The following is a 60,948-nucleotide window of genomic DNA, read 5'->3' on the forward strand; positions in this document are numbered from 1 at the left end:
ATCTCCAGAGAACTAGATTTGCCTTTGTCCACAGTGCGCAACATTATCAAGAAGTTTGCAACCCATGGCACTGTAGCTAATCTCCCTGGTCGTGGACGGATGAGGAAAATTGATGAAAGATTGCAACGCAGAATAGTCCGGATGGTGGATAAGCAGCCCCAAACATGTTCCAAAGACATTCAAGCTGTCCTGCAGGCTCAGGGAGCATCAGTGTCAGCGCGAACTATCCGTCGACATTTAAATGAAATGAAACGCTATGGCAGGAGACCCAGGAGGACCCCACTGCTGACACAGAGACATAAAAAAGCAAGACTACAGTTTGCCAAAATGTACTTGAGTAAGCCAAAAGCCTTCTGGGAAAACGTCTTGTGGACAGATGAGACCAAGATAGAGCTTTTCGGTAAAGCACATCATTCTACTGTTTACCGAAAACGGAATGAGGCCTACAAAGAACAAAACACAGTACCTACGGTAAAATATGGTGGAGGTTCAATGATGTTTTGGGGTTGTTTTGCTGCCTCTGGCACTGGGTGCCTTGACTGTGTGCAAGGCATCATGAAATCTGAGGATTACCAAAGGATTTTGGGTCGCACTGTAGGGCCCAGTGTCAGAAAGCTGGGTTTGCGTCCAAGATCCTGGGTCTTCCAGCAGGACAATGACCCCAAACATACGTCAAAAAGCACTCAGAAATGGATGGCAAAGAAGCGCTGGAGAGTTCTGAAGTGGCCAGCAATGAGCCCAGATCTAAATCCCATTGAACACCTGTGGAGAGATCTTAAAATTGCTGTTGGGAAAAGGTGTCCTTCCAATAAGAGAGACCTGGAGCTGTTTGCAAAGGAAGAGTGGTCCAAAATTCCGGGTGAGAGGTGTCAGAAGCTTATTGATGGTTATAGGAAGCGACTGATTTCAGTTATGTTTTCCAAAGGGTGTGCAACCAAATATTAAGTTAAGGGTGCCAATACTTTTGTCCAGCCCATTTTTGGGGTTTTGTGTGACATTATGTCATATTTGCTTTTCTGCCTCTGTTTTATATTTGTTCCAATACATACAAAGGGAATAAACATGTGTATAGCAAAACATGTGTTAATGCAATACCTTTTTTGTGTGAAATACTTGATTTTCAGGAAAAATATCAAGGGTGCCAACAATTTCGGCCATGACTGTATATATATATATATGTGTATGTATGTATATATATATGTGTGTGTATGTACCTGTATATATGTATGTATGTGACTGTATATATGTATGTATCTGTGTGTATATATATATATATATATATATATATATATATATATATATATATATATATATATGTATATATATATATGTGTATGTATGTATCTGTCTGTATATGTGTGTGTGTGTGTGTGTGTGTGTGTGTGTGTGTGTGTGTGTGTGTGTGTATATATATATGTATATGTATATATATATATATATATATATATATATATATCGGTGTGTGTGTGTATCTGTATATATATTATATATATGTATATCTATGTGTGTGTGTATATATATATGTGTGTATACACAGTATTACATAGAGAATGCGTGTGCATGTGTTCATACATGAACTTGGACTGCAGCCCCCCTCCCCCAGTAAAGACCAGTCATTCCCCATGAACATTAGATGGGTATCGGGTGTACAAGGCCAGTCCGGTTATAACGAGCAGTGCCCGGTGTACGGCCTGACTATGGAGGAGGCACACCGGGAGATAACATATCAGACCTGACAGCCCCCAGCCCTCCTCCTCCAGCAGCCACTTTACCTTCATGACCCCGTCCGCTCGTCTCTCCCCTGCGACCCGATCTCTGACAGACAACCATCAGTGGCCGCCGCCGCCGCTAATGTAAATTCCAGCGATAGGTGACATCACTGTCATGTGACCGGACCTCGGGGTGACATCATCGCGCCACGTGATCCTGTGCCCTGGAAAGAGAGGGAAGCCTGAACGCGGAGGGATGGAAGGGTGGTCAGCTCTTGTCTGAGCTCCTCATAAAGCCGGTACTCTGGCACGGTGGAGTCAGCTTGTAGCGCCCAGAGGAGGGGGAGTGATATTCCAGGTGTGGCAGGCCCTTGTTGTCCTTGGCAGCAGCTACTATGGTGTGTGAGTGTCACTACTATATACTGTGTGCCACATGGATGAGCCTCGTTATGGCAGAACCAAAAGGATCCCTTTTCCAGCGCTCCCTCGCCGGCATCTTCTCTCGGGTGCAGGTTTTCATCTGCCTTCATTGGCGCAGGATGACGTCACTCCTACACATTTATAGGGCAGCACAGTGGCTAAACGGTTAGCACTTCCTCCTGGCAGTACTAGGGTCATTGGTTCAAATCCCAACCACAGCACCACCTAGTTGGAGTTTGCATGTTCTCCCTGTGCCTGCGTGGGTTTCCTCCGGGTACTCTGGTTTCCTCCCACACTCCAAAGACATGCTGGTAGGTTAATTGGCTCCTGTCTAAATTGGTCCTAGTATGTGTATATATGAATGTAAGTTAGGGACATTAGATTGTACGCCCCTTGAGGGTTAGGGACTGATGTGAATGTACTATATATATGTAAAGCGTTGCGTAAATTGACATACCTGAAATAAATAAATAAAATGTATAAGTTCTTCAAGTGGAACTACGCTGAACCTGAACTCCAAAATGCTGTTTCATCCATTTTTAATAGTCAGAGCAAACCCCCCCCCCATCCATCTCTATGCTTTGTTTTGCTGAGAAATCACTTTGAGAAACAGCCGCCCTAGAATTTCTGGCCGTGGCTATCTTGAGTTCGGCTCCGTTCAAACCCATGCGTTTTTTTTTTTTTTTGTTTTTTTTTTAGGGCTTTTTGCAGAAACACACTACAATCCATTTAACATGGCTTTCTATGGAATATGTTCACATCTATGCTTTTATGAGCTGCTGCATTTTTTGGAAAGGGTCAAGGACTTTTTTAAAAGCAAAAAGCAGCGTTTTTGCTACAATAGAGTTCAATGGAGAAGCTGCTGAAATGCATGGTAGTGCGTTCTTGCCTCGATTTGCATTTTTTATTCTGCCCAGCACCAAAAAAATTTCAAAAAAAGAAACTGAGAAAACCGTGTGTAGAAAAAACGCAAAACAAACTGCAAAGAGCACTGCAAAATGGACAAAATGCAGAGGTGTGAACAGAGCCCAAGGACAGATGATTCATGTAGCATTTACTGCCTGGAATCCATCCACCCTTAGCTCAGGCATGCAGGCAGGAGGGTGTACTTAGCTGAGAAAACCCCTTCTGAAGACTCCTGGGATGTATGACATCATTTGCTAGGCATGGAAACCAGGAAGTAATGGAAGAAATGTAAACAAGTTTAAAATGAATAAATCTGATATACATTTCTGTCTGTTTACTGATGACAGCAGCATAAGGATTACAAATAGTCAATGTTAATTGAGAAAATGAAATTCTGCTTTCATTGTGGCATGCAGGGACCAGGCTGGCCACTGTAAACTGAGCTGTGCATGTGCAGCTCAATTTGCATTTGAGAACTAGCTGTGAACAGGCAGGTCAGTGTAGTTTAACCACCTCCCGCCCTATAGTACAATGATGGGCACAAGGTGGTTCTCTCGTTCTGATGTCATATGATGTCCTACCATTCTCACTGCGCATGTGCGCTCTGTCCCTCGGACACAGCGGATCACGGAAAGAGCCGAAGATGTCGGCTCGGTCATGTGATCAGCTGTGTCCAATCACAGATGATCACATGTAAACACGGAAATGCGGGTTATCGGCATTTCTCTCCTCTCGAGCTGTCACACTGACAGCTCGATAGGAGAGGAGAGCCGGTAATTGGCTTTCCGCGGAGGGGACAAGTACACTGATCATCAGGGCACTGATGATCAGTGTGGCCCCAGAAGTGCCACATGCCAGTGACCATCAGTGCCACATATCAGTGCACATCAATGCCACATATCAGTGCCCATCTGAGCTGCCTTTCAATGTCACCCATCAGTGCCACCTATCAATGCCAATCAGTGCCACCTATCAGTGCCAGTCAGTGTCGCCTATCAGTGCCACCTATCAGTGTCATGTATCAGTGCTGCCTTTCAGTGCCCATCAGTGATGCCTGTCAATGCCCATCAGTGCAACCTACCAGTGCCTCCTCATCAGTGCCACCTGTCAGTGTCCATCAGTGCAGCCTATCAGTGCCCATCACTGCAGCCTCATTAGTGCACATCAGTGAAGGAGAAAAATCACTTATTTACAAAATTGTATAACAAAAACTAAGATAAAACTTTTTTTTTTCAAATTTTTCTGTGGTTTTTGGTTTGTTTAAGAAAAAAAAAATACCAGAGGTGATTAAATACCACCAAAAGAAAGCTCTATCTGTCTCAAAAAAATGATAAAAATGTCATATGGTTACAGTGTTGCATGACTGCGCAATTGTCATTCAAAGTGTGACCGTGCTGAAAGCTGGAAATTGGCCTGGGCAGGAAGGGGGTATAAGTGCCCTGTAGGCAAGTGGTTAATTGATACTAAAGTCTTGTTTTTTTTTTTTCCTTAAAAATAACAAACGTCTATACTTACCTGCTCTCTGTAATGGTTTTGCACAGCCTGGATCTTCCTCTTCCCGAATCCCCTGCCTGGCCCCTCCCTCCTGTCGGTGCCCTCAAAGCAAACAGTTTGCTATGGGGTCACCCAAGCAGGCACACTCCCAAGCCACGGTTCTGCGTGTCCACTCACAAACAGAGTCGTGGCTTGGCCCTGCTCCCTCCCTCCTGATTGACTCACTGGCTGTGGTTGATAACTTTAATACCACACACGGTCCTCGAATTTTCCACTTGTCCGCTCGCATTGGGCAAGTGGAAATAAGGTGGGGGCGAGCAGTGCCAGGACTAGGGGTGTGTGGGGGTGGTGACAAGCAGTGATCTCCTGTATGGCTTTCAATGAGGCAGCTGAAAGCTGCAGGAGGGAGGGGTGGGTGGAAGGAGGGGAGGGGTTTAAGGAAGGATTGGAGGGAAGGAAGGGTTGGTGGAAGATAGTGAGGTAGCTCAGACTCACATGCTCATTCAAAAGCATCAGAACTGTCGGCTGCTCTGTGTTTAATCTCCCGCCCACACGTCCTCTGAAGCTGCACAGACTGGAGTGTGGGTGGGCACAGGGGGAGGCAGAGCAGATCTAGCCTCTCCTTCTCCTCCCTCCTTCAATGAAGCAGCTGGAAGCCACAGAAGGGAGAGGAGGAGGATCAACTTCCAGCTGCTTCATTGAAAACCATATAGGAGATTGCTGCTTATCTCCGCTGCACAGATCATACCGGATCGTTCCGTTTCTTTCCTGGCCTCCTGCTGTGTGCTCCTCAGTGCTCAGTCTCCTATTGGTGCAATGGATAGGGTGAGGAGCCAGGAAAGAAGCGAATGATTAGGTATGATCTGTGCAGCGGTGACAAGCAGCGATCTCCTGTATGGCTTTTAATGAAGCACACAGTTAACCCTTTGAGGTTCCAAAAGTTAACACCTTCCTGCCCAGTGTCATTAGTACAGTGTCAGTGCTGCTTATTAGCACTGATCACTATATTGGTGTCACTGGATTTTTCAGTGGAAGTTAGTTCCCACCCAGTGTCAGAATGCCCGCTATAGGTCGCTGATCGCCGCCATTACTAGTATAAAAAAATAAACGCTCCAGTATATATGCCATCATTTGTAGATGCTATAACTTTCACGTAAACCAATTACCGTATTTTTCGCTTCATAAGACAAACTTTTTTCCCCCAAAAAAATGGGGGTAAATGTCTGTGCGTCTTATGGAGTGAATATGAACCAGGACTCTCCCCCTTCCCCGCCGCCGTGTTAGAACACTAGGCTGGACGCTCGGCTCTTCTGTGGCATAAGAGAGGAGGAGTCCGAGTCAGCAGTGCAGCAGGGCCCAAAGCAGCTGCCCCTTAAAGCGGAGTTCCAGCTGAAATAGAAAAAAGTCAGCAGCTACAAAAACTGTAGCTGCTGACTTTTAAAATACAGCCACTTACCTGTCCCTTGGTCCAGCGGTGTCCTCAGCAGCTGTCTTCTCTCCCTGACGTCAGCATCTTTAGTGTGGGCAACCGGCTGTGACAGCTTGTGGCTTCACAGCCAGGTGCCCACTACACATGCACGAGAAGTGCTGCGCTTTGTGAATGTCACCTGTCACAAGTCCCAGAAGACTACGGGGAGGAAGGGAGTACAACTACCGCTTCCAATTGCCCCTGATCCCCCCCGCTCCCCAAATGTGCCAACCCTTAATGGGGAGTGGGGGTCAAAGTATTAAAGCAGAACTTCCCCTTTTGCCTGCGCCGCCCTTAGATTGGGAACCCGATCACTGCACTGAAGAGCCGACGGTACGCTGAAGACATCGTTGTGAGCCCCGCCCTCAGGATGCTGAGCCCCCCGCGACTGCTGTGTGGCGGACACAACGGAATGAAGATCCCAGTGAACGGGACCCAGTGATCATGTGATCGCTATGCGATCACATGATCACAATGTAAGCAAAGCTGTTATGAATCAATCTCATTCATAACAGCTCTGCTTCTCCTCCTAGTGAGCTCTGATTGTCCCACAGCTGTCACATGATACATGGGGCCAATCACAGCACCCTGTACCATTTGACCAGCTCCAGCCAATCATAGATCACTATCTTGAGCTGTCAAAGACAGTTAATGAATGAGTTAGATTCATGACAGCAAGCTTTGCATTGCAGGAGGAATTATCTTTATTTCTCCTGCAAAGTGTAAAAATAAATAAAAAATATCATTGAAAATTAAAAAAAAAATAAAATTTTTTAAGGTTTTTTGTTTTTACAACTTGCCAACCACTTATCCGCATTTCTGCGAGTGAGCAGCAGCTCTTGGCAAAGCCATTTAATCTCGTGTCGCTTCCCCCCCCTCTTGGTCCAGGTAGAGAAGAGAGAACACAGCACTGAGTAAAAGCACTACATTTTACACACACAGGTTAGATTAGAACATTTAACCCTTTGATTGCTCCTATTAACCCTTTGATTGTCCTGTCACCCAACCAATGTCATTAGTACAGTGTCAGTATATAACATTTTTCACCGATCACTGTATTCCTGCCACTAGCGACATCAGATAACGTCAGGGTCAGTAAGCGCCCCACCCATCCAGGGTCAGCTAGCGTGAGATTGCCCGCACACTATCACTCACGCTATAGGTCACAGATCACCCCCATTACTAGCATAGTGATCAATATAATGATCATGAACAGAACCATAGTAGTGCCAGCTTAGTATACTGTCCCCAAAAAGGCAGTGTTAGCAGGATCAACCCCATTTTCTGCCAGCACTAGCATTTAGCCCTTCCGCTATTTTTCACAGAAGATTTGTACCAGTTGATTGTGGGCCAAGGCAATTTATATGCACAACAATACACGGCCGCCCACCACTTTCATGTAAAGGCAATCTTAGTAGCCAATTAGCTGCTGAATTGGTTTTATGAGCAGCGGGAAGGGACATCCCCCCCCCCTGTGTTCCACAGTGTTCTTGCGCTTTATTGTTCCACAGGGGAATCCGAAAATGCAGCCGGCATGTCCGCTGGCTGACCATAGAGATGGCTTCAATCATCTCTATAGTCTAAGAAATCGGAAGCTACAAGCATTTCACCACTTTAGTTTCGCAGGATATAAACGGCTCCATTTGTAAATTGGGAAAGCATCTGATCGCACTGATCTTGATGAGATCAGATGATGTAAGGACAGAGGAGATATCTTGAGTCTAATTGGCCCCAGATTGCTTAAGTAAGAATGCCTTTTAAAGCCTATTGCAGTCAAAGGGGATATTTACATTCCAACATTCCTGTGATATAAATAAAAGTGATTACAAAAAAAAAGAAAGGGACAGTGTAAAAATTATTTAAAAAATCAAAATAACTAAAAAGAAAAACACCCTTGCCCCCTGCGCGCACGTACTTGCATGTGTAAGCGTTGACCCTGTGCTGTTATATAAACAGCGGTTGCACCATGCATGTGAGGTATCACTGTAAACGTCAGATCAACGGTAGTAATTCTAGCAGTAGAACTCCTGTGTAAATATAAATTAGTGACCTGTAAAGGCTTTTAAAGCGTTGCCTATGGATAATAAAAATGCATATACTTTGTTGCCATTGCATGGGCATGTGCAATTTTAAAGCATGTCGTGTTTGGTATCTATTTACTTGATGTAACATATTTTATATTATATCAAACAATTGGGCAATATACTGTGTTTTTGTGCATTCAAATTCTAAAAAGTGTGTTTTTCCCAAACGATTTGCGTTTGAAAAATCGCTGCGCAAATACTGTCTAACGTAAAAAAATTCAACACCCACCGTTTTATTTTCTAGGGCCTCTGCTTTAAAAAATATATAATGTTTGGTGGTTCAAAGCAATTTTCTATCAAAAAAACTGTTTTTTTCAAGTGAACAAAAAGTGTCAGAAAATACTTGGTCTTCAAGAGTGGGTGATGTGTGGCATAAGCTTCTAATGTTGGCCCTGAAATGCCAGGATAGTAGAAGCAGCCCTTCCGAATGACCTGTTTTTGGAAAGTAGACGCTCCAAGGTATTTGCTAAGAGACATGGTGAGTATTTTGCAGATCTCATTTGTTGCCAAAAATGTATTTTTTATTTTTCAAACCCCTGTGACAAAAATGATATCTGTAACATACCATGCCTCTTTATCAAATTCCTTCCTTTCCAAAAAGGGGTAATTTTGGGGGGTGTTTGTACTATCCTGGCCTTTTAGGGCCTCCGAAACTGTGATAGGTAGTGGGGAAGTGATATGAGGAAATATGCCCTTTGAAAGCCTGGAGGTGGTAATTGGATTTGGGGGCTTGTATGTAGCTAGGCTGCCAAAAAGTCTCTCACATGTGGTATCCCCATACTCGGGAGAAGTAGAAGAATGTGTTTTGGGGTGTTATTCTACATATACCCATGGCATGCATGAGCAATATAGCATTATGTTTTATTATTATTTATTTATTATAGGTACTTATATACCGCCATCAATTTACGCAGCGCTTCACATGTCACATATATATTGTACATTCACATCAGTCCCTAACCCTCAAGGGGCGCACAATCTAAAGTCCCTAACTCCACATACAAGGAACAATTTCGACAGGATCCAATTAACCTACCAGCATGTCTTTAGAGTGTGGGAGGAAACCGGAGTACCCGGAGGAAACCCACGCAGGCACAGGGAGAACATGCAAACTCCAGGCAGGAGGTGCCGTAGCTGGGATTCGAAACAATGACCCTAGTACTGCCAGGCGGAAGTGTTAACCACTTAGCCACTGTGCTGCCCAATATATCATTAAAGTGACAACTTTGTGTACAAAAAATAAAAATAAATAAATTGTAATATTCAAAATGTCTGTGGCAAAAACTAAAATGTTTCATGAACTCAACATGCCTCTATATATACCATAGTTTGTAGACACTATAACTTTCACACAAACCAATTAATATACATGTATTGAGAATTATTTTTTTACCAAAGATGTAGCGGAATACATTTTGGCCTAAATTTATGACTAACTTTGAGTTTATTGGATATTTTTTATAACCAAAAGTGAAAAATATTGTTTGTTTTCAAAATTTTCAGTCTTTTTTCGTTTATAGCGCAAAAAGTAAAGACCGCAGAGGTGATCAAATACCACCAAAAGAAAGCTCTATTTGTGTGAAAAAAGGACAAAAATTTGGTTTGGATACAGCATTGCACGACCACGCATTTAGCAGTTGAAATAGTGCAGTGCCGAACAGCAAAAAATGTCCTGGTCATGAAGGGGGGGAAATCCTCTGGAGGGCAAGTGGTTAAAATGTAATCAATGTTTTGCTGCTGACTTTGTTAAGTGGCATTGGCTATGGAGCTATGCAGTTGTCATCAAAAGAAGGTCACTGAGTCACACCTCAAAGAACCCCTTACCCTTTAAGCAGATCCCTCCCTGAGAATGGCTGCCTTAACGCAGCATGTCAATGTCAAAGTCTTTGCAGTGCTTTCCAATGACATTTTTTTCAATGGCACCCCCAACCAAGGATGTATCTATGTAAAACAGCATTGAAATAGTGCCATGTAATGTGGTGGGTCCACACTGCTAGAAAACTAAGACAACGTCATATTGAAAGTACCAATATATATCTCCAACAGAAGGTGGTGGATTCACTAACCCAGTGTGCTGTGTGTGCAGTCTAACCCACCTCTGCCACACCTCGCTCCACTCAGTTGTCTCAGCACTGCTTACAGTGTATTGCTGTGATCATCAGTGTCACTCTCCCCTTTCTCTGCAGTCTCCAAAACCTTTTGTGGACCCATGGAAAGGTGAACGGTTCTAAGAATGTTTGCACCATCTCTACTGCTAAGTGGCACGGTGCCCTTCAAATGGCAGCCAGAACGCATACCATATCCTGGATTCCCCACTGGCCCCAGTGCACTTCTGGCACACGTTTTGTAGCACACAACACATAATAATGCAATACTGTGTACTGTGTCTGATAAAATACATTTCCATTTTTTTGTCTGTCCTGATGCATTGGCAACCCATTCATTTGAATGGGCAGCCTCAACACAACACATGTTAATGTTCAACATAACATGCTAACACAAGGCAGCAGAAAGGCAAAGTGTAACTGGGCCCTTACTGTTTTTATCAGTAATAAGAGATTGCATAACACAGGTTTATATTTGCTGGAGTAGGCACACAGGTTCTGCTAACCTATGCAATAACCTCTGCTGGGATAACCTCTTTCACACAGGACATTTCCTAATCCTAACCCTGCTTTAAAGGCCACCTCCAGACAGACAGAAAGAAAATGATCCCTTGCAGTAGGGCTGCACCCACACTTCAAGGGTTATTTGCTCATTTTGTCTAGGGAGAGGAGAAACGGTTTACTTACCTGATCCTCCATTACTCCAGCAGGCAGCACTCCCCCATGATCTGGCAGTGGACTGTCCCTCAGTGATTCTCACATCCAGTGCAGGGCTATGGACCCTGCTCTGGTCTTGATGATGTCAGGACCTTAGACCAGTGGGGGTGCAGAAGCTGTGGAGACCGGTATAGCTGTGGGGAGGAGCAGAACATCTGATAAGTAAATCTCCTTTAATTGTTCCCCAAGATCTTAGCAAGTAATTAACCCCTTCAGTTTAGGCACAGCCCCACTGCAAGGGGTACATTTTTATTTGCCTGGTGTTAGACTTCATATATAATAATGTGTATATAACCTTCTAGGAGATAACTATTCCTACTGATGATGGATAACATGGCCAATATTATACATGAAAAAGCCACCTCTTTGTCTCTGCCTACTTGTAAGCCTCAGTTTCTCCATCAGGCTTCCCCCACCCAGTTCCAAAACTCTTCAGAAGCTGCACTGTCTATGCAGCAGCTGCAGCAGGAGTTGAGCTGCTCTAAGGATAGAATGTTCATATGAACTCTCAGGTCTCATTGCATGCTGCAGATTCACACAACAACAGATACACTATAATGCCAAAAGTATTGGGACACCCCTCCAAATCATTGGATTCAGGTGTTCCAAACACCTCCATGGCCACAGGTGTATAAAATCAAGCACTTAGGCATGCAGACTGCTTCTACAAACATTTGTGAAAGAATGGGTCGCTCTCGAGCTCAGTGAATTCAAGCGTGGTACCGTGATAGGTTGCCACCTGGGCAATAAGTCCATCCGTGAAATTTCCTTGCTGCTAAATATTCCACGGTCAACTGTAAGTGGTATTCTAACAAAGTGGAAGCAACTGGGAACAACAGCAACTCAGCCACGAAGTGGTAGGCCACGTAAAATGACAGAGCGGGGTCAGATCAGTGCACTGAAGTCACCAACTGTCTGCAGAGTCAATAGCTAAAGACCTCCAAACTTGGTGTGGCCTTCAGATTAGCACAACAACAGTGTGTAGAGAGCTTCATGGAATGGGTTTCCATGGCTGAGCAGCTGCATTCAAGCCTTATATCACCAAGTGCAATGCAAAGAATCGGATGCAGTGGTGTAAAGCACGCCACCACTGGACTCTAGATCAATGGAGACGTGTACTCTGGAGTGATGAATCACGCTTCTCTGTCTGACAATCCGATGGACATGTCTGGGTTTGGCGGTTGCCAGTAGAATGGTACTTGCCTGACTGCATTGTGCCAAGTGTAAAGTTTGGTGGAGGGGGGGATTATAGTGTGGGGTTGTTTTTCAGAGGTTGGGCTTGGCCCCTTAGTTCCAGTGAAGGGAACTCTTAAGGCGTCAGCATACCAAGACAATTTTGTACAATTTCATGCTCCCAAATTTGTGGGAATAATTTGGGGATGGCCCCTTCTTGTTCCAACATGGCTGCACACCAGTGCACAAAGCAAGGTCCATAAAGACATGGATGAGCGAGTTTGGGGTGGAGGAACTTCACAGTCCTGACATCAACCCGATAGAACACCTTTGGAATGAATTAGAGTGGAGACTGTGAGCCAGGCCTTCTCGTCCAACATCAGTGCCTGACCTCAATGTGCTTCTGGAAGAATGGTCAAACATTCCCATAGATACACTCCTAAACCTTGTGGACAGCCTTCCCAGAAGAGTTGAAGCTGTTGTAGCTGCAAAGGGTGGGCCAACTCAATATTGAACTCTACAGACTAAGACTGGGATGCCATTAAAGCTAATGTGTGTGGAAAGGCAGGCCGACCAATACTTTTGGCAATATAGTGTATACACAGGTCACAAAGGCATATTGAATGTAAATCAACCATCAGCAAGCATCTCCCAAACTATCCTCCAGGTGGCAGCAGGTTCCCTTTAAATCCTCCTAAATAGCGGCAGCAGGTTCAATCTATATCCTCAGCACCAGCCTGTCCATCACAATGTCAAGAGAGTTCAACAAAAGAACAGGAAGCCTCTAATCGTTTCCCCCCTCGTGCCCAGGCCAATTTTCAGCTTTCAGCGCTGTCACAGTGTGAATGACAATTGCGCGGTCATGCAACATTGTACACAGATTAAATATTTATAATTTGTTTCACACAAATAGAGCTTTCTTTTGGTGGTATTTAATCGCCACTGGGTGTTTTATTTTTTGCACTATAAACAAAAAAGGTTTTCTTTGTTTCTCTTATAAAATTTTGCAAATGGGTAATTTTTCTCCTTCACTAATGTGCGTTGATGGGGCTGCACTGATAGGTAGCACTGATGGGCACTAATGGGCAGCACTGATGGGGTGGCATGGATAGGCTGCATGGATAGCTGCACTAATGAGGTGGCACTGATGGGCATTGATGAGGAGGCACTGATATGCAGCAATGATGGTCACTGATAGGCGGTACTGATGAGGGTGTTGACTGACAGCACAGACTGGTAGCATTGATTGACGGTACTTATGGGCGGCACTGCTGGGTGGCACTGCAGGGAACTAATCATCAGGGCTCTGATCATCGGTGCCCTGGTGATCAGTGCCGATCTGCTCTGTGACAGCTGCCGGTTATTGGCAGTACTTTCCAGGAAAGTGCTGCTGATAACCGGCAACTGTATTTACTCGGTGATCTGCTGATGCCTCCCAGAACTGGACAACTGCGCTGTAGTCGTCATTCGGCTATGGCGCAGTTAGCAAGTGGTTAATACGTGTACTTTTTTTATAAAAGGTATATTCAAACAGCAGTATATTGCACTCATATATTAAAAGTACATCACCAGGATGAATTGTGGCTACTTCTGGTTTTTGTATCCGGACTGGAGGTGACCACTTGGCTCTGCCCTACTCATTACGCCACCAACCCACGTGGCTACTTCAGGGTCCAACACACAGTGCATCGCAGTTTGTTATGTATGGGGCTGCATAGCTGCAGACTGGTCAGAGTGCCCTTGTTAACCCATGTCCAAAGCCAAAAGCACCTACAATGGCCACATGAGCATCATAAATGAAACATGGAGCTGACCCCGCACTGTCATTTTACTTGGCCTACCACTTCGTGGCTGAGTTGCTGTTGTTCCCAGTTGCTTCCACCTTGTTATAATACCACTAAGGGCTCGTTCACACTTGACTGTTTTACCAACTCTTGCCAAGCGCCCCTATAGCGTTTGGCAAGCGTTGGTCCGGCATTTGCGGAGCGTTTATTAACACTCCGCAAACGCCGCATGCGCGGTTCAGCGGCGGTTGCTAGGTGTTTGCAGAGCGTTAAAAACGCCCCACAAACGCCTATAATGAAGTTTGGATGGTGTTACCACGTCGCAACCGCACCGCAAACGCCGGCCGGGCGTTTGCGGAGCGGCACCATAGACTAGAATAGGAGGCTTCAATGCCTCCTGACTCGACCAGAGGCGTCCGTTTTGCCGCAACGCGACGCTACCTCTCCCGTTAGCACAGCACCATGTGCTGCAATGGGCAGAATTGTCCGAGGCGTTAGGGAAGCAGTAAAAACGCTTCCCAAATGCCTTTCTGCCGCTTGAAAACAAGGCTATTGTGAACGTAGCCTAACAGTTGACCATGGAATATTTAGTAGCAAGCAAATCTCACGGATGGACTTATTTCACAGGTGGCAACCTATCGCAGTACTACGCTTGAATTCATTGAGCTCCTGAGAGCGACCCATTCTTTCACAATGTTTGTAGAAGCAGTCTGCATGCCTAGAATCTTGATTTTATACACCTGTGGCCATGGAGGTGATTGGAACACCTGAATCCAATGATTTGGAGGGGTGTCCAAATATTTTTGTCAATATGGTGTATCTGTTGTTGCGTGAATCTGGGGCCTTGCAATGAGACCTGAGAGTTCATCTTGACACTCCATCCTTAGAGCAGCTCAACCTCCTGCTTCAGCTGCAGCACAGTGCAGCTCTTGAGGAGTTTTGGTACTGGGTGGGGGAAGCCTGATAGGGAAACTGAGGCTTACAAGTAGGCAGAGACAAAGAGGTGGCTTTTCCATGTATAATATTGGCCATGTTATCCATCATCAGTAGGAATAGTTATCTCCTAGAAGGTTATATACACATTATTATATATGAAGTCTAACACAAGGCAAATGAAAAATTACCCCTTGCAGTGGGGCTGTGCCTAAACTGAAGGGGTTAATTACTTGCTTAGATCTTGACCGTACAGTTGACCGAATATTTAGTAACAAGCAAATCTCATGGATGGACTTATTGTACAGGTGGTAACCTATCACGGGACCACGCTTGGATTCACTGAGCTCCTGAAAGCGATCCATTCTTTCACAAATGTTTGTAGAAGCAGTCTGCATGCCTAGGTGCTTGATTGTATACACCTGTGGCCATGGAGGTGATTGGAACATCTGAATGCAATGATTTGGCAATGTAGTGTATGTTAGGCAGGCCATAGACAGGCCGTTTATCGGCCGAATTTTCGGCCGATAAACAAAAAATCGGTCGGCCCCCGAGCCAATGCTGCCACCCATGTCCACGAAAAATGGCTGTTTTTCGTAGATTTTCAAGCATGACCGATAAAAAGAAATGAGATCCGCGAAAAACGGCTGACAGGCTGGCCCCACTAACGGCGTGATTATCGGCCGATTTTTCGTGTGGATGAAAATTCGGCCGATAAACGACCCGGCTATGACCTGCATTATATAGGTCCAATATTTCAGGTGAGCAGCGATTTCCTCTGGTGGTGGAACACTTCTATGTGTGGTGGAGCACTTACCCCTGGTTCACATATATGTGGCCGTGCGGGCCGTGTTTTGGACGGGCACCAGAGCCCATTCATTTGAATGGACTCCCATGCCCAGTGACACACAGAGAAGTCTCTGCACTTCTTCTGAAAACGCAGCCCGCACGGGAACCTCGGCTCCCAGTACGATTGCGCTTTGCAGTGCAGGCGGCGTGCCATTAGAAGTAATGGCACCCGCCCGCGGGGCCGCATTTCTCTGTGCAGGTGGTGCAGCTGCACGGTTTTTATGTGGATCCACAGCTGCACCACCCGCACAGATGTGAACCTAGGATGAATTACTGATGAGCTGTCCACAGGAAGCATGGTGATTTGGATCTTGGAGACTGTTATCACTTTTTTATTTCCCTAATTGTTACACCTTATGGGGCAGATTTTGTGAATCACTGGGGCTGTTATTAATGTATTATATTTCAATGTATACACTTCATGGGACTCATTACCAATTGGATTTTTTAAAAATTGATGTCATATTTATATTTGGTCATTGTGTGTTCTGACACCTTTCTATCAGAACCAGCTTGAACTTTTTCAGCAATGTGATCTTCAGTAGCTCTTCTATTGGATTGGATTACACGATCCAGCCTTTGTCACCCATGACTCTGTTGCTAATTTTCCTGCATTGGAGCACCTTTGGTCGGTCCTGATCCCTGCAGACCAGGAACGTCCCATGACAGTTGCAGTTCTGGAGATGGTCTGACAGTCTTCTAGCCACTGCAAAGTTCTTGTCAAAGTCACTCAGATCCTTAGCTTTGCCAATCAACTTCAGGGACAATGAATTAGATAAGGACCAAAAGTGTCCGTTGATTATCTGCTCCTGTCCTAATTAATCTTTGCTAGCTAGCTTTGGAATGTGCGCACACTGGAAGAGACTCACACTGACACACAAGTTCAGTCTATGAACACTTCTAGTTTATTATAACGAGAAAGTGAGCTTATATATGCAAAATGATGCGAGAGTCATGTGACAACAGCATAAGCATTATATTAGTCTTTGATTGGTCATTTCCATGGAAAACAATCTCCATCATGGAATAGGTGTGATCTTCTTCCAAGTCTTATCTATAGAAAGAAAAACATTCCTTTGTCTCAAGTTGGCACAATGGGAGGGGGAATCAGTGCGATGGGAGGGGTCGGTGCGTGTGAGCAGACATTTCTTAAGCAAGGATTTCTTAAAGTACCACAAAGCCCAGCAGGCAGAAAATATTCACACAACATATGTATTCATAGTAAACATTTATAAATATGAAGAAAGAAATAGTATTAAAGTATATAGGTATAAAAATGTATAGAAAAACGTATAGTATATATATTCAATAGGAAACCAAATAGGCATTTTACCATATCCATCACAACAACATGCTCATTTGCTTCCTAATATATCCCACACATTCCAATGGCACTGCAAATATCATTAATGGTATTTACTGTACATGTCCGTGGTCATGTTATGGCTGATGGACCTCATGGCCTCCTCCGCCCTCCTGCACCCCACGCACACCTCTGCAACCTACATGACACCCATAGGTCACATTTCACCTCATGCTCTCCCATGAACCCCATAATTGTTATGTCTTTTCCTGCGCACGCTTGTATTAATGCAGAACGTGCGCGGCATTGCAACACGCCCTCATGAACTCGCTCCGCCCCCAGTAAATCGCTCCGCGCTCTCTCTCTGTGACTGTCACATGACATCCCGCCCCTTTTGTGAACTGTGTAGTTCCGGCTTCCGCCGCGTTCCTATTGGCCGCTGTGGTGACGCGGGTTGTTGTAAAGTCGTAGTGTTGTGTAGGAAGGAGGAGGGGCGGCCGGTTGTGTCCCCCCGTGGTAGACATGGCCAGTGTCCATGAGAGCCTGTACTTTAACCCCATGATGACCAATGGAGTGGTACATGCCAATGTGTTTGGGATTAAAGACTGGGTGACGCCGTACAAGATCTCAGTGCTGGTCCTGCTGAGCGAGATGACCAAGAACATGGAGATCAGTGGGCTGGAGAAGAGGAGGCTCAACAAACACATCCTGCCCCTTCTCCAGGTGAGTGCCAGCTCCGGGCACCAGACACCTCCGACACCAGACACCTCCGATACCAGACACCTCCGACACCAGACACCTCCGACACCAGACACCTCCGATACCAGACACCTCCTTCCATCCTAGGAACGACAAGAACTGCTGTCAGCCAGGTCCTATACCTAGGGGGGTGCTGATGTCACCAACATAGACCATAGCCTTGCATGAAATCCACAGATACTGCTATAGATAGAGGGCCCCAGACCTTCCAAATAAAGGACCAGTTCACTGTCCTTCACACGATAACGCTGATTCACGTATAGGCGGTGTGGGAGATGCAGCGAATCCTGAGCGTTTTTGCACCGCGTTGAAATTACACTCTGGTCATGTGATCTCCCACCAGTGCAAATGTTAAATATTGACGACCCAAAACGGATTACAAAACACCCATGTGATCTGATTCTGGTGCCGCAAAAAAAAAAAAAAAAACGTACCTGCATCTTTTTCTTGCATGCAAATTGAGCCCATGCAAAATGAATGGGTACCGGCTGCACTGCAAAGAACATGTGATTCACACAGGAATGTGGTTCGATTCCGATTTGAATCGCATGGGATTTCCCACACCACTATAGTCTGAATCCAGCATTAGAGGGTCCAGATTGTGGCCAGTGGGGTTGGTGGTCAGTAGTGATGAGTTCAGGTGTGTTCGGACTAGGATCTGAACCCACGTGTGCAAGCTGACCAGGAATCGTCTGCACCTACGTTCTGCAGCATGTATACAAGGGGCGTATATACCTGCAGCCGGGGAATGCCAAAGGTGAATGGGCCCGTACAGGGGACAGCTTCCTGGCCAGCTCACACATACAGTGAAGGAAAATTTGATCCTCTGCTGATTGTGAATGTTTGCCCACTCACAAAGAAATGATCGGTCTAAAAATCGAATGGTAGGTGTATTGTAATACTGAGAGACAGAATAGCAACAGAAAAGTCAGCAGAAATGCATGTCTAACAAATGATGCACTGATTGCATGTTCATGAGGGAAATAAGTATTTGATCCCCTTCACAAAACATGACTTAGTACTTAGTGGCAAATCCCTTGTTGGCAATCACAGAGGTCAGACGTTTCCTGTAGTTGGCCACCAGGTTTGCGCACATATCAGGAGGGATTTTGGCCCACTCCTCTTGGCAGATCCTCTCCAAGTCAATAAGGTTTGGTGGCTGACATTTGGCAACTCGAACTTTCAGCTCCCTCCACAGATCTTCAATTGGATTAAGGTCTGGAGATTGGCTAGGCAATGTCGTTGGAGGAAAAGTGCGCTGTCGTTGTGTCGGTGGAGGAAAAGTGCACTGTCGGTGGAAGAAAGAAGGGCCCCATCCTTGGTGTTAGTGATGGAAATTGTTTTTTTACAGAGGGAAGAATAGTGCCCCATTGCTGCTATTAGTGAAAGGAAAGGAGCCATTTTGTTGATGTTAGTAGAAGAACAAGTGGCCCATTATTATTATTATACAGTATTTATATAGCGCTAAAAGGTTTGCTCAGCGCTGTACATTATAGTAGGGGACAGTACATGAGACAGTACAGTAACAAAACAGAACACGAGGGGGTCAAGGGCCCTGCTCTTTCGAGCTTACAATCTAGGAGGGAGGGGATAGTGGTACAGGAGGAAGTGGTTGTGGGGGATGGAGTGGTGGGAGGAGTGGAGGAGATCGGCTGTTAGGTGAGGGCGGGGTAGGCTTCCCTGAAGAGATGGGTTTTCAGGGTGCGCCTAAAGGTGAGGAGGGAAGGTGACAGTCTGATGGATTGGGGTAGTGAGTTCCAGAGGATGGGGGAAGTCCTGGAGAAGTCCTGCAGTTGGGCGTGGGAGGTGGAGACCAGGGAGCTAGAAAGTAGGAGGTCTTGTGAGGAGCGAATATTACGGGTAGGGTGGTATTTGGGTATCAGGTCGGTGAGGTAGTTTGGGGCAGCGTTATGAATGGCTTTGTATGTCAGTGTTGGTAGTTTGAATTTAATGCGTTGGGCAATGGGGAGCCAGTGGAGGCAATGACAGAGGGGGGTGGCAGAAGCGGAGCGGTTGGTAAGGTGGATGAGTCTGGCCGCTGAGTTCAGGATAGACTGAAGCGGGGATAGTCTGCGGTGAGGTAAGCCGGTGAGAAGGGAGTTGCAGTAGTCCAGACGTGAGATAATGAGGGAGTGAACGAGTTGTTTAGTAGTGTCTGGGGTTAGGAACGAATGTATTTTGGAGATGTTGCGGAGGTGGAGCCTGCATGAGTTTGCCAATGATTGGACATGGGGTTGGAAGGACAGGTTTGAGTCTAGAGTGACACCTAGGACTTTGACTTGTGGGTCGGGACTGACGGTGGCGTTGTTGGTCGTGATGGAGGGGGGGGGCACGGGCTTGGGGGAATTATTGGTGGTCTGTGCTAGGAATAGTGCCTCAACATTGGAGTCAGTGGGAGAAATTGTTTCCCAATGTTTGTTTCAGAGGGAGGAATAGTGTGCCATTGTTGGCGTTAGTGGGAGGAATAGAGGACCATTGACAATGCGCAGTGCGGCTTGTACATACCCAGTGGTCACCCGGCTGTGAAGCCGCATGCTGTCACAGCCAGGTGAAAATGGCTGGGGTGAGCACAGCGCTGGATTCCTGAACCGTTGAGTGGCTGTTTATTAAAAGTCATCAGCTACAATTTTTGGTCCAGCACGCTAGGACCGGCTTTTGATCTGTCAGCAGACTTTAAATCCTGGGAGCACTTCTACACATCGCTGATCTGTGGAGTTCATGTGTGCCATTGGACTTGTACTTTATTTGAGTGGATATTATGGTTGTTAGCTTGATACAGTTTTGATACCGTTAACCCCTCCCTGACTTTTTATTTTCTGATTTTGCATTCTCGTTTACTTGTATGAGAGAGGAGTAGTCCTGTGCAGGATTGAGCTGTACGAAACAGTTGGCCTAAGGTGCAGATTTGTATAAATCCTTCCTTGGTCATATACAAATGTATCCTACTAATTGGAAAGTAAATTCATATTTAATTTTTTTTTTTTTTTTTGCAGGGTCCTGATATGTCACTGTCCAAACTGCTCAAAATTATTGAAGATTGCTGTCCAAATATGGCAAGTTCGGTGCAAATCAGGTACATTATTGCAAAGTTACACATCTAATGCAGGGCATACACTGTACAAAAAATTCTTCATAAATGCTTTTGGAAAACGAAAAATTGTTCAGCTGAGCTCATACTACCATCATGTAGTGACCAAATTTTGAACGAGAAATTGTTCAATGGAGATAAATTAATTGATTTATCATTCAGTTTGTCCACAAAAGGGAGTGACGAAATATATTTGACTTTTTCCATCTGGGCTCTCCCTCATTCTTGGTATGTACTGCATCAGTTGCAGGGTTGGGAGCTTAACCACTTGCTGCCCGCTAACAGTACAGTTAATGCTAGCAGGCAGCACAGCGAGATAACCGTACTTCGTGGGGAACTTCTTGGTTTTTGAGCATGCATGTGTGCCCCCTGCTGACCCATGCTGTGATTGAATACAGCTTCAGTTTGTCAGCAGGTTGCAGCCAATCATTTTGTCTCTATACCTGTTGATCGGCTCTGGCCCATCACAGCACAGAGTTATGTGTTTACAGACACACAGAACTCTGTACACAGACAGCGATATGGCTGTTCCTTCTCCCTGAAATAAACTCCAACTCCATTCCGGGAGAACAAGCAATATGATCTGTTTAGTAAAAGCGGCACACAGTAAGTACACTTGTTGGGCACACAGTTAACCCCTTAATTGCCCCTTGATGTTGACGCCCTCCCAGCCAGTGTCATCAGAGTGTGCAGTATTATCACTGTATTAGTGTCACTGGCGATATCAGTTAAGCGTTCCTCCCAGCTAGTGTCTGTTAATGCCAGATTGCACGCCACACTATCACGGTCACACTATAATTCATTAGATGCATGAATTTAAATGGTTTGTAGACACTATATGTGAGGGACCGCCGAGCGGCACCACTAGCACTCCACTGGTCAGGCGTGCCCAGAGCGCGGAGTCTAAGCCCCAGGGTACTTGTTCACCAGGGCCCCTGATGGTGGGGATGGACTTGTAGTACCCCGAGACCAGGTCGCCTCTACTGAGCACACCTGTCAGTGGTAGGGGTGTTCGCCAGGGGCTCCAACCAGGGAGAGCCAGATGTGAGGAGGTCGGGTGACCCCGATGGGATGGATGGATGGCTGAGCAAGTGCGTAGTCAGACAGGCCGAGTCGGTAAAGTAGAGGACGGTAAGGTACAAGGGAGCAGGCAGAGAATCGTCGGGTCACACGCCAGGTCAGCAACAGGAGGTCAGATCTAATGGGGGGCATCCAGGGAGAGAGGTCAGGCAAGCAAGGGTCTGGGCAGGAGAAATCAGCAGGTCAATAAACAATCCGGGTCAATAAACTTACTAGGCACAGGTACAGGATCACAGGGAGCAGGTAAGACCAGAAGGCAAAGAAATGACAGCTCAGGGACCTTTAAACATCCCACCCTGCGCTGCCATTGGTGCCCAGCGGACGGCCGCGGCTTCTACTGCGCATGCGCGAACTCGAACGCCGCGGCCGGCCCGGACCTAGTGCCCGTGTACAGGGCGGAGCAGTGCGCCTGCGCCGGGACCATCGCGGCAGGGATCGAGGAGATCCCTGACATTGCCCCCCCCCCTACGGGCAACCTCCGGATGCCCACCCGATCTCTCCACCACGGGTGATCACAAAGAAACCTCCGGACAAGTCTAGGTGCATGGACATTATGGGCTGGTTCCCACGAATTGTCCTCAGGGCCGTAGCCCTTCCACTTGATGAGAAATTGGGTCTGGCCCCCCCTTCGTCGGCACTTCAAGATTGCCTCCACCTCGAATTCTTCTTCCTCTTCAACCGTTACGGCCTCCGGGGGCCTGGATTCCCGTTCCGGGAAGGCATCAGGGGCTACTGGTTTCAACAGGGACACGTGGAAGACAGGGTGGATCTTGAGTGTCTCAGGGAGAACAAGTTCATAGGCCACTTCATTGACCATCCGTTTGATGCAAAAAGGGCCTATAAACTTAGGTCCCAACTTTTTCGACGGGCAGAGCATCTTCAAGTTTGACGTAGCCAGCCATACCTTCTCTCCGGGCTGCAACACCAGGTCCCCTCTTCGCTTCCTATTAAACGCCCTCTTATAGTCTTCTTGGGCCTGACGGATGGCTTCCTGTAGTTTCTTATTGTTGGAGGTGAAGAAGGTCAGTGCATCCTGTGTCGCTGGAATCGGGCATTCCGGGACTAAGTCCGGGAGGAAGACAGGATGAAACCCATAGTTGGCGAACAACGGGGACTGCCCAGTTGCTGAATGGCAAGCGTTGTTGTACGCAAATTCTGCCAAAGGGAGCAGTGGCACCCAGTCGTCCTGAGAGAATGATGTGTAGCATCGCAGGTATTGTTCCAGGGTCTGATTGGTCCTTTCGGTCTGACCATTGGTCTGAGGGTGAAATGCCGAGGAAAGGGACAGCTTGATATCCAGGGCTTTGCACAACGCCCTCCAAAACCGCGAGGTAAACTGCACCCCTCGGTCCGAGACGATGTCTTCGGGAACCCCATGCAGTCTAACGATCTCTCGAATAAAGACTTGCACCGTCTCGGCTGCTGATGGAGTCTTCCGTAAAGGGATGAAATGGGCCATCTTGGATAAGCGGTCCACGACCACGAGAATTGCTGTGTGGTCCAGTGAGGGTGGAAGCTCGACTATGAAGTCCATAGAGATTTTCTGCCAGGGCCGTTCAGGGATGGGCAATGGACGTAGCAGGCCCCACGCCTTATTTCTTGAAGGCTTGTTCCGCTGGCAGATGGCACAGGAGCCCACGTAGTTCTTACAATCCTTGGCCATGTCCGGCCACCAGAAGGAACGTCGGAGAAGTTCCAGGGTCTTGACCGGCCCAAAATGTCCTGCCAGTGGATGGTCATGGCAATGTCCCAAGACTAAGGTTCGGGCATCCTCCGGCACCACAATCCGGTCCTCCCTCCATAGGAGTCCCTCCTTGTTCTGGAGGGGGGCCCCATCGGAGGTAGACATCGCTGTGGACGCTCTCAGGATCTCGGAGCGAAGGTTCGTCTGGAGGGCCAAGACATTTCCTGCAGGAAGAATAGTGTCGGGTACTGGGATCTCCTTGGTGTCCTCGTACATGCGCGACAACGCGTCAGGCTTCGTGTTTTTCGAGCCGGGCCTGTATGTGATGTGGAACTGGAACCTCGAGAAAAACAATGCCCATCTTGCTTGTCGTGGGCGTAGACGTTTGGCCGTCCTCAGATATTCCAGGTTATTGTGGTCTGTGAATATCAGGATGGGATGGGAGGCACCTTCCAACAGGTACCTCCATTCTTCTAAAGCGGTTTTGATAGCCAGTAGTTCGCGATCCCCAATGTCGTAGTTCCTCTCCGCAGGGGTAAGTTTCCGTGAGAAGAATGCTACTGGGTGAAGTAATTCCTTGGCGCCCTTCCGCTGGGAAAGGATGGAACCAACCGCGTTTTCTGATGCATCTACTTCTAAGATGTAGGGCAGGGAGGCGTCGGGATGACCCAGAATGGGTGCCGAGGTAAATAACCTTTTTAGTGCTTCAAAAGCTTCCTGTGCCTCGGGCGTCCATCTGAATCGCGTCCCAAGCTTAGTTAACTGAGTGATGGGGGAGACCAGACCCGAGAAGTTCTTGATGAACTTCCGGTAGAAATTTGCGAACCCAATAAAACGTTGGACGCTTTTCCTGTCCGTGGGTTCAGGCCAATCTAGGATCGCTGAGACCTTCTGAGGGTCCATTGCGACCCCCGTGGTGGAGATAATCAGACCCAGAAATGTAACGCTAGCCTGTTCAAAGCAGCATTTCTCTGCTTTAGCGTACAACCCGTGCTGCCGCAACCGCCCCAACACCTTTGTTACATGTACCCTGTGCTCCCCCAGGGAGGATGAGAAAATCAAAATGTCATCTAAGTAGACGATGACAAAGATGTCCAGGAAGTCCCTAAAGATGTCGTTTACAAAGTGCTGGAAGGTGGCTGGCGCATTGCACAACCCGAAAGGCATGACCAGGTATTCAAAGTGGCCGAAACGGGTGCGGAAGGCCGTCTTCCACTCATCCCCCTCCCTTATGCGAACCAAATTGTAGGCTCCCCTTAAGTCCAGCTTGGTAAATACTACTGCAGCTTTTAAACTCTGGAATAATTCAGGTACCAGTGGTAACGGGTAACGATTTTTAATGGTGACCCTATTCAGCTCCCGATAGTCAATACATGGCCTCAAAGTCTTGTCCTTCTTTTCTACAAAGAAGATCCCTGCACCTGCTGGGGAAGTGGAGGGACGGATGAATCCCTTTCGGAGGCTGTCCTCAATATAGTCCTTCAGGGCCCCTAATTCTAGCTCAGAAAGGGGAAAAATTCGCCCGAACGGAATTTCAGAACCGGGCAACAGATCAATAGGACAGTCATATGGGTGGTGGGGGGGTAGAGCATCTGCTCCCCGTTCACTGAACACATCAAGAAATTTATGATAGGCTGCAGGAATCACTTGTTTTAGACTGTCATCCCCTTCAGAGCACCGGGCCCGAAGTTCGACACAGTTCCCGACAATATGGGGAAGGGAACGAGACAACCCCAGTTTCCCAGTCAATTTGGGGGTTATGGGCCCGCAACCAAGGGAGCCCCAGAATGACTGGGAAAAGGGGTGATGCAATAGCATCCAGGCGGAGGCCAGGCGGAGGAGTTCCCGGTGCTGACCGGCAATGGAAGTCACAATGGAAGGGGTCTCCTGGTTAACTACTCCTGACTTTATCCGGGAACCATCAGCCAAAAAGATGTGAAACCCCTTCTCCTTTGGGCGGAGGGGGATACCCTGCTGGTGAGCAAAATTGATATCCACAAAACAGCTGCATGCCCCCGAATCAACTATGGCCGTCACCTCCACGGTCCTTTCTGAAAGCTGAAAGGAGAGGGGAACAACTAAGTACTGGGATGGATTCATATGGCCAACAGATAAGGAAGATGAGGTGAACTTACTCAATTTCTGCGGGCAGGAACGCACCATGTGACCAGCTTCGCCGCAGTACAGACACAGATTCTGGGAGCGTCTGCGCTGGCGTTCCTCAGGCGAAAGTTTAGGCCGTGCCAGGCCTAGCTGCATGGGTTCGGGAGCATCTTCAAACGGCAGATTCTGGATGCTTGGCCTAGTATATTGACCGGATCCCTGAAATGACCCCCAGGGATTTCCGCGACCCTGACCAGACCTCTCCAATCTGCTCTCCCGTAGCCTACGGTCAATTTTAATGGTGAGTGCAATCAAGTCCTCTAATGTCTCGGGCACTTCCACCCGGGCGAGCTCATCTTTCAGAGCCTCAGAAAGGCCCATACGAAACTGGTGCACAAGTGCGAACTCGTTCCAACGAGTGTCACCCATCCAGCGCCTAAAGTCAGAGGCGTATTCCTCAGCCGCCCGCCGACCTTGTCGGAGTGCGTATAATGTGGCCTCGGCCGAGGCCGCCCGTTGTGGGTCATCATATAAGATGGCCATGGCGTTAAAGAAGCTGTCGACCGTAACCAGGTGGGGATCATTGTTTCCCCTTAGTCGGTGGGCCCAGTCTTGGGGTTCACCCTGCAACAGGGAGACAACAAACCCCACTTTCACCGATTCTGTCAAAAAGGTCAGTGGCTGCAGTTCAAAATAGAGCAGACAGGAGTCACGGAATGACCGAAAGCGTGTGCGATCCCCATGGAAGCGCTCGGGTAAGGGTACTCGGGGTTCCGCCATAGGGAGTGATGTGGAAGGCCCAGGAGCCGGCTCGTGGGCTGCTGCGACCGGTGGTGCAGGAGCCGGGGCCTGTGAAACAGGAACAGATATGGTGCAGGCCTGAAACCGATTCTCGATCTGCAGACATCTGTCCTGTAATGTGTTTACTGCTTGCGTCAGGGTAGCCAGGTGCCTGCAAACCTCGTCCAACGGGGAGAGTCCTCCTCGAGGCTCAGTCATGGCCTTCTGGTACTGTGAGGGACCGCCGAGCGGCACCACTAGCACTCCACTGGTCAGGCGTGCCCAGAGCGCGGAGTCTAAGCCCCAGGGTACTTGTTCACCAGGGCCCCTGATGGTGGGGATGGACTTGTAGTACCCCGAGACCAGGTCGCCTCTACTGAGCACACCTGTCAGTGGTAGGGGTGTTCGCCAGGGGCTCCAACCAGGGAGAGCCAGATGTGAGGAGGTCGGGTGACCCCGATGGGATGGATGGATGGCTGAGCAAGTGCGTAGTCAGACAGGCCGAGTCGGTAAAGTAGAGGACGGTAAGGTACAAGGGAGCAGGCAGAGAATCGTCGGGTCACACGCCAGGTCAGCAACAGGAGGTCAGATCTAATGGGGGGCATCCAGGGAGAGAGGTCAGGCAAGCAAGGGTCTGGGCAGGAGAAATCAGCAGGTCAATAAACAATCCGGGTCAATAAACTTACTAGGCACAGGTACAGGATCACAGGGAGCAGGTAAGACCAGAAGGCAAAGAAATGACAGCTCAGGGACCTTTAAATATCCCGCCCTGCGCTGCCATTGGTGCCCAGCGGACGGCCGCGGCTTCTACTGCGCATGCGCGAACTCGAACGCCGCGGCCGGCCCGGACCTAGTGCCCGTGTACAGGGCGGAGCAGTGCGCCTGCGCCGGGACCATCGCGGCAGGGATCGAGGAGATCCCTGACACTATAACTTTCACACAAACCTATTAATATATACTTATTTATTTGTACCAAAGACATGTATCAGAATATATTTTGGCCTAAATTTATTAAAAGAAATTTGAAATTACTGAATGTTTTGTAACAGAAAGTAGAACATTTGGGGGTTTCAAAATTTGTGATCTTTTTTTTCATTTATATAAAAAAAAAAGTAGTGATCAATACCAACAAAAGAAAGCTCTATTTGTGTGAAAAAAATTATATAATTTTAATTTGGGTATAGTGTTGCAAGACCAAGCAGTTAAAGTAGTGCAGTGATGAATAGCAAAAAAAAAATGCCCTGGTCATAAAGGGGGTAAAACCATAGGTCAAATGGTTAATGTGGTTTCTAGCTTTAATATCATGGATTTGTGTCTGTGCTCAAACCGTATGTACTGCAGCTGTAATGGGAATGGGTACAAAAAAAAATTACTATTGGCAATGATTTTGCTAAAAGCTATTTTCTGTGTCGTTATTTCCATTTATTGTATATGTTATTGGCTAAATAAAATAGTTGGCAGGTTGAATATAAATTCCTTTCAATTCATTTTTTTTTTGCCTCTGAAAAGTTGAAAACTATTATTTTTCATCCACTAAGTCAGTGGTCAGCAAGCCGCGGCTCGTGAGCCACATGCGGCTCTTTACATGCTTTCATGCGGCTCTTCTGTGTGCCGGGCGCCTGCTCCCCTCCCTCCTCTCGGGCGGCCGCACCAAAAGTCAGGACTCTGCAGCTAGCCCGGCAATGGGCAAACTACGGCCCGCGGGCCGTATACGGCCCGGCGGACATTTTAATCCGGCCCGCGGAGCGTGGCAAACATTAGCTGTCAGGATGTAGGCGGGGCAGCGTGACGAACTCCTCTCCTCTCACAGTCTGCCCTGAAGACCGGAACGGCGCGGGAACACGGTGAGAGGAACCCGCGGAGCAAAGGTAAGTGAATTGACACAATATGGGGAATGAATTACTATATGGGGGATGAATTACTATATGGGGGATGAATTACTATGGGGGATGAATTACTATATGGGGGATGAATTACTATATGGGGGATGAATTACTATGGGGGATGAATTACTATAGGGGGGATGAATTACTATATGGGGGATGAATTACTATAGGGGGGATGAATTACTATATGGGGGATGAATTACTATATGGGGGATGAATTACTATGGGGGATGAATTACTATGGGGGATGAATTACTATATGGGGGATGTATTTTCAGTTTTAAAAATGTGGCTCTCAAAATAAATTTCAATCGTGGTTTTGGCGAGATTTGGCTCAGTTGAAAAAAAAAGGTTGCCCACCACTGCACTAAGTAACAGAATTTTGTTCATTTTTTTTTTTCGTATACTTTCTAGCTATCATAACAGTGGGAGAGATTTAGTAAAACTCAGAATCTGGTGCATGGTAGCCAATCAGCTTCAAACATCAGCTTGTTCAATTAAGCTTTGGCAATAAAACCTGGAAGCTGCTTTGATCAAACTCTTCTCACTCCGTAACCAGCACTCCTAACTATTCTGGTACCCTCCCCTTTACTCTTACAGCTCCCCTCTCTTTCCTTTTTCTCTTCACTTGCGGAGTCGCATACCTTTCCCCCGTCTTCTCCCACCTTCACATTCCCCGCCTAATATTGTTCACTAGTTCTTACCTGTTACCGTTCTGAGGTTTACGGTTAATACTGCATTCCCAAGAAAATTCACTGTATAAGTATTGTATATTGTATACTTTATTTGTTTTATCTATGTTACCCCTCCCTACGAACAAAATAAAAAATTTTGAACAAGAAAACCTGGTAGCTGATTGGTTTCTTTGCAGAGCTGCACCAGATTTTACACTCTACAGTTTTAGTAAATGACCCTCAGTTTGTGTTGGAGGTTATAGAGGTTAATTTTGACATGGACATATGTTATGTTGAACAATATATGACCAATGTTATACCATAGTTTCTTAAATGTCTCTATGTCAAGTATATTGCTTGACAATGAACCGTATTTTCATACTATGTCCTGTCATAAAATCTGTCAATAAAAAATATTGAAAAATAAATGTCTCTATGCATTTTTCCTACAGGATAAAGCTGATGGCCGAAGGAGAATTAAAAGACATGGAACAGTTCTTTGATGAACTCTCTGATTCATTCTCAGGCACAGAGCCTGATGTGCACAAAACAAGTGTTGTCGGTAGGTTCAATAGAATGCGAGTGATTGCAGGCAAAAACCAAATGTCAGGCACACTGGGTATAGAAAAGAATCACCCCCTTTAACCACTTGCCCTCCAGAGGATTTACCCCCCCCCCCCCCTTCCTGACCAGGTCATTTTTTTTTTTTTTTTTTTTGTGTTATGGTGCTGCGTTATTTTAACTGACAAATTGCACCATGCAACTCTGCACCCAAATGAAATTTATGTCCTTTTTTTTCCCCACGAATAGAGCTTTCTTTTGGTGGTATTTGATCACCTGTGCAGTTTTGAGATTAAAATCAATATATTTTACTTTTTGCTATTAAACATGTGCAGTAAAAAAGAAATCGAAATTAATCATAAATTTAGGCCAAAATGTATTCTGCTACATATCTTTACTAAAAAACAATCACAATACGTGTAAATTAATTGGCCTTCATGAAAGTTATAGTGTTTACAAATGGCGGTATATATATTGGATTTTTTTTTTTACTAGTAATTGCGGCGATCAGTGACTTATAGCGAGAATGTGGCGGGCATTCTGACACTGGGGGGAACTGACTTGGTGTCACTGACATCCCCAGTGACACCAATACAGTGATCAGTGCTAGTAAAAAGCACTGACATTGTACTAATGGCACTGGGCAGGAAGGGGTTAATGTGGGGCATTCAAAGGGTTAATTGTGCTGTTTTACTGTGTGTGCTTTACTAGGGACACATGCTGCTTTGTGTTGCTTTGCTATGCAGAGAAATACAAAGCAGCATGTCGGTACTGACAGGGGAGAGATCTGTGTTGTTTTCACACAGACCTCTCCCCTGTCACTGTTCATCAGTGATCGCCGGGTGCTGGCGAGGAATCTCTGGCCAGGACTTGGGGATCGACAGCTGCAGCAGATATATATGCTGCATAGCAGTGTGCAGGAGCTCACAGGGGAGAGAAATGTATTGTTTACTTACATCTCTCGCCCTCCGTCGGTAATGCTCGTCGATCACCGGGTGCCTGGCGAGCAATCACCGTCTGGGACCCAGGAATTGACAGCCGAGGCTGCAAATAGCGGCACGGGTAGGGCGCGCGCCCCTACTCGGAAATGCAAAATCAGGTGTATTACTGCTATAGGGCAGACGGGAAGTGGCTAATGTGTTGGGTACCAACAATTGACTGTAATGAGGTGGCCACCTTCAGGATGGCTGCCTCCCAGTTTCACTGATGCTTGACAGTACAGTTTATACTATATTTCCACCACTCACCACCCATTCTCTCCCCTGTCCATTCATAAAACACTTGTATTTTGTGAATGATCCGCAGAATACAAAGGGTTCTGTGAATGGACATGAAAGAGGAGTGATGGATAGTACAGCTTTTTGGGTAGGAGAGCTCCCATTAAAAAAAAATACTGGAATTGCTCTTTGGGAATTAAAAAGAAATAAAGCAGGTACCTACTTCTTAAGAGGTTTCCTGTTGAATTCAAAGATGGAGCATGTTTCCTGGCTCTTTACAATTTAATGACTACTGCTTCTTTAAACTGTCTCCTGAACTGTCTCCTGAACAATTAATTAAAGCTTTTCTACACACAAAAACTAAAATAGTATATGGCAGCTCACCAGTCCAGGTTCCCTTTTTGTTTCACCTGGTAATCCTGAAAATTGCACACTCCCTGTCCCTTCATGGCACACTCAATTCTCCACTGTATCTATGGAGGCAGTCTTGGATATCACACAGACTTGACTTCAAACAAGTATGGCTTTATTTCTATTATATGGTGGATTGAGGAAAGATGAGATTGTTTTTCCTGTATTTTCATGTCACAGGACGTGATAAAGACAGACACTGCATTTTTGACAAGATAAACACATATTTTCTAACAGAAAACTAGCATGCACCTAACTATTCCTAAAAATGCTTCACCTAACTAAGCTAGATGCGTATACCTATTTTCAGGCCACTCCAATCTGTTCATGTGATGTCTTGTCATCAATCGCAGCTGCAGGGAACAGGCTCTGACAATTGCTAGTTATGCCTAGAACAGTGGTGTCACCCATAGGCTTACTATGGCCCATCCGTTGTTGGGGCTCCCTCCTCTCCCCTGAAGCCTTTAGCTGGCAGAAAATGGATCACGTGACTGGAGCAGGTTGAAAATGAGTACATATGTAGATCTTTCTTACACAAGTTGGTTAGAATAGGTATTAGAAGGGGGAGAGAACATTTTTAAGATTAGTTAAGCACATCCCGGAATTCTACTTTAACCTGCTGAAAATCAAAATGAATGAGGAAGAGGGACAAGTGTGTTGCAATGCTCCTCCATACCCAAAGTACTCTCTATATCTGTTTGCTCCTGATGTCAGATAAAGCAGTAGGGAAAAATGGAAAGTGTGATTAATACATTCCCGCCTGGCCTATATCAGATTGTTGACTGAGTGGGCATCATATGACATCCTCTCAGAAAGTGCCGCTCACACTGCCCCAGGGCCATGCAGTAGTGCGATCTCTCACTGGTTGTGTCCTCCAGATACAGCCGATTACTGACCACTACACTGGCCTGCTGTAAGTGTCATGTGATCACTGTGACCAATCACAGCAGATCACATGACTATTGTATACAATTTTGTTGTTTGCTGTTATTGCGATCACATGGTACAGACAGGGCCAATCACAGCCCATCTGTACCTTGTGATTAGCTTTGGTTAATCACAACAAAAGACTGAATCAGTTTCATTCAGTAAAAATGGTTTCTTATATCAATGAAATACTTTGGTATAAGTAATCCTAATGTTTATTAAAAAAAAATCCTCATCACTTCCCCAGAGTAGTACAGTGTTACTATGGTAACACTGAACACTGTATTGCTCTGGTCACAGTGTGTTTAAAAAAAAAAAAATTATTAAAAATTTAAGAAATAAAAATGTTTACATATTGTCACCAGTCAGTGTCCCTGACGCCAGTTATATGACAGTGCTGTGTTGGACTAGTGGCAATATGTTTTCATTTTCCAAAAAATTGTGACACAAAAATTACAACTTCAGAAATCTCGTCATGACTCTTACTAAATGCCTTGGACTGTCTATTTTCAAAAAAGGGGTTATTTGGGGGGTATTTGTACTATCCTGGCGTTTTCGGTCCTCAAGAAATGAGAGGCTGTCAGTACATCAGGATTTTCAGGTATATACCATAGTTTGTGGACTTTATAACTTTCCTACATACTAAATAATATACACGGATTTGGGTTATTTTCACTAAAGAAGTGTAGCAGAATACATTTTGACCTAAATTTATGAAAAAAAAGTTATTTATTTGCAAGATTTTTTAACAGATTTTTCTCAGCTGTGATTAAATACCACCAAAAAGCTCTATTTATGTGAAAAAAAATTTATAAACATTTCATATTGGTACAGTGTTGCATGACCTCGCAATTGTCACTCAAAGTGCAACAGCGCTGAAATCTGAAAATTGGCCTGTGCGGTATTGCAGTGGTTAAGCTGCTTTGGGGCCCGTATTAAAGTGAATGTTACTTCTCCTCCATGGCCAAAACATGGGTTAATGTTAGTTCCAGGCAAGGGAAGTGTTGGGGAACATCAATGTAGCTGGTATACTAAATCCAGATGCTCAATGCAAGTTATTGTTGTGTAATGAACATATATCAAAGCCATGGCTGTTGCTATTGCTTAAAAAAAACATTCTTTATGTTGAGTTTCATCTTCAAAACCATTTTGATTATATAAAATTCCTGCTTTTAGGACTGTTCCTTCGTCACATGATCTTGGCCTACAATAAACTTTCATTCAGTCAGGTATACAAGCTGCATACCTCACTGCATCGTTACTACCACAGTGATAAGGCCAAGACAAAGCCAGAAAATGAAGAGGCAGAAATGGATCTCTGCAACAGTGATGAAGAAGAGGGTGAAGAAGCAGATGAAGGTGGAAAGATGTCAAAAGAAGATCTTGATTTTGCTATCGGGTAATCTTCTATCTCTTCTTCTATCTATCTATCTCTTCTTCTATCTCTTCTTTTTCATTACAAGCTAACATTTAATGTTTAAAGTTTCAAGACCTTTGAGTATCTACAATGATTTTTAGCTTACTGATCCTTTATTGTCATTGTAAATATATATAAGTATAACATTTTTTTGTTCTTTGGGGAGGATATTTTAGATCACATCTCATTCTGTGTCTTCCCATGCCATGAGCAAGTTAATTATCAGAGATGTGTGGCTGTAGAGTCCAGAATCAAAAATATCAGTGTTCTGGTAGAAGCATGCTCTCCTCAGTACTAGAAAGAGAATCTTGTGCTGGTGTATCATGGCAGAAGAATAAATTTATGGAAGCTATAAACTGTCCATGGTATACTTCCACCAAAAATGCCTAGTAATACTGTCATTAAAATCTACCAACATGATAGAATTTGAAAGCTAGAGTACTTCTTGGAATGTTCTGAAAACATTAGGAGGAAGGGGGTTCTTGCAGAGGTGTGAATAAACCAACACAGACTTGCCTTTCCCATATAGGTGTAAGCCACCAATCAAACATTTCATGGGTGATCATACACTCCTATTCTGCATTTGCATATCAGTCACACCTAATACTTTTTTGCTTTTGGTCCTAGGTATAGCTATGTTTTCTCTAGAACACATCAAATAAAGGTTACATTTTATTAAAGTCCAGACAAAGACCAAAAATGGTGCCTACATGTCTTTTTTAGATGCACCATTTTGCAGTAGAGCTTATGTTCCACATCAGATTTTGACCTTCAGTAATCCCAAAAGACAAAGCTAACCATTGCAGGTGGTGTGTTCTGTGTCATATATGTGGATAACAGAGCCCCATGTTTTCACAACTCAGTTAGCCTTTCACAGGGAAGATCTATGTGCTGCTGGTTTTCCTCCCCCAGCTCTTATGCAGCTGATAACAGAGGGAATGTAATTGCTTATAAAAAGGGGAAAAGTGTATATAATTTTGTTATATATCTATAAACATGTTTTGTCTTTCATTACTTCTTTAACCACCTTCCGCCTGCCCTATAGTACAATGACGGGCACAAGGTGGTTCTCTCGTTCTGATAGGACGTCATATGACGTCCTACCATTCTCACTGCACATGCGCGGCTCAGGGAGCACGCAGCGGCGATCGCAGAAAGAGCCGAAGATGTCAGCTCGGTCATGTGATCAGCTGTGTCCAATCACAGCTGACCACATGTAAACACGGAAATGCCGGTTATCAGCATTTCTCTCCTCTCGAGCTGTCACGCTGACAGCTCGAGAGGAGAGGAGAGCCGGTAATCGGCTTTCCACGGAGGGGACATGTACATTGATCATCAGGGCACTGATGATCAGTGTGCCCTGATGATCAGTGTGGCCCCAGAAGTGCCACCTGTCAGTGTCACGTGCCAGTGCCACATCAATGCCACATATCAGTGCATACCAGTGCACATCAATGCCACATATCAGTGCCCATCTGAGCTGCCTCTCAATGTCACCCATCAGTGCCAGTCATTGCCACCTATCAATGCCAATCAGTGCCACCTATCAGTGCCAGTCAGTGTTGCCTATCAGTGCCGCCTATCAGTGCCATATATCAGTGTCATGTATCAGTGCTGCCTTTCAGTGATGCCTGTCAATGCAACCTACCAGTGCCTCCTCATCAGTGCCACCTATCAGTGTCCATCAGTGCAGCCTATCAGTGCCCATCGCTGCAGCCTCATTAGCGCACATCAGTGAAGGAGAAAAATCACATATTTACAAAATTGTATAACAAAAACTAAGAAAAAACTTTTTTTTTTTTTTTCAAAATTTTCAGTGGTTTTTGGTTTGTTGAAGAAAAAATAAAAATCCCAGAGGTGATTAAATACCACCAAAAGAAAGCTCTCTGTCTCAAAAAAATGCTAATTTCATATAGGTACAGTTTTTTGCAGACCGCGCAATTGTCATTCAAAGTGTGACAGCACTGAAAGCTGGAAATTGGCCTGGGCAGGAAGGGGGTATAAGTGCCCTGTAGGCTAGTGGTTAAACTGAATGGGTTGTTTTAGAGGGTAAGGATTTACAGTCATTTTAAGCGTGCCATAGATGGGGAGGCTGGTCAATACACAAGTCAATTTCTCAATCGACTTTTGTACAGTGTGTGTGTGATTTTTACATGAGCATTTTGTGTTACAAAAAGGTGACATTGACTTCATTCTTAATGACACAATTGTTTCTTTGTACACAACAGAGAAGATGATCTAGCTTGCAGTGGACCTTTGTCACAAAAACAGGCGGAATATTTCCTTTCTCAGCAGGTATGGCGTAATCGGCATTTTGAAAAGGAAAGCTTGTAAAATATTAGTCTGTTTCTTTGAAAAAAAAAAAAACAAAACATAATTTTCCATAATGGTTTAAAATTTTGTTGTTTTTGAAACACATTTTTACAGTGGTCATGCATTCTGTCCTGTTCCTGTCTTTTTGTCTTGAAACATAATGGCACAACTTTTTAATAGTATTTCTTCTCAAACTTTAGGTTTCTTTTAAAGCTGAATTCCAAGTATGGCTGTTTATTGCTTGGACTAATATAATTATATGTGTGCCATACTTGGCCAGTCCCCATGGAAGCTGGCAATCACTGTAGTTGACCCCACTAGAGGTCACTTTCTTGGCACAGGGGGCCATTCAGAGAACAATTTCTCAAGCATGCTTGAACATTCTCTGAATGAGATGCAAAGGTGGTGCAGTGACTTCATGATTTTCACCTTGTCCAGTCAGATAATGCTTTGCATTCATAAGGATAATGCAAAGTGTTCCCTAAAAGGTGCCTGTGTCAACCAAACGAACGTCCTGGTGCTGAGAATTTCAATTCCATCAAGTACACTGGCTAAAGCTGGTTGCTCACTCAGCAACTTGTCCATTGAGAAAATGTCTTGCATTCTTTTCACAGAATGCAAGGTGTTGTGTGAATGGAGGAGTTGTGGGTGAATGTCATGCTCTCCTCTCCTCCAGTCACTCAACGGCTTGCACTCTGTGAAAAGAATGCTATACATTTTTCTCCACGGACGAAGTGTAGAGCAAGTGACCTGCTACAACCACTCTACTCCAAGATGAGTGAGTCTTGGCGCTGGATGTTTGATGCTTACTATACTGTGAGGTGAATTAAAGTAAAGGTTTTAGAGAATGCTGCTGCTTTCACTGATCGCATGTTATTTTGTTATTTGTGCCAACTTATTTTTATTATACCCCTTCGTTTTTTTGGTTTTTTTTTTTCCAAGCATTTTTTTATTTAGATGTTTTTTTCTATGGCCAAAAAAAACTGTGTTGTGTCCTCAGCACATACAACAGGAAAACCAGAATCAAGCACATGTCTGCTGTACACAGAAGTTCTGTACCTTTCTCCTTGATCTGGGAGCAGTGTAGCTGTTCCATTGGGGCAGCAAGTTTCATCCCACTTCCTCCCAGACTCTGGTGGTTCTTGTCTGACTCTTATAATGGGGATTCCTAGGATCATAGATGCAGGGGGGTGGCCTTGAATGAGAGCAATAAATGTCTCAGTTTCCAGAAGCAGACTCTCTTCAATTTTGATGTGGGTTTATAAGGTGTGGAGTGATCTTAGAAAAGGAGGGGGGCTGCTAGTTGAGCTGAAAACGCTTGAAAATATACTCAAAAATGCTCATTTCTTGCAGTTCAGGCTTGCTTGTTTTCCATTCTATGAGAAGTCTGTGGGGACAGAAAAGCTCAAATCTGCCTGAAAAGTAGCACATGTACTTTTTTAAGCGACATGCGTTTTGCTACAGGCGACAAAACGTTTAAATATGAGCAGGGGCATTGACATGAATGGGATTTTCCTTGTTGAGCGTTTCTGAGCGTCAAACTGAAAAAAATGTAAATGGGGCCTTGGAGGCTTTCCACTTTTTGAACACAACAAATTGGAGGAGTTCTTATTTTAGAACCTGTACATTCTGAAATACACCTGGCCTCTGTTTGTCCTTTTTCTTCTGTGCTTCTATCCTTTACACAAGAGAATCACTCAGAAACCTTTCACTTTAGTTTTCTAGAAATAACAAAGTTAATTGGTAAATACATGATCATGCTTCCATCAGTCACTGAAAATCCCTATCCACTCATCAGTAATTTTTTGTTTTCTAGGCCTCATTGCTGAAGAATGATGAAAGTAAGGCTCTGTCACCAGTCTTACTACAGAAAGAGCTAAACAATTTATTGAAGTTCAATCCAGACTTTGCAGAAGCTGTGAGTCCTATTTTTGTGTGTTTGTTGTGATTATAAAAATGACATGCAACGTAGAAAGAAGAGACACTCAAGTCAAGCTGATGGCTACTGGAGCTGCAGAATATATCGCCTTCCAGCCTTCCTATAGGCATCAAAAAATATTTTAAACTTAAAGCATTTATCTGTCTTCCAATTTTTAATGTGTGGGTTTTTTTTCTTATCTTTTAGCATTATTTAAGCTATTTAAATAGCTTGCGTGTCCAAGATGTATTCAGTTCAACACACAGCTTGCTGCATTACTTTGACCGCTTGATCCTCACTGGTGCTGAGAGTAAAAGTAACGGGGATGAAGGTTATGGGAGGAGCCTGCGTTATGCGGCACTCAACTTGGCTTCCCTACATTGTCGCTTTGGGCACTAGTATGTATTTTCATATTTGTTAAGCATAGATTTTTAATGCAGCTTGTGAGCTTAATTACTTCCAAGGAAAACCCTTAAATACTGCTAAGACTGTGCCGATCTCCTTTGCGAACAATTATTCAGACATGTATCGCCTTATGCATACAGACGCTTACTAGTTCCTGTGCGCTGAGGTGTAAAATGCCTAGCACTAGGGTAGCCGTATACAGCCATATATAACTTGTAGATAACTGTACCAGAATCATAATTTTAATGCCATTTTTAAACTGGAGCGGTTTATAGAATAAATTTTATACAAATTAAATAAATTGGTACTAATTTATATACAATAACCCTATTGTTAAACCTAACACTGTTCAAAGTAAAAATGTATTTACTTTAATTCTACCAGCAAAGTGTATCCACAGGCACATTGTTTGTTTAGTAGGGTGACTATGCTAGGTATAGAATTGTGCTGCGGATATTGTAGTATTTGTCATGTCATTGTGTCATTTTTCAATTTTAGTCATCAAGCAGAACTTGCTCTCCAGGAGGCAATAAGGATAGCACAAGAATCAAGTGATCATGTCTGCCTGCAGCACTGTCTGGTATGTTGAGATTTACTGTATATTTTCAATAACGTTGGTGCTTATTTTGTGCTGAAGTCCGCAAGAGACAGAAGACGGCAGTTAATTTATGCAGGCCAGACCTCATGGGGTAATGGGGTGTCTAAACAAACATTCATTCACATGAACTGCAAGGTATGTCACCCAAGAGCTGTGTTTTTCTCAGGAATACCGGAGTATTGCACAACGCCACCATTCACATTGTTGCTGGTATTAGAAGGTGTACTGCATGTGCCTCGGAGTGGACTTATCAAGGGAATATAGAGCAATTTTGAATTTTTCCAAACTCTTCAGAGTGAGACCAGTAATTCCAGGGCCATGATTTATTCTAAAGAGATCATCTGTAAGAACTTTTAAAGCATCACCTATCGAAAATGTTAGATACCGAAGTTTGTCCATGGTATACTCGCGCAGGTGCATGCAGCATCGGTCCGATCGCTGAGTTTTCACTGCTGCTGTGAGCAGAGCGTGGTGACTGTCAGTTACTGCTGTCTGCACAGGAGTGCACTCCTGTGATCCACTGGAGAAGTACAGCCAAAAGAGTGTTGAGTGTACTTCTCCTTTTAAGGCTTGATATGTTGAGTCTTTACTTAGCTCCTCTTTTTATATTTTAACAGAAAATGCACTAGAACTATCTTTATTTTTCAGAAAAAATTTGCTTTTTGATAAATCCTTATGCTAATATTGTGTGACATAAAACATTGGAGCTACCATAGACTTATTCTCCAGGATCTCTGCTTTCAGAGAATACATACACTAGATTGCCAAACGTTTTGGGAAGCCTGCCTTGAATGCACATGAATTTTAATGTCATCCCAGTCTTGGTTTGTCGGGTTCAATATTGAGTTGGCTCACCCTTAACGGCTTCAGCTCTTCTGGGAAGGCTGTCCACAAGGTTTAGGAGTGTGTCTATGGGAATGTTTGACCATTCTTCCAGAAGCACATTTGTGAGGACAGGCACTGATGTTGGACGAGAAGGCCTGGCTCGCAGTGTCTGCTCTAATTCATCCCAAAGGTAGTCTATCGGGTTGAGGTCAGGACTCTGTGTAGGCCAGTCAAGTTCCTCCACCCCAAACTCACTCATCTATGTCTTTATGGACCTTGCTTTGTGCACTGGTGTGCATTCCTGTTGGAACAGGAAGGGGCCATCCCCAAACCTTCTTTTTTTTTTTTTTTTCCCCGTCTTTTAGATTTTCATAAATACTAAAAGACATGGTACACATCATCAACTTGTTTCACTAAGTAAGTTGGACCTTATCAAGCCTCTGAGTGTCTTGTGTGATGTTTTCTTCAGATTTGGCTGTATATCCTGAAGAACAGAAAGGGGGAAGACAGCAGTATCTTATTGGAGCACTCTATAAAGAAAGCTGTCCACTTTGGACTTCCGGTAAGCAGTTTGATAAAGTGGGCCTTGTGTGTCGTGTGTGGGGTTTTTTTTTTTTTTTTCATATTAACATACTTACTGCTTTAACACACTGCGAAGGTGTGAAACCCGACTTCACAATAATTTTACTCTCTAACTCTTAATTATGTTCTCCATAACAATTAAAATTTAAATGCAACTTCAGTGAAAATTTGTTTCATTTTGAAAAAGTTACCTTGAGTTAGAATAACTGTTGTTATTGCTGTCTGTGATAGTATTGAAGAGTGTCCTGGGCTTTTTGTTATGACTACATAGAAAGTAAAGGTAAAGCTCCCTTTTTGGCTCGTTCATACGAGTGCATTTCAGTAACAAGCAGTACTACAATGCATAAAGCATAGTTCATTGTGGAGCCAATCATTCTGAATGTCTAATGCATCTGGCCAGTGAATAACAATGTTTTGTTGTACATCACATCACAACACACCAGATATGAAACCATCTGTGCGTTGTGGTGCAGTTTGTTGGATGAAAATGGGGTATGTCTTTATATTTTTTGTAGTGACATGGCAGCACATACTTCATTATTAAGCTGCTTAATTCATTGCATGTGCATCACCACTATGCATTCCTGTGAATGGGTCCAAAGGGAAATGTAGATGACAAAATGCTGATGGGAGATTCTAACCTTTCTCCACTTTTTGAAAAATGTTCATGTTGCTGCTTGTGTCCTGGTTGGAAGGATTCAGTAAACTTCCTGTCCTGGTGACCACACTGAAATTAAGGGGAAACTAACTGTGATGGAAACCGGATGGAGGTTCTTACCTCTTTTTCACACCTTAGCTGCTTACTACAAATAGGCAATGGAAACTAGTTTTCAAATACTTTTTTTTTTTTTTTTTTTTCCCTTTCCCCCCTCTTGTCCTGAGCTGGCATCAAGTGTCCTGCCCGATTATATCAAATATTGGGAAGCTGTTAGATGTACCCCATTGCTAACAGTTGACTGGCTGAGATCACAAGGCATGAGTTTTTTTGGCAATTGCTCTTTCTGCAGCCTCGATGCTCTTTACATCCCTCACCTGCTACCTCAATGATTGAAGTCTGTACAGCTTTACCTTATTCACTAGGCTAAGTGATACTGAAAACACTAAAGCTCCATTCACACACAGGCATTTCAAATCGCGGGCAGAATCGCTGAAATTCTGCCCGCAATTTGAAAACACGCCGTTAAACTGTGAAAACGCACTTTAGCATGTTCAGGTGCCATTCATTTCAATGGCACCTGAAAATGCAGGGCGTTTTTGCTGCAATCGCGGTGTGTTATTTTCCTGCGACAAATGTGCCACAAGTGTGCAAACAGAATCATGGGACGCTTTTTGGGCGTTGCGCATCCCGCAATTTTGTTTGCAAGATTGCAGTGCGTTTCTTGAGTAACAAAAATGCACTGCGATCATGGCAAAAATGCCCCGTGTTTTCAAGTGCTATTGAAATAAATGGCACCTGAACATGCTAACACATCTTTTCACAATTTTAACAGCGGGTTTTCAAATTGCAGGCAGAATTGCGGAAATTCCACCCACAATTTGAAACGCCTATGGGGGAGATTTACTAAAACTGGTTCACTCAGAATCTGGTACAGCTGTGCATGGTAGCCAATCCGCTTCTAACCTCAGCTTGTTCAATTAAGCTTTGGCAATAAAGCCTGGAAGGTGATTGGTTTCTGTGCAGAAGTGCACCTGATTTTGCACTCTGCAGCTTTAGTAAATATACCCCTGTGTGTGAATGGAGCCTTAGTCTCAGGTAAAGGAAGCAAAATAATTATTTTTATCTCATGTGTTTATCCTTTTAAATCCAGTTTTCTTGAAGACTCTAAACCAGGGGTGTCAAACTGGCAGCCCTCCAGCTGTTGTGAAACTACAAGTCCCATCATGCCTCTGCCTTTGGGAGTCATGCTTGTATCTGTCATCATGTATCTGCCTCATGGGACTTGTAGTATGGCAACAGCTAGAGGGCCACCAGTTTGACACCCGTGCTCTAAATTGTTTAGGCATTATCTCCTGTGTGTATTCTCTGCTTTGAATCGGTACATATCCATAGTGATATTTCTTTGTCTTTGCTAGTATTTGGCCTCTCTTGGCATTCAGTCTTTAGTTCAGCAAAGAGCTATAGCCGGTAAGACTGCCGATAAACTGATGGATGCCTTGAAAGATTCAGACCTACTTCACTGGAAACACAGTTTATCTGATCTGATTGACATCAGCCTTGCTCAAAAGACGGCAGTATGGAGACTGTATGGTCAGAGGTATGACTACCCTATAGATATTTTTTTTTTATCATAATTTATCTAGGCTAGGTTGCAAGACTGTGCTGGACGAGGCCATCTAGCCAATTGATGAACCTAAAATATAACCTTTATTCAGATATATCTAAAATGTATGCTAAGCTGTAATTAATGCCAATTGGAGTGGAATGTACTGCGTACAACAATATGACTGGATACCACTGCAATTATTTACCTTACATCCAAATGGTTAATAACACCAGACCAGATCAAATACCATACTGTTTTAGATGAAGTGACGGCATGAAAAAGACACTGTAGTTTGATTATAAGCCTATCAGCTTGAATGTATAATCTCTATTAAGGAAAATTACGTTGCCCCATGGACAAAATTAATTGGATAATATAATCTGTCTTGCTACAAATATGTAATGCGGGCACACTCATCCACGGGGCTTAATGTTAGCCTCTAATGGACAAGCCCCATACATCACCATATCCAGTCAAAAACACCTCACTGTCTTGAGGAATGCAAATGATAAAGTGCAGTACAGATCTCCAAAAAAAAAAAGGGGGGGGGGGGAGGAGTATATACCACGTGCATTCAAAAAGTGCTCCCAACGAAAATCTACATATTTCTCTCCAAAAAAAAAAGCTTCATCGGGAGTATAAAGAATTAAAATAGGTCACATAGTGGCTGGAAGTTGTGCTCAGCTTCACATGGTGGCAAAATGGCCAAGCTATGGTGGCAAGATTGAACTGATTATCAGTTCAAGCATATAGGAAATCTAGTTGTGCCGTAACTGAAGCTTAAGTTGGCTGCTAAAGTCCTGAAGTTAGCTGGCATGTAAGTGGGTTGAAACTTTGAAACATTGTGGTCAGTTGTAAACCTAGTGAAAGCTGAATCTGTGTCCTTACAACACCAGAGTCACATGAGTGGATATGCAAGCGCATGGCCACGTTAGGGGGAAACCGTACAGAAGTTAAAGCTGATATTATTATTTATTATACAGTATTTATAAAGTGCCAATAGTTCGCTCAGCGCTGTACATTATAAAGGGGGACAGAACATGTGACAGAACAATACCAATACAATGCAAAACATGAGGGGATCGAGGGCCCTGCTCTTTCAAGCTTACAATCTAGGAGGGAGGGGATGGTGGCACAGGAGGAGATAGCTGTGGGGGATGGAGTGGTAGGAAGAGTGGAGGAGGTCGGCAAGTTAGCAGGGGGCGGGGTAGGCTTCCCTGAAGAGATGGGTTTTCAGGGTGCGCCTAAAGGAGAGGAGAGTAGGTGATAATCTGATGGGTTGGGGCAGGGAGTTCCAGAGGATGGGTGACACCCTGGAGAAGTCCTGGAGGCGGGCATGGGAGGAGGAGACCAGGGAACTAGAGAGAAGGAGGTCTTGTGAGGAGCGGAGTGTGCGTGTTGGGCAGTACTTGGATATTAGGTCAGAGATGTAGTTCGGGGCAGTATGGTGGACAGCTTTGTACGTCAGCGTTAGGATTTTGAATTTGATCCGTTGCGCAATCGGAAGCCAGTGGAGGGATTGGCAGAGGGGGGTGGCGGAAACGGAGCGGTTGGAAAGGTGAATGAGTCTGGCAGCCGTATTCAGGATGGACTGAAGCGGGGATAGCCAGCGGCGAGGCAGGCCAGTGAGGAGGGAGTTGCAGTAGTCGAGTCGTGATATGATGAGGGAGTGGATGAGCTGTTTAGTGGTTTCTGGAGTTAGGAACGTGCGGATTTTGGCGATGTTGCGGAGGTGGAGTCTGCACGAGTTTGTTAAAGAGTGGACTTGGGGCTGGAAGGATAGGTTGGAGTCCAAAATGACACCAAGTACTCTGGCCTGCGGGGCGGGTTTGATGGTGGCGTTGTTGGACATGATGGAGAAGTCAATGGGGGGTGGTGTCCGGGCTGGAGGGAAGACAAAAAACTCGGTTTTGGAGAGGTTCAGTTTAAGGAAGTGGAGCGACATCCAGTCTGATATGTCGCTCAACAGGTGTGTGATTCGGGCGGAGACTGAGGGGGTGAGGTGGGGGGTAGAGAGATAGATTTGTGTGTCGTCGGCATAGAGGTAGTAGTTGAAGCCGTGAGAGTGTATGAGTTGGCCAAGGGAGGAGGTGTAGATGGAGAAGAGAAAGGGCCCGAGGACAGAGCCTTGAGGGACCCCAACAGAGAGGGGGAGTGAGAGGGAGGTGGTGGCATTATAGGTAACGCTGAAAGAGCATTGTGACAGGTAGGATGAGAGCCAGGAGAGAGCAGAATCTCTGAGGCCGAGGGAGTGTAGTTTTTTGAGGAGGAGGGGGTGGTCGACTGTGTCGAAGGCCGCAGAGAGGTCAAGGAGTAGGAGCACTGAATAGTGGCCATTAGCTTTGGCGGTTAGCAGGTCGTTGGAGAGTTTGAGTAAGGCAGTTTCGGTGGAGTGTAGGGGACGGAAGCCGGACTGTAGGGGATCGAGGAGGTTGTTGTCGTTGAGGTGAGAGTATAGGCGGGTGTAGACTAGGCGCTCGAGGAGTTTAGATGTAAATGGGAGCAGGGAGATGGGTCTGAGGTTGTTCGGGTCATTGGGGTCCAGGGAGGGCTTTTTAAGTATGGGGGTGATGTGTGCATGTTTCAGAGGGGAAGGGAAAGTGCCGGAGGAGAGGGAGAGATTGAAGATGTGGGTGAGGGAGCGTAGGATGGAGGGGGAGGGAGGTTGTAGGAGTTGTGAGGGGATAGGGTCAAGGGGGCAGGTGGTGAGGCGGGCATCAGAGAGGATCTTGGAGACTTCTTCGATGGTAGTAAGGTCAAAGGTGCGGAGTGTTGGGGGAGCTTCAGTATGAGGAATGTAGGGTGGGGTTGGAGAGGAGGTAAGATATCCCCGTAAAGAAATCAAAATACAGATAAGCTCGTTCTTATTTGCATTTTGCTATCCTTTGTATTTCTTTCAGTTCTGTGCAGTAGTCCAACATAATACAACCACAAGCCTTGAAGGTGATATTGTGTCTTTGTGTTACAGCACTATGGCTTTGCAGCAGGCACAGATGCTCCTTACTATGAACAGCCTTGATGCTGTTAATGTGAACGTCCAGCAGAACAATACTGAGCCGTTTGCTGTAGTTTTGTGTCACCTTGCAGAACTGCACGCCGAGCAGGTGAGTTTCAAATTTAAATTATAAGGTAAAAATTCAGCTTCCTATCATCTTTCTTTGTATATAGTGACAGGGAAACCCAAACTCTTGGTGTTTCTGTAACATTTTGACTACTGAAGCCAATTGAAATGTAGATGTTGTTACATATTATGTATTATTAATAATAATAAAATTATTATTATACAAGCATGCAGAGAAAGCAACAAAAGACAAAGTATTGGATTCAAAAGAATGCTCTGACTGAGGTCTTCTAATACAACTTTATATGTCCTAAGATGGGTGGGACCTGGCTATCTAATTGCTTTGAAGTTTCATCCTTGTTTCCGGTTGAATTCATTGAGGTCATTGGTCATTCACAGAGGTTTGTTAAACTGGGAATACACTTTTTTTTTTTTGCCCCGTCATTAGACCGGCTTCTGTTGTTACTACACTACTAGAGTAGTAAGTTATTTTTGGATGTTTTGTCATCGGGTTTTTGTGTGTATGGCTGTAACCTGGTTATCTGTTCACATGTTCTCTACGTTTTGCTAGGTTCATGCATCTATATCTGCAGATTCTAGTTTTGCCCAAAAAGTTCTGCAAACAGCAGTTTAATGCCCTTGCTTTGGATTATTTTTTTCGGGAGGGGGGCTGATTCCACCTATGTTTTTTGGTGTGTCTGCCCCTTTTGTTTGGCCTACTTTTGCTTATTACCATAATCCTGTGTCCCTAATTGCTTGGTTGAGAAATTGATTGTACAGAGATTCCAAAATGTTATTATCTCTGTTGGGGCAATGCAGCACTCCTTCCCTCTTTCTTCTTTAACACTGCTTGCTACAAGTGAGGTGTGAAATGGGAAGTGTTATAGCCTTTAGTGCCCAGTCACACTGGTCCGATTTGCGAATTGAAATCGCATCTAATGAATGTGAATGTCATTGTCTTAACATGCGATTTCTAAAGTAGTTCTTGCATTACTTTTTCTGCCGTTTTTGTTGAAGCTTTTTCCTTCCCGCGCTTTTGAATTTTCCTGTCACTGCGGTCAAAAACAAACATCGTTTTGACCACACTAACGATTAGAAAATCAAACGAATATTCTTGCAACGAAAATTCTTGAATGAAAATCTATACCTGTATGGTCAGCTTTGGAGTATTGGCCTTCATTTTGATGTGCCTAGTGTCCATTTTCCTGTAGACAGTAGAATTGGTTGGTTGTGGGGGTACGATTTGCGAATTGAAATCGCATCTAAGGAATGTGAATGTCATTGTCTTAACGTGCGATTTCTAAAGTAGTTCTTGCATTACTTTTTCTGCTGTTTTTGTTGCAATTTCACATGTTTGCGAATTGAAATCGCATCTAATGAATGTGAATGTCATTGTCTTAACGTGCGTTTTCTAAAGTAGTTCTTGCATTACTTTTTCTGCCATTTTTGTTGCAATTTCACATACATAGAATATAATGGAGATCACACTACAAATTGCAGGAATTTTTTGAAAATCTTCACAAGTAGCAATAAAGTCTTCAGAAATCGTACCTGAAATCTCGCTGAAACTGCACACTAATCGCACGATTTTAAATCACAGCGGTGTGAACGGTGACTTAAGCTGCCCATACACGTGTAGATTTGTGGACGAGAATATTCCTATGAAAAGTCGTACGAAAATTCTTTGAACATTTGGTGAATCGACGAGTGTTGTTCAAAAATTGTCTTTTGCTTTTAACATTTGAGTTTAAAATGAATGTAAATTCTGAACGATAACCACATACACTGACCGAAAATTTGTTTGATTGAGAAGTTTTTTTCCTTCCCGCCCCTTTGAATTTTCCCATCACTGCAGTTGAAAACAAACATTGGTTTGACCACACTAACGAAAATTCACTAATAGAAAATCAAACGAATATTCTTGAAACGAAAATTCTTGAATGAAAAACTATACCTGTATGGCCAGATTTGGAGTGCTGGCCTTCAAGTTTGATGTGCCTAGTGTCCATTCTCCTGTAGACAGTAGAATTGGTTGGTTGTGGGGTTTGTTTGTTTTTTTCCGCTTTTTTTTTTTTTTTTTTTGCCCTTTCACTATAAAGCTGTGTCCCTCAATGGACAAAAGGATTTCACAGTGACTACAAAAATCCTATATTTTGCTTTTATTAAATGGTATATTTCACAGACAAAATGAGAACATGAAAGACCAGTTCAATGTTATGGTTTCCATATACCGTACATTAAGTATAATTGCTTACATTTGCAGGGTTGTTTTTCTGCTGCTTCTGAGATATTGAAACATTTAAAGGAGAGATTTCCCCCTGGCTGCCAACATGCAAAGGTAAGCACAGTGTTTGTTTTAGCCTGCTCATCACTATTAGCTGATTGTTGCTTTCAGCACAAAGACAGCCCTTGGTCCAGGGTAAAGATCTGTAGCTGGTGGGATGGGCTTTCAATCACGTGACAGCGTTGGCCTGTGAGGTGGAAGCGGAAGGGGGGGGCTAAGCCGTGCTGTGTGCGTCTGTGGACGCGCACAGCCCGACTCGGGAGCAAGCCCTCGGGTGTGCCCCCATAACAAGCAGCTTGCTATGGGTACACTCACAGAAGAGGATGAGCTGAGAACACCGACAGGGGACCCCAGAAGGAAGTTCAGGGTCACTCAGGTCATGCAGGTAAGTATAACATGTTTGTTATTTTAGGGGAAAAAGATCCTTTACAGCCAATTTAGGCCCAATGCAATATATTTGGTTTGCAACACTATTATTTTAACTTGTTCTCTTCCAGCTTTGGATGTTGTTTGATCAGAAAATCCAGTTTAACCGAGCTATGAATGATGGGAAGTATCACCTGACCGAATCACTTGTGACAGGAATTACTGCTCTTGACAGTGTGGAAGGATTGTACAGGTATGAGGGGGGGCAGCTTATCTATTCTATTTTGGTTGTAGCTATTTTTGACGTGAATAAGACAAAAATATCCCTACCTATGCCATAAAATTAGCTACGCAAATTCAGTCGGATAAAATGAATAGCTCTGTCCTCTGCATTGATATTCCTTCTATAAAGTGTTCTATACAAGTGAGTCTCCCTGTAGACCATACTGTAAATGTAATACAATACATATGACTGTTGGGTATCCTTTATCATATGTTCAGATGGCCGTTTTTAGCTTTTCTTAACACATCCTGCTTTTGAGTCATTTTATTAGTTGTAAGCCCCAGGCACTGTATGTAAGAAAACCTTTCTGTGTACCATTGTCTTTTATTTACAGGAAAGCAATTGTTCTCAAAGCTCAAAACCAAACAGCAGAAGCTCATAAAATTCTTCAGGTGCTGCTAACTCACTGCCAGAAAGTAAAGAACATCGAGATGGTTATAAGGTATGTAGGGGCTGGTGACTCACTGTCAGTTGTTCTCATGGGGAGTGCTTTTCAACACATTTTGCTATTTGGATGTCATTCTGTGCTGCAAAATTTTACTCATCCTTTTTCATTTTTAAAGCACTGGTGTAATTTAGAGACTCTAAATGATATCCCTCTTTCCAAAAATCATCTATGCACATCCAATACCCAATGACCCTGTATTCTATTTTTCATGAAATTGGTTTCATGCCAAATGTTTTTCTGCCTCCCTATAATGTTTTTTGTGAGCTCTTGATCCTCTCCTTTTCCCTCTTGAACAAGCAGTACACATTAGTTGCTGTCCTGTCCACTTCTCTATGTACGCTACAAATCACAAAGATCCTAGTCCATCTTAGGAGTGAGCAAGAGAAAGTGGCTACATTACATCACACAGTGCAGCCATGAAGACCGGTGGTAGCCACCCTCTAACAGGATTTTGGTTTATTAAAAAAAAAAAGGAATTTCTAGATTTGGAGGAAGCTGAGAGCAATAGGTTTTTTTGGAGTTAAGAATACATACTTGAATATAATTTTATTTAAACTGTTCTACATCATGTCCTCTTGTATCTTTTGTGACAAATCCTGTTTTTTGTTTTTGTCTTTTTTTAAGTTTCTGCTGGGTTGGTTTTAGGGTACTTTTTTATATGAGCGCAGTCTGTTCCATTCCTTTCGGGATCCATGAACAGATCCCCTGATGAACTGGTGCCGAAGTGAATGACTGAACAGACATGACATGGGTGTCACAAAAGTGACAGACAGAAAAGGAATGCAAACTTTTCTCCCCTCCCTGCTCTCATTCCTTGGTATTGCCCAGAGCTGTCCAAAATCTCCTCTTCCCTGGAAGATCCCCTGGAAGTCCTGTAGGCTCCTCCTCTTTTCCGTGGGCCACCATTGGAAGCCGTTTCCTATGATGGCACACCGGTGGGCTCGCTTCCATAGACATACACAGTGAGCTTGTCCCTGCTCCCTCCTCACAGTATTTGATTGACAGCAGCAGGAGCGAATGGCTTCTGCTGCTCATGTGAGGAGAGTAAAAGGGCAGCAGCATAGGGCTGGATTAAGATAGGAGTTTGGTAAGTTGAAGGGGGTGAATCTTGTTACACCTCCCAGGAGGCTTTGGGACAGTCTCCTCCAGTCCGCACATCTTGCATATGCTTAGCAGGGGGCCAGCTCTGACTGTTTAGGAAGTTCCAGTCTGCTCCTGAATCCAAAATGGTGGCACAGGATTAAACGCAGTGGTAAAGGAAAGTTGTAGGAAGACAGCAATTTATGTTTTTATTAAAGTCAGCAGCTTTAAACAGAATATTTTCCAGTTTTGTAGTAATGTGGTTTTTTTTTCCTTTGTAAAGTTATCTTTGGGGATATTGTGTGTTCTGTAGTGATACTGTAATATTTGGCTTGATGCCTAAGAAAACAAATGCAGCCTATAATTGTATTCTGCAATAAGGAAGCAATTTAGCGCTTAGCTGTGAACTACAACTTGCACAATATTGCTTATTGTGCTGCCTTATTCCGTTATACCACCAAAAATAATGAATAAATGTTCAGAGACCTATATATTGCGTGTGCAAACCAAACTCAATATAACATGCTCTGATTTTTCAAATTGATCGCAGGACTGAGGTTATCCGCTATTCCATACATTGGTTATACTCGAGTCTGATGCATACTCTTGAAATATGTGAGCCACTTTGTTTTCCTTGCAATTGTTTGGCACTTTTCTAAGACAATGACCTGTATTGCTGAACAATGGCTGAGTAGATGACATTGTGTTTTTATTTCCAGGGTCCTTCTGTCCCTAGCAGAGCTGTACTGGAGATCCTTCTGTCACCCAGTGGCACTGCCCGTGCTGCTACAAGCTCTTGCTCTCTCCAGGGAATACCACCTCCAGTATCTGGCATCTGAGACGGTGCTGAATTTGGCTTTCTCACAAGTAAGGCCAAAATAGTTACTATAGTTTTATATAAACCTAAGAAGAGCAAAACAAATGTTTAGGCCCATTACATTCACACATGTTTAGTGTATTCCTAAGATACCAAAAGTCAAATAGTTTTACATCTAATTTATGCCTTGAGCTACATGCAGACAGATCCCACTGAGAATGGTGAGCTGTGAGATCTGCACAGCTGTGAACTTGTTGGGATCTATAGAGACAAAACAGATCAACAGTTCTTGCATAGAATTGGGGGCCTGTGGGGTAAAAAAGACATTCTGACAAGTTGAAAGCGGTTCTTGGCTCTCCCTAGATAAACACATAAGGGTTTATTTACTACAGGTGGAGAGTGCAAAATTAGGTGCACTTCTGCATAGAAACCAGTCAGCTTCCAGGTTTTATTACCAAAGCTTAATTGAAGAAGCTGATTGGCTACCATACACGGCTGCACCAGATTCTGAGTGCTTCAGTTTTAGTAAATCTATCCCATAGGGTCCAGTTGTCAAAGGAAATGCTTAGATTGTGCTATGGTATGGCTTTCCTTAGCAAGAACAGTGTTTGAATTTCACTGCACCTGAACGCTACAGATGCTAGAGAAACCTTCACAGAAGACCGGTGTTTCCATTTAGCCAAACCAGATTAAGCTGTCAGCTTGTCAATGTACCCCTAGTTATTTGGCTAATGAGCATCAGATTGCTTTTGTGGAAATAGCCTTTTTCAATAAAGGTGTGATTTAGAAGCTATGAGAGTTTCAGGATTGTGCAGAATCCTTTTAACTTTTCTACTGTATGAAATAATTTGACTTCAAAATGTGTGCATCGTTTCTGTGATGTTGTGTTAAAAAAATGGTCTTCTGTTAGTTCAAAACGTTTGGCATTATAACACCAGCTAATTTCTTGTGTAATAAACACAAAACTTTTAATAGTTTGTTTTTTTGTTCTTTAAGCTGATGCTTGGAATCCCAGAGCAAGCCTTGAATATTCTGCACATGGCAATAGAGCCTATTCTGGCTCATGGAGCAGTACTAGATAAGGGACGGGCTATGTTCCTTGTTGCAAAATGTCAAGTGGCATCAGCTGCATCATACAGTCCTCAGAAGAAAACAGAAGGTAATCATTCTGAAACTCTTGTCATGGCAAGTAATGGCAATATTTGATATTTATAGCTCTTGTCCCTGTTATTTTTTTTTTTGGGAGGGGGGTTGAATAGAATACATAAATGCATAGGATTTATAGCTCTATTTCAGTTCAAGCAGAAGGATGCTGTTACCTCTCAAGCATAGCGTCAAACACCCATTGAGCTACTGAAGTGCTTATTTTGAATACACTTTTTAAATTGGTTCTAAAGGCTCAAGGTTTTTTACTTCCATGTATTCTATGCAGGAAAGTAAAAAACTCCCCCCCTCCCCAAATCCTTACCTGAGCCCCCTCTCTGATCTAGCGATGTTCTCGACAACCTTTGCTGTCTAGGGACTCTCCCTCCTCATTGGCTGAGCGGGAGCCCAAAACAATGCATTTATATTATGTCCACTGACTTGCTTTCCATCCTAAGGCTGGCCATAGATGACTCATTCTTCTTCAATCAGCCAGCAAACTGATTTTGGGGGGGGGGAGGGCGCAATATCCTCCATAGAAGAAGTTAATTTGTAGATTGACTTCTGTCAAGCAGGTGCGACCTTACATAGATAGAAATTCGGCTGGTCCTTGCTTAACAGGCTGAATTTTGATCTATCTATGGCCAGCTTAAAAGAGAAGTGTGGGATTGCTTTGCTTTATGATTTATAATAATGAAAAAAAAAAAGCAAAGCAATCGCACACTTCTCTTTTAAGCTGGCCATAGATCGAAATTCAGCCTGTTAAGCAAGGACCAGCTGAATTTTCATCTATGTAAGGTCGCACCTGCTTGACAGAAGTCAATCTACCAATTGACTTCTTCTGTGGAGGATCCTGGTCCTTCTTCTTTTTTTTTTTTCTTTTTAAGTCCTTTCTTTGGTGTCTGAGACCATTTCACATTACAATGCTGTATGAAGAGGAAACCTTATGATACACGGCATTTTCTAGGTTAGCTTGTTACGTGTTCTCATGGCTTGCTTCCATATTTTAGTTTACTTTACTGCAGGGACTGGGTAAACTGAGAATTGAATCCACATGTTTTGCTTTACCTTTTTAATTTAAATTGATGGGGCATATTAAATACGAGGAGACTGAATTTACTCCAGCATCCCAAACAAGTGAACAATAAATGGGTGAAATCATTAAAGTTGATCTTTTTGAGAAGGCATAGCTTTCATCCAGCTAATGCATAATGTATAACGAATGAGGGAAAAAAAAACTGTCGGCTTGTTAGCAAATATGACAGCTTTTGGACTACAGAGCGTAACCAGGAACATGTATAATTTTAACCTAACCTTTGTCAGTGTAATAGGCGAAAATATTTCTTAGCCTCTCCCACTATGTGGAACATGATTAGTATTGCTAAATGTTTCTGTCTGGCCAGAATGATGTATAGTTACAACCATCTTGCAAAATCCTTAGTTACGAAAAAAAAAAAAAATGCACAGGCTTTTAAGACAACATATATATTTTTGCCAAGTCCTACAGTTTATTGTCTTTTATAAACAGCCACAGTCTGAGTAGAAAAACCTATCCCCTGCCAGCATGTTGCAGAGAAAGATAGTCTTGTGTGGAAGCAGTTGTCCCCTTCCTGAGGTCTGACATGCCCCTGTAATAAAGAGCTAGAGCTCTCCATTCAGCAGGGAGCATGAGTTCTGCGGACTGCTGATCTGACTAAGAAGAGGGGCTTTTTGGACCTCTGCAGGGAGACCCTGCTTCCACATAGTGAAGATCCTTCTCTGCACATACTGTCTGGGGTTACTGTCTTTTCTACCTGGGCTGAGGCTGCTTTCAGAAGAAAGAACTAATGATGTACCTGGCATGTATTTTTAGTTGATTTAACCGCTTACCTGCCGCCGTATAGCAGATATACTGCTACACGGTGGCACGGGTGTGTATATATACATGATTTTTCATTTCCGGGTAGGGGGCATGCTCACCCTACCTGCGCCGCCATTCACGGCTGCGGATGTCAATCACTGGGTCCCCCGCACCCTAGTAAAACACTACCTACACACTGTTAACCCTTTGACCGCCCCTCACATTAACTCCTTCCTGCCCAGTGTCATTAGTACAATGCCAGTGCTGGTTTTTAGCACTGATCACTGTATTGGTGTCACTGGGGATGTCAGTGACTCCAAGTTAGTTTCCCCCCAGTGTCAGAATGCCCGCCTCAGACCCGCTTAAAGTCTCTGATCGCTACCGTTACTAGTAGGGGGGAAAGAAAAAATCGCAGTATCTATACCGCCATTTGTAAACGTTATAACTTTCATGTAAACCTGTACATGTATTGGGATTTTTTTTTTTTTTTTTTAGCAAAGATGTGTAGCAGAATACATTTTGGCCTAAATTTATGACTAAATTTGATTTTTTTTTTTTTTTTACTGGACATGTTTAATAGCAAAAATTCCAAAATATAATTTTTTTCTCAAAATTATCAGTCTTTTTTTGCTTATAGTGCAGAAAAATTAAAACCGCACAGGCAATCAAATACCACCAAAAGAAAGCTAAATTTGTGGGGGGAAAAAGGATGTAAATTTCATCTGGGTGCGGCGTTGCATGACTGTGCAATTTGTTTTTTAAAGTAACGCAGCGCTGTAATGCAAAAAAACGGCCTGGTCAGGAAGGGGGGTAAATCCTTAGGAGGGCAAGTGGTTAAACTTAAAGTTCAGTTGGGGTTAATGGGTATCATATCAGCAAAAGCAGAAATTACCTCTTATTTGTTTCTGCAGATGTTTTGTGTTTATTTCTTCATTTTTTTTTTCATCCTTTTGCACAGCCCTGGAATCGGCTATTTTAAATCTAAACGAAGCTAAAACTTACTTTGGAATAGTTGACTGCAAGGAACAGATTCGTGATATTCTATACTTGCAAGCCAGACTGTACAACAGCTTAGGGAGAATCCAAGAAAGGAACAAATGCTCCATGCTTTTCCGACAGATACATCAGGAACTTCCATCTCATGGAGTTTCATTGTTACTTCGCCTATAGAAGGTTTAATTGCTAACTCGAAGTGTGTGTGTGCGTGCGTGCGTGCGTGCGTGCGTGCGTTCAGTTTATTATGGTCAGTTTTTTTTTTGTTTTTTTTCTCTCAAATATTTTTAAAGTTCTATTTCATATTATGTACTCTTCTAGCCAACCAGCAAATAGAGCTCTAGTCTCATTTTCACTCGCTGGCATTGTATCCTTTTCAGCTGTGCTGAAAGAACACTGTTTACAGAACTCAGTAGTGACTAAACCCCTATACACTTAAGCCTGAGGTTTTGGCCAAAAGAAGCCTCAAAGCTTTCACTGCCTTCTCAGGCATGAAGAGGAGCTTTATATTATCTTTCCTTACACACTGGTACAGTTCAATTATGTCCTCTGAACACATTGTAATCCCAAACTCAACAGGCAGCAGATCTTGTATGTCCACTTTCCATTTTGGGATATTTTATTATTAATATAAATATATATACAGTATTTTTTTTTTTTGCACTGGGCATTAGTGAAGTAACTTGCTTTTACCAAAAATGCCCTCTACCATTGCTTTTATAAGCAGCTAATGTTTTACAAGTGCAGACCGTGTTAGCAAAACAAAAAAAAATCTACTACACAAAAGAGCCCAGCAATACCCAGTCTTATAAATGGATTACGCATGTGAATGTGCAACAAGATTTCAATATTGTATCCATGTAACAATTTAAACCTCTTTGTTTATTACTGTATTACAGTCAGGCTTTATATACAGTAGTAAATATGCCTTCTTTTAAAATTTTTATCAGACACGTGCTGTTGCAGTGGTCATACCCAGTGCTGTCAGCACAGTCAGACCACTGCTCTTACACAAGCTCTCCTGCTGTCCAACACCTTCTTAACATTGCTGTAATCTACATTTCTGCCTCCCCAAGCAGAGCTTGTACTTAAAAGAATTGTTTAGCCCTTGCTGCAGTTCTTCACTGATTTAAAAAAACAAAAACAAAAGAAAACCGAAACGAGCAGCAGAGGTGCCGATTCAATTCTGTAGTCGTGTTTGGAGACTGTACATCGCCTGTATGCCTAATAGCCTCTGCTTTACAGCCCTCTGAAAAGTGATCCATATGGGAAGATCTACTTCTGACTGCTTTTAGGTACCATCCTTAATATCAGTGTGCACTTACCGTACATGTTTGTTTTGCCTATGCTGTTGAACAACATTTATTATCTGTAATTGTAATTAAATTATTTTTGCATTACTGTTTTGTGTCTTCATATATGTTCTCTTTGGTGTTACATTAAGTGTTGCATCAGAAGATCTGTAATTTTTGGTTTTAAGACTGCAATTTACCTTCTGAAGTTACCTTGCAGTGCAGGGAGGAAGAAAGATCTGATTAGATAACATATTAGTATAGCATTGAGATAGGACAATGTTGAGTTAGTGCAAACAGGAATTGGTATGACTGTGCCATATTCATAGGTTGCTTCTGAACATATTCTGAATGAGATGGTGCATGAGTGTATAAATTATTGTAACCAATGATTGCTCTGCTGACATTTGTCAATGTGCTAATAGAGGATGACCAAGGCTTACAGGCAGTACTTTGATCTTGCTTGTCATTTATCCACAAAAATGTGAAGCATCAGCCTTGTTTGCAGAGACCTTTTTAAGCTGATTAAAAACCTCGTGTTGCATATCTACAGTGGAACTAAACCCTCCAATTGTTTACAGCCAAGGAATCTGCCATTTTGGTCTCTGTTTTGTCTGCAGTTACCATGGTACTGCACATGTGATCAGTGATTCAATAGAGAACACAAGCCACTGACAGCTGTTGTTCATGGCATGCCTTAAAAGTAACAATTGTGAGAAGTGGTTTAATACTGCTTTCAGCATTGACTCCTGCTGCTTTCCTCTGGGTAAATGCATCTATCTCCTATCTCCGCTCTTAACTAGAAAAACGCATTGACTCCTGTTAAATTCAGAACAAATGGTGTATTTATATTTGTGTATATGTTGACCAGTTCTCACCTCCAGCTGCACCCGTTTTATGACTAGTCTGTTTCCTGAGAAACATCCCCCACTATTCATGTGATCCTTATCAGCTTCTAATTGGGGTGGAGTTGAATTATCATTTGAGCATCTCCCTATAAATTTAGATCAGCTCATGGGGGGGCACAGTCTCTGATGGGGGTGCTGCTTCTGATTGAGTGCTGCTTTGAAGGAGTGCGAAGCAGTTAAACACAGCAGTTGAACTTAAGCAGGAGAACTTAAGCAGCAGGAAGACACAACAACAGCAAGAAACTCTACTGCACGCTGGACAGACTGCAAGCATACACCCTGGGAAACATCTCTTACATGCCTGAGTCCCACTCCGTGTACCTTTTATATAATACGCCCCCTCTTCTCCTTATCATATTACTATCCTCTGTTCCCAAATCTCATTTCTTTACCCCTCTGCTCCACCCCAAAACTTGTACATCTCCCCCACATTGCTATCATCTCCCTACTACTGCTCTCATCACCTCCCCAAAATGCCTCTTCCACTCCTCCTCATTTTCCTCTCGTCCGTTCCCAAAATCCATTCACTATATCCCTCTGCTCCTCCCAAACATTTGTATATTGTGTCCTCACTGCTTCCTTCGCCCCTCTATGGCACCCACCACCTCCTCCTATTACTCCACTCTCCCACTGACCTGAACACCTCCACTAGTAGTTTCTCATGCTCCTGCACATCCTGCTCCCATGCCACCTTTCTCGCCCTTCTCCTCTTAACCGCGGGGACATCTCCCCGAATCCTGGCCCTCCACCACATCCCTCACCCGCACAACACCCTCCCGCCTCTACGTCCTGCCGCAACCCCCGTAACTTAGTATCTGTCCCCCTGCTCCCTAAAATCTCCCCCCCGCTTTCATGTGCACTCCTGAACGCCCGATCAGTGTGCAACAAGCTTACCGCCATCCACGACCTCTTTGTTTACCGCTCCCTCAACCTCCTAGCGATCACAGAAACCTGGATCCAGCCCACTGACTCTACCTCCCCTGCTGCACTTTCCTACGGAGGTCTCACCTCGACCCATTCACCCAGGCCTAACGGTTGTAAAGGTGGTGGGGTTGGTCTGCTCCTGTCACAACAGAGCACCTTCCGAGTCCTCCCAAACCCCCCCCCTATCCTTCTCCTTCGAGGCCCACTGCGTCTGACTATTCTCCCCAACCCCCCTGAAGATTGCTGTGATATACCGGCCTCCTGGATCCATATCCCGCTTCCTGGATGACTTCTGCTGGCTACCCTTCTTCCTCTCCTCTGAGCTACCCACCATCATCCTTGGGGATTTCAACATCCCTGTCAACCTCGACAACCCAGACACATCCCATCTCCTCCACTTAACCTCCTCCTTTGCACTTGCACAGTGCATACAATCCACCACCCACTCCAACGGTAATATCCTTGATCTAGTCTTCTCCAACCGCTGTGCTCCCCACAACCTCACTAACACCCCCTTCCCTCTCTCTGACCACAACCTGATTACCTTCTCTATCTCCTCGTCCTCCAACGCCTACCCCTCCAAATGTCACACTACTACCAGCCGTAACCTCCGCAACCTTAACCCTGCCCCCTCCACTCTGCAGCTGATCAACTCCATGACCGCATCCTCCCCCTGTCCTGCCCCGACTTGGCTATGACTGCCTACAACAATGCGCTGTCAGCAGCCCTTGACTCACTAGCACCTTTAACCACACGCAACATCAGACTTCGACTGCTCCAGCCCTGGCAGACTGATCACACCAAAACCCTCAAACGACACAGTCGTGCCCTGGAGCGACTATGGCGCAAAATCAAATTCCAACAAGCCTTCGCCCGCTACAAATCTGCCTTCCACACCTACACCTCCTCCCTCCACGCAGCCAAACAAGTCTACTTCCTGACCCTCATCAAGGCCCTCTCCTCCAATCCTCGCCGACTCTTCTCCACCTTCAACTCTCTACTCTCGCCACCTCCACCCAGCACCTCACTCACTGCCCTTGAGATTGCCAATCACTTCAAAAACAAGATTGACACAATTCGCAAGGACATCGCCGTAACTCACACGCCCTCTCAACCCGTCCCCTCTCACACAGCTACCCCCTCATCCCCCTCTCCCTCGACATAACCCGAAGGGCCTTCGTCGCTGCTCAAACTCCCTCCAACCCCGTTCCCCCTCACTCAACTACCCCCTCATCACCCCTCTCCCACGGCCCCACCACTGCTCTGACCCCCACTTCCACCCCACCCTACATTCCTCATACTGAAGCCCCCCCCAACACTCCGCACCTTTGACCTTACTACCATCGAGGAAGTCGCCAAGATCCTCTCTGACGCCCGCCTCACCACCTGCCCCCTCTACCCTATCCCCTCACAACTCCTATGACCTCCCTCCCCCTCCATCCTACGCTCCCACATCTTTAATCTCTCCCTCTCCTCCGGCACTTTCCCCTCCCCTCTGAAACATGCACACATCACCCCCATACTTAAAAAGCCCTCCCTGGACCCCAATGACCCGAACAACCTCAGAACCATCTCCCTGCTCCCATTTACATCTAAACTCCTCAAGCGCCTACTCTACAACCGCCTAAGCTCTCACCTCAACGACAACAACCTCCTCAATCCCCTACAGTCCGGCTTCCGTCCCCTACACTCCACCGAAATTGCCTTACTCAAACTCTCCAACGACCTGCTAACCACCAAAGCGAATGGCCATTATTCAGTGCTCCTACTCCTTGACCTCTCTGCGGCCTTCAACACAGTCGACCACCCCCTCCTCAAAAAACTACACTCCCTCGGCCTCAGAGATTCTGCTCTCTCCTGGCTCTCATCCTACTGGTCACAACGCTCTTTCAGCATTACCTAGAATGCTACCACCTCCCCCTCACTCTCCCTCTCTGTTGGGGTCCCTCAAGGCTCTGTCCTTGGGCCCCTTCTCTTCTCCATCTACACCTCCTCCCTTGGCCAACTCATACACTCTCACGGCTCCAACTACCACCTCTATGCCGACGACACACAAATCTATCAACCCCCCACCTCACCCCCTTGGTCTCTGCCCGAATCACACACCTACTTAGCGACATATCCGACTGGATGTCGCTCCACTTCCTTAAACTGAACTTCTCCAAAACCGAGTTTCTTGTCTTCCCCCCAGCCCGGACACCACCCCCCATTGACTTCTCTGTCACATCCAACAACGCCACCATCAAACCCGCCCCACAGGCCAGAGTACTTGGTGTCATTCTGGACTTCAATCTATCCTTCCAGCCCCAAGTCCAATCTTTAACAAACTCGTGCAGACTCCACCTCCGCAACATCGCCAAAATACGCACGTTCCTAACCCCTAAACTAAACAGCTCATCCACTCCCTTATCATATCACGACTCGACTACTGCATCTCCCTCCTCACTGGCCTGCCTCGCCGCTGGCTATCCCCGCTTCAGTCGATCCTGAATACGGCTGCCAGACTCATTCACCTTTCCAACCGCTCCATCTCCGTCACCCCCCTCTGCCAATCCCTCCACTGGCTTCCGATTGCGCAACGTATCAAATTCAAAATCCTAACACTGACGTACAAAGCCATCCACCATACTGCTCCGAACATCACCGACCTAATATCCAAGTACCGCCCAGCACGCACACTCCTCACAAGACCTCCTTCTCTCTAGTTCCCTGGTCTCCTCCTCCCATGCCTGCCTCCAGGACTTCTCCAGGGTGTCACCCATCCTCTGGAACTCCGTGCCCCAACCCATCAGATTATCACCTACTCTCCTCTCCATTAGGCGCACCCTGAAAACCCATCTCTTCAGGGATGCCTACCCCACCCCCTGCTAACCTGCCGACCTCCTCCACTCTTCCTACCACTCCATCCCCCACAGCTATCTCCTCCTGTACCACTATCCCCTCCCTCCTAGATTGTAAGCTCGAAAGAGCAGGGCCCTCGATCCCCTCATGTTTTGCATTGTATTGGTATTGTTCTGTCACATGTTCTGTCCCCCATTGTAATGTACAGCACTGAGCGAACCATTGGCGCTT

The 60,948-nt window shown here is 44.6% G+C and overlaps 2 protein-coding genes and 1 long non-coding RNA gene across 4 annotated transcripts in view; 1 reads left to right on the plus strand and 2 right to left on the minus strand.

The window, feature by feature from the left end:
* RNF34 (ring finger protein 34) overlaps positions 1-1,927 on the minus strand; it is a 47,354-nt gene extending 45,427 nt beyond the window's left edge. The window contains exon 1 of one of the 2 annotated variants that reach the window (XM_089676520.1): positions 1,773-1,927. In XM_089676520.1, coding sequence (XP_089532646.1) covers positions 1,773-1,778 — 6 coding nt within the window. In that variant the 5' untranslated portion in view covers positions 1,779-1,927. The remainder of the gene's footprint in view (positions 1-1,772) is intronic. The other variant, XM_089676514.1, reaches the window with a different exon arrangement.
* Positions 1,928-16,524: 14,597 nt separating this feature from the next.
* LOC149473465 (uncharacterized) lies at positions 16,525-17,356 on the minus strand. Its single transcript, XR_016312617.1, has 2 exons — positions 17,063-17,356; positions 16,525-16,696 (listed from the first exon to the last, which is right to left on the minus strand). It is a non-coding gene; the product is annotated as an uncharacterized LOC149473465 (long non-coding RNA).
* A 7-nt stretch (positions 17,357-17,363) lies between these two features.
* ANAPC5 (anaphase promoting complex subunit 5) lies at positions 17,364-56,152 on the plus strand. The gene is made up of 17 exons (XM_089676522.1): positions 17,364-17,668; positions 20,698-20,777; positions 29,452-29,561; positions 33,292-33,514; positions 35,761-35,827; positions 37,662-37,763; positions 37,971-38,161; positions 38,667-38,748; positions 40,061-40,153; positions 42,247-42,428; positions 45,406-45,541; positions 47,762-47,836; positions 48,280-48,401; positions 48,766-48,873; positions 50,679-50,826; positions 51,773-51,935; positions 54,718-56,152. The coding sequence occupies exons 1-17, from the start codon at positions 17,468-17,470 to the stop codon at positions 54,927-54,929; spliced, it is 2,295 nt and encodes a 764-aa protein (XP_089532648.1). The 5' UTR covers positions 17,364-17,467; the 3' UTR covers positions 54,930-56,152.
* The last annotated feature ends 4,796 nt before the right edge of the window (positions 56,153-60,948 follow it).

This window comes from Staurois parvus, unplaced genomic scaffold (genome assembly GCF_062004578.1).
Source record: "Staurois parvus isolate SC_StPar_1 unplaced genomic scaffold, SC_StPar_1.0 ptg000014l, whole genome shotgun sequence".
Classification (NCBI taxonomy): Eukaryota; Metazoa; Chordata; class Amphibia; order Anura; family Ranidae; genus Staurois; species Staurois parvus.

Excerpts from the sequence above, each read along its gene's own strand:
- ANAPC5 (XM_089676522.1), top strand. The coding sequence starts at position 17,468 with ATGGCCAGTGTCCATGAGAGCCTGTACTTTAACCCCATGATGACCAAT. Across the intron at positions 40,154-42,246 it reads CTGTCCACTTTGGACTTCCG|TATTTGGCCTCTCTTGGCAT; the intron begins GTAAGCAGTTTG and ends TGTCTTTGCTAG. Across the intron at positions 51,936-54,717 it reads TCCTCAGAAGAAAACAGAAG|CCCTGGAATCGGCTATTTTA; the intron begins GTAATCATTCTG and ends CCTTTTGCACAG.